Source organism: Leuciscus leuciscus (assembly GCF_965113295.1).
Source record: "Leuciscus leuciscus genome assembly, chromosome: 25".
Taxonomy (NCBI): domain Eukaryota; kingdom Metazoa; phylum Chordata; class Actinopteri; order Cypriniformes; family Leuciscidae; genus Leuciscus; species Leuciscus leuciscus.
In genome coordinates, this window is record NC_138724.1 from 9,659,718 (window position 1) to 9,731,806 (window position 72,089).

Here is a 72,089-nt window from a genome sequence, read left to right on the forward strand (position 1 = left end):
CAGGCAAGAAGTCAAAAATGTGTAAAATACCATTCAAATACAATGACAGACACAAACTTGTATTCTTTCATTCACATTCGCAGTACAACCTCAATTAGGCATTTGCAACTTCTCAAATCTGCCATTGCTATTTCAAATCTTCACGCATTGACTTTGCAACTATTTTCACGATATATTAGATGCGTAACTAACTTGTGCACTTGCAAACTGAGTGGCGGTGAGAGTGAAAGGCGGGGCAATTAAAAAAATTGCAATGGCAGATTTGAGAAGTTGCAAATGCCTAATTGAGGTTTTCACATTGGAGGTTTTCACATTGGAGCTGTGAGTGTAAATTGTACAAGTACAAATATATATTGTACAAGTTCTCAAATTCACATCTACATGCTCTCGAGTTTTGCTACTCTTTTACCTTGATGTAATATTTTCCAATCTTCCAGCAAAAGGAGCTGAATCAAATACTCTGAATGATATCAGTCCACAATCTGACTTGTGAAGCAGCCTGAAATCCTAACACACATGTTGTTTGGCCAGAGGAGAACTGGCCCCTCGACTGAGCCTGTTTTTCTTTCTTCATTCTGTCACCTGATGGAGTTTGGGTTCTTGCCCCTGTCGCCTCTGGTTTGCTTAGTTGGGGACACTTATTCTTAACATTATTGATCTGCCTACATTGACACCATTATATGAGAAATGAACTGAGCTGGACGATGACATCACTGTTTTCTGCAGAGCTGTTTAATAATGAAAATGAACTATTTTCATAATTGATAGCCTATACTTTATACAGTTATTGAACAGAACTGAATCAACACTGAACTGAATTCAGCTGAACAATGACACTATTTTCTTTTTAGAGCAGCTTTGCAGCCAAACTGTCTGGTTTGGTTCAGCTACCAAATCGGACATCAGGAGACTACAACGGACAGTCCGGACTGCAGAGAGGATTATTGGTGCCCCCCTGCCAACCCTCCAGGACCTGTACTCTTCCAGAGTGAGGAAGAGAGCAGGTAAAATCATCACAGACTCCACTCACCCTGGACACCCCCTGTTTGAACTGTTACCGTCAGGACGGCGACACAGATCACTGGCCACAAGAACATCCAGGCACAGGAACAGTTTCTTTCCACAGGCCATTTCCCTTCTGAACACTTAACATGCCCCCCAATGCATATGCCTGTAAGTGCAATACTCCCACTGTCTAGTGCAATATTCTCTAACTCAGGTGATATTTATATTTATATTATTCATACTACTCAAAATACTGTAAATATGTTCATAATCTGTAACATGCACTAGACTCCCACTGTCTAGTGTAATATTCTCTAACTCAGGTGATATTTATACTTATATTATTCATACTACTCAAAATACTGTAAATATGTTCATAATCTGTAAATGTTTATTCAGACTAAACCCAACTGTGACCCCTTTTTTTTACTTTTATACTATTTTTTTTTTTTTATATATATTTTATTCTTAGAATTTGTATTACTATGTTTCTTGTTGTATTTGTATTTGTATATGTGCACTGGAAGCTTCAGTACCAAGAAAAATTCCTTGTGGGTGCAAGCACACTTGGCAATAAAGCTCTTTCTGATTCTGATTCTGATTCTGATTCTGATTCTGAAATTGAACTCTGTTTGCATCATTGATAATTTTCCTGTTTAACCCTGTAAAGCTGCTTTGAAACAGTCATTACTGTATATAGCGTTATTTAATGGTGACTTGACATTTGCAAAAGGAATTTATTTAGTGTTAAAGAGAGTGAAAGAGAGTTTGTGTGTGAAAGAGAAGGATGTTTTTCTTTTAATCATATGATAAATGGTAAATGTTATTTTGTGGTTTAAAAATTGTGTTGTTAATAAATGTTAATATAGTGTATTTGTTCATTGTTAATACATGTTTATATTAAAGTGTATTTGTTAATTTTATAATAAAAACCCTTAATCTTTTTAAATGGTTGAATTTGTGTTTTACTGCCAGTTTCTGGGCCACAGCTGGCCCGGGGACCCAGCCGAATCTCAGCCAGATGATTCTGTCTTACAGTGCCTGGGCCAGACCTGGGCCATATCAATAAATAAGAGTAATTTTACAGGGTGTGGGCCACATCTGGGCCAGAGGAAGTTGTTTGAGTCCGTTTTCAGTGCGTTGGGCCAGTTTTGGGCCGGGGTCCCAGCCAGAACTGGGCCAGAATTGAAGCAAGGATGAGGCCCAGAGGTGGGCCAGACAAATTTTGCTATCTGGGACATATGCTTTCCGTGAAACAGGCACAAGCATAAATGAATCTCATCGCAATTCAGTCCATTAGTTTTTGTTGCATTCAGTGTGAAATGCCTGTGTGTTTAAATTATAGGTTCAACATTTCTAATTTAAAAATGTAATAGTGGAAATTCGTAATCACAAATTAAAAAAGTTTACACGAATGACTTTCATGGTATTTTTAAATGTGGCATAAATCCAACATTTTGATGCAGTCTTTACTACAAAACACAAACAAACTAACTTATCAAAAAAAAAGAAAAGAAAAAAAAAGTTCACAGTTAAACATAAATAGTGAGAGATTTGTTTTTGATTCACTAAAAAGCGCTATATAAGACCTATGTATTATTATTATTATTATTACTAAAAAGAACCGAGTCATTTGAGTCATTCATTTTGGTAATCGTACAACCGTAGTTGCTCTGTATGTGTTTAATTCATTAAAAAAGAACCTGCTCGAGGCATCGGATTAAACTGCTCGGGCTGTGTGTTTGGGTTTAGCGGTGTTGTGTGGTGGTGCAGTTGAAGAAGTATTGCGTCTGCAGGAGACTGTCAGTAGGAGACTGTCAGTGTATTTAAGAGGAAGAATGCCGGTGCGAGAAATGCCAAAGTAGGAGAAAGAAATATTCACAAACAGAATTATTACAGAGAGAATCATTGCGTTGCGTGATGGGGAATGGGCTCTGCACCAAGAAAGCAGGTTCTCCCAGGTAAAACGACCATTTTATCGGCTTTATGTTTCAAAAACGAGACGTAGTTTAAAATATCCATTTAGACATCAATTTGAATTAACTTAATTTTTAACTAGCCTACTGTATGCAATATTGTTTGTCCTGCTGTGTCAGATTAATTAGGTTAATCTATAATGTTTTTCTTCTGACGTAAATTTCCCAGTAATCCAATTTAGCGTGCACTTAAGTGTGATTAGAGAAATAAACAAACACACTAAAATATGACATTATGATAATGTAATGGTAAATATAGCCTATACTGTAAAATATTTTACATTATGGTGAATCCATTTTCGATCAATAGGCTACTCATTGTAATAGCTAAGCAATTAAATTCAAACTTTAAATATAGTGATAATGCTTATATGAATTAATGGGTGGTTGCACGTCACTGTTAATTATTTGTAAAATGCTGATAAAGAAATATAAAACTGTACTTTTTTCTTTCTCACAGTAGAGGAGTCTCTCAGCAGCGATTCATCATCATTATCATCTTCACCACCACCTTCATCATTTAATAATTCTGCTATACCTATGATCATCATCACAACTCCATCTCGAGAAAACCTTTTGGAAAGGCCAGTGAGTCTGAAAATAGAGGAAGCTAATAAAGAGCCCCGGCCCATGGGAAGTCCTGTGGTTGTTGGTCGAGGTCGTTTGGTCAAAGGCACAGTCTGATTTAATGAGGTATGAAATAAAAATGTTAGTTATTCTAGTCATGGGGGCAAATGCTACCGAGCTAACGACTTCCATATAAAGTTATATTTCCTTCAGAGGGTCAGAAAGATTCATAAAGCAGAATTATCCACTGAGAGACATTCAAATCGCAGGACTGTTTACGTCAGTGGCATTTTGTACTCAAAACAGTTCTGTATTCATTCAAGGACTGGTACGGGTACATTTGGAAATCCTATTTCCATTTAACGATATACAAAGCCAATACAATAGAAGAAGAAACTTGGCCATCCACTAATGTAAAAAGTAGGCTACGTGACAGCGTTGTCTTGTTCTTTTTTAGAAAGCTGAATTGTGTCTAAACCAGAATAATAAAATAAAAATGAATAATTTAGACACATAGCCTACCGTCTGCTACCCTCCGTCCGTTTTATACACTTACTTAAATTACCATCAATCCCTTGTTATTTAAACAACAAAAAGGTAATGAGAAAGGCCTAATAAAAATAACTCCCTTTCAAAAAACAAATAAATCTATTACAAATACTCTGTCTTGAAGTGGCTTTTTTTATTCAGTATCTGATTGTGCTAATGTACTGCCTGATCTCCTGTATCAGCGTATTATATTTATTTTCAGTTATCAGATTTACATTTGTGTTGTCCGAGAATAAACTCACTAAACGCTGACGGTTGTCCATGTGGACGTTCAAATGAGCGACTGTAAGCTTTCACGGAGTTACCCTTCCGCTTGTTTATTTGAGCTGGACGAAGTTAGATTTGCTCTGGCTTTACGTGAATACTTACAGTAATGAAACGTTAAAGTGTTATATTAATTATTGATCCGGACGAATCTGGAGTGATTGGAGATGGAAAGCACAGCAGACACAGATCTAGACCCTTTAAAGCTGAAATCTTTAAAAACAAACAAGACGTTTGTAATACCCCACAGTGAACGGGTAAGACCTGCCGTCTTTTAAATAGAAGCTGTATTTGTATTATAAAACAAGAGTAACATAAACATTTATTGCAGTAATTGTGCCTGATGTGTGTAACGTTAGTTGGGGAAATGCAGGAGTGTGAAGGAGTACGAGAAGATGAATCGGATTGGAGAGGGAACATATGGAATCGTGTGTGAGTCTCACAGGCAGGACTAATAATCATATCAATGAAAATATAATGCATCATTATATCTGTGATGTGGCATACAGAAATATAATAATTTCTTGATTGATGTGGTTTTACAGACCGAGCACGTGATACAAGGACAAATGAAATTGTTGCGTTGAAGAAAGTGCGAATGGATAAAGAGAAAGATGGTCAGTTTGATACTTTAAATGGAAAATAGTTCATCCAAAAAATTTCGTTTCAAACCTATATGATTTTCGTTTTCCATGAAACACAAAAGAAGATCGTGAAATGTTTTCTTAGGCTACTGCTCTATTTCATTCAATGAAAGTGGACCATATTGCATTAATCTGAAAGCAATTTTGTCCAGATAGGAATAAGAAGAAACTGCAATGGTTCTTGCATGTATACAATTCAATTTATTCACAATACACAGCTACATGATATCTATCCTTACTGTGATAGAAAATTATTAATTTTGTGGTCGTCACCTTCATTTATATAGCGCTTTTAACAATACAGATTGTTTCAAAGCAGCTTTACAGAGATAATAGGAAATTACACTACCAGAGATTGTTTTGTCTTTACAGCAGCTCTAGAAAAAAGTTATTGTTTAATGTCCAAGTAAGTTTTTGATTGATTCACTTCCATTGTAAAAAAAATCATTAGTTATTAACTTAAGGGCCGCTTACACAACACCGTTTTAACTGAAAACAGAAAACTTTTAATGTGTTCTGGCCATTCATTTGAACGACAGCAGTGTTTTGTGCTCCAGAACGCAAACTTTGAAATAGGTTCCAAGGTACAAGTTTTGAAAATTTTTGGAAACTTTTATCATCTCCGTGTAAACTTCAAAAACGTGAACCTGGTATAAAATTAGAGGTTGAAGCATTCTTATAAGGGAGCTACGGTAGTATTTCAGTCTTTTAATCCCACAATTTTAAATTGATATTGTGATATTTATCTTTAGGGCCCGAACACCAACACTGAACATCTTCTCCAAAGTGAATCGCGTTTTTGAGGGCCTATTAAACATAATCGAAAACTCACAAAACTTTGCACACGCATCAGAACTGGCGAAAATGTACATCTGGTACGAGTTTCAGAATTGGGTGGGGCAAAATGGCTCGTTTATGTTTATTATTTATATTTCTTGGTTCTAGTAAGCACTCTAGCAGCTGCACCAAATGGAGCTTATTTATTGAGCTTGCAGAACAGCAACCCAATAAAGCACTGCAATAATCTTGAAGTTAAGAACACATTGATTAGTGGTTCTACAATGTGATTATCAAAAGCAAATTGCTATCAAGCACAACATATTTACATTCTTAGCTGTAGAAGATGATGTAATGATACAGCCATCAAGTGACAAATTCTATTCTAGCATTTTATGTTTATGTGATTATGTGGTGAAAATCTTTCCCAGGGAAGCGGATACTGTGAAATACTGATCCCTGTGGCACTCAGTTGTGCTTGATCAGGATCTAAAACGGGTGCAAAACTCAGTTCCTGGAGGCCACAGCCCTGCAGAGTTTAGCTTCAACCCTAATTAAACACACTTGATCCAGCTTATCATGTCTTTCACCCTTAAATGGCACTTTTGGAAGGGGACACCATTTATAGTGGTGTTCCAAAGAAAGTGAACAACCAAATCCCTTCCTCAATTCCGTTAGCAAAGGGAACATGTGATAGTCACTTCAAGGAAGTTATTTAATCATTTGTGGTCATGTGACCCAGGAGGGCGAATCATCACGATTCATTTTAAATCTTGATTATGGCGGGAGAGTTGGAGTTAATGTATTAGAATAATATAAGTTGTTTTGTTTTGGTGTGATGTATTACACGCATTGTAGTCATGCATTTCATATTAAGTTTTAAAAAGTTTCATAGGTACAGTAAGAAATGTGTTTAATGCTTTGTGTAAAGTGCTTAAAGGGGTCATCGGATGCCCATTTTCCACAAGTTGGTATTATTCTTTAGGGTCTTCATGTAAAGTTTGTAACATACTTTGGTTGAAATTCCTCAAATTTTGTGTAAAACAACACCCTTTTTACCTCCCCAAAAACAGCTCCGTTCACAGCTACTTGTTTCGGTGCATGTCTCTTTAAATGATAATGAGCAACTGCTCACCCCACCCCTCTCTTCCATGGGGGGTGTCGACACAAGACACATAAAGCGCTGCCTTGGCGGATAGTATACAAATGGCTGAAGGCGTAAATATGCTAATACGGGACAGTCCGTCAGCGGTCATGGGCGGAGCATGAGCAATACGACATCATATTGCTCAGAAAATCTAAATGCCTTGATTATTGAGTGTTTATGCTTTCTGAGGAGTGAATTTATTTTTTTCATTGTATTGTGGTTGTGTCCACACACTACAAAGACACATTTATGCAAATATAAAAGTGAATTTTTCATCCGATGACCCCTTTAACTTAAAGTTGAGAGCACATTGGGAATGCACACAATATAATTTGTATATATTAGTGTATAATAGGGCTGGACGATTAATCGCAATCAATCCGAAATCGCGCTTAAACTGATATAGATTATGAAATCGCAAAGGCCGCGATTATTTATGCACAGCTTGTCAGTGAAGCATGGCCCTGTGATTAGTAGGCTACAGTTGTGTCTACAGCATAAAAAGGAAAATGAGCGTCACTCAAGGTTTCTCTGTGTTCACAGCCCATGCCTGAATAAGACACACTTTGTGTGTTTGGGGGAAGAGCTTGCTGCTCTTGCATTGGAGCACAGAGATTGTGATCACTGTGAACTGTTCAGTGCTTCACGCTCGCAAGTCGATCTAGCTGAGGAGCGAGAGACGGGTCCGTCCTGGGATGTCCTCTTGCCTGACTCCGAAGCACGCCCCGGCGCCTCTTCGATTCGGGCAGAGGACAGTGCATCTCTTTTTCTTCCGAGATGGATTATGAGTTCGATTACACTGGCCCCAGAAATGAGAGACCCCCTTGACGAGTTAACTCGTTCATAAAAAGAGGCATTTCACACCGAGTCAGACTGGTACAAACTTGCAGTGCACACCATGGCTGTGTTACAGGCATACCAGGCTGATCTAATGAAAGATTTAAGCACAGCCTTTCATCCAGACTGTTTACCTGTCTGATTGATATCTGGCTGCATTTAATGCTGAGGAATTAAATGATGAATACGAAAGTAGTTCAAGCCAGGGTTGCCAGGTCTGCAGTATTTCCCTATACTAAACACTATTTTTAGCGTGCCTCATCCAATAATTTCAAATAGCTCTGTGCTTTGTTACTTCTAAAAAGACACAAAGTGTCATCTTTCGAATTCTGTCCATTTTAATCACGAATTTAAAACAATAAATGGCGTTTTGACTAGGGATGCACCGATACCATTTTTCAGATCCGGTCCAATACCAAAAATTCTGAGTATCGGCCGGTAACGGTCCGATATCAGCCCAGTGATTTAAAAAAAGAAGGGAAAAAAGTAGAATTTCTGTACATCTCTGTGTTGAACTGACAATTACTCTTTTGTGTGTTAAACATCATTATAAAGAAAAACAACGCATGAAAAAATTATATGATCATAATCTATGACAAAATACGATTATAAACTAGATTAGTGGGAAATTCAGCAGCAAATGTTACTGTAGAAAAATCATGAGTGAACAATAATTGTATTACATCTAAATATTTAGTGAAAAAAAAATAGTGGAGATGAACAAATAAAAGTGAATAAGTGTAGCACTAAATCTGTTAAAATGTTTGTATTGTTGTAAAATACATTCACGAAAAACAAGTAAATATATTTCTATATAATATATAGCCCTACTATAAAATGAAAAGATTTTTTTTTAAATGTATAGCGCAGCTGTTTAATGAGGCAGAAACATATTATAGATAGGACAGAAGAAGAAAGGCTATTAATCATTCATTGCACAAAAGTATTATAATATGAAAGGCTCCAATACAGAGCAGCACAAAGCGTTTATGCTTATCCCAGAATGATGCACAGAATGATGCACTTGAAGCAACATGGAGCATGCGTACTCGTAGCGTAGCGGTTCGCATTGAAAAGTTTAAAGCCAAAAGGGAAGAGATATTGATGCGTAGTGTATTATATCAATGCAATAGTTTATTTAGCCTTTTCTTTTAACAGATTTAAATTTCAGTTTCTGTGTGCGTGAAGAACAATTCATAGTGCTCTCTACTCCAGTGCTGTGATCTAAAAGACCGTTACATGAACAGCAATAAACTCCAGCAAGATAAAGTCATTTTATACCATAGACTTTTCGCTTTCGGGGGTGAAGCTTACCAATACCAGGTTCTTCCATTCAACCTAGCCTCCCCGCACATAGCCTCCCCGCACATACACAAAATGCATGGATGCACGTCTGGCTCCGCTGTGACTCCAGGGCCATCCACATTTTGAATTATGTAGACGATTGGCTAACTGCTAACATGCTAACATGCTAACTGGTCCAGTCTCAAGAGCTTGTGCTTCGACTCCGAGATCGATCCTCACTCATCTTGTCTCTCTGGGGTTGAGACGCAATGCCAAGAAAAGCGTTCTCTCTCTCACCCAGAGGCCAGCGTACTTGGGGTTTAAATGGTCATACACCATGCAGGCGCAACGGTCTCCCGCTTGTGTCAAGACCATTTTTAAACATCCTAAGCAACATCCTGCTACGTCAGGACATTACTGTTCATCAGTCCTAGCAGCCCTTGGCAACTGCATCCACGGTGATCCCGATGGGCTTCTACACAGGAGACTGCTTCAGTTGTGGCTCAAAGCCAGGGGATTTCATCTAAGGGCCAATCCCCAAAGGCAAATAAGGGCAAGGGCATGCACTGAGTGCTTTGTGCCCTTTCTAAAATCCATGTTTATGGAAATTCACATGCTGAACGCTTCTTGCACTTTATAAAATTCATGTTTATGGTAAGGGTTATGCGCTTCGACATCGTTCCCTTTCTATGCGGCTCAGACCCCGGTTCCTCACCTTGGGTCCCACTCTAGGTGCGCGTTGTCGTCGCAAGATGCTAACGACAGACACTTCCCAAATGGGCGGGGGAGCAGTCTTAGGTGGTCGTCCAGCCCGGGGGATCTGGTGAGGTCATCATCTCGATTGGCACATCAGTTGCCTCGAATTGATAGCTGTATTTCTGACCCTGAAGTACTTCCCACCAGTAAAGGGGCTACCATGTCCTAGTGCGGGTGGACAACACTACGGTAGTCAACTACATAAACCCCTGGGTGATACCGAACAGGAAGGACCTTCTGTCTCAAGTTCAGGGGACCTTCATGGCAACTGAGGGACTCTGGGCTTTCAGCTGATGTCATAGAGACCACTCTCAGTGCTAGGACTCCCTCCACGAGAAGAATCTATGCAACTAAATGGGGTGTCTTTGAAAGGTGGTGTACTGCATGTCATGCAGACCCAATTAACTGCCAGATTGCTTCAGTACTGGAGTTTCTGCTGGAGAAGTTATCATCCCCTATTGAGGGGTTGGTTGAGACCACATTCAAACCTCTAGAGTCAGCACCTGAAAGCTTTTGACTCTAAAAATGATTTTTCTGATGGTAATTACTTCACTGAAGAGAATTGGGGACTTGCAGGCTCTGTCGACCTCGCCATCCTGCTTAGACTTTACCCAGGGAATGGTGAAAGCTATTCTGTATGATCAACCTGACTACTCGACCGTACATCCGATCACTCTTGAAGCTTTCTGTCTGGAGCAGGGGAAACTTCACTGACTTAGTCCAGTCCGTGCTCTTCAGACTTGCGTCCACCGCACTAGCCAGTGGCGGGAGTCAGAGCTTTTCATTTGCTTAGAGGGTCGTAACCGGTGAGCAAACAATGTCACGCTGGGTGAGAGATGCCATTGCTCTAGCCTATTAGGGCCCGTTCTACCAGGGTAGAATGCATTGGCAAGGGGCGCCCCCTTATAACAAGTACAGTATGTGATGCGGCAGGCTGGTCCTCTCTGCATACATTTATAAGATTTTATAGTTTGGATGTTCATGCTACTCAGGGCTCACAAGTCCTTGAGTAAACATCCCAAGCTAATGTCTGAGACCTTTCGCGTGCTTGTGAGTAGTGTTGTTTTTGGCGGCCTGTTTTAATTTTTGTTTTAGTCTACTTTGTGTCAATCTGTCATTTTAGTTTTTATTAGTTTTAGTCACGTTCATACTCTTTTTAGTCTAGTCAAGTTTCAGTCGACTAAAAGTCTGAGCATTTTAGTCTTATTTTAGTCAGAATTATCCATAACTATTCGTCTAGTTTTAGTCGACGAAAGCTGATGACATTTATTATAGTTTGTCAATGAAAATTGTATTTTAGTCTTTTTTTAGTAATGCAATTCTATTTAACCCAGTCAATATTTCTATTTAACCCAGACGAAACCTACATTTTCTTTTAGCCAAACCCATTTCAAACAAATATCTTTATCTTATTATATTATTGTTACCTTATAGACTCAAGAATACATCCATTCCAGACATGGAAGATGCTCTGATTTGAATACATTACAACATATTTATTTTACCAACCAAACACGTTAGAAGTACACACACTTGTCTCTTAAGGTTCGTGGTGTTTTTTCCTGTGATTTTTGTGGGCGCATTTCTCCCCATCTTTTTCCACAACACATTCCGTTTTCTTTTCCACTCCTATGTAATGAAAGTTGATCCAAATGTCGTTTCTTCTTTTTCTCCCAAAGCTGAACCCCGGCTGGCAGGCCATCAGTCCCTTTCTCTGTGTCAGACTTAACTTTGTTTGTTGTCGTTTACGCTAACTCACCGCTGCTGCATCTTCTAAATAATGCTGCGAGTGGGGCTTGAGGAAGTGACGTCACCTGCGTCTGCACAGTGCGACCTGATGCAGCTCCTGAAGTGAGACACAGGAAACAGAAATACTGCAAAATAATTATTATTATAATAACGCGACTAAACGGGACGAAATAACATTATAACATTTCGTCTCGTCTCGTTTTGGTCAACGAAAATGAAGAGACATTTTAGCATAGTTTTTATTTTGTAAACCACATTTAGTCTTGTTTTTATTCGTCAACAATATTTTGCATTATACATTTAATTATAGTCATCGTCACATGAGCAGCATTTACGTTGCATCTAGTCTCGTTTTCGTCACGTGATAAAGGTTTGTTGACGACTATATTTAGTCATAATTTTTGTTGACGAAAGCAACACTACTTGTGAGCACACACTACACAATCGTGAGGGGTCCAGAAAAAAACAAACTCTGGTTACTTGACTGTAACCCTGTTTCCTAAAAAAAGCAGGATTGAGATGCTGCGCTTCATTGCTGCACTGAGGATGTGCCTGTACGTCTCTTCAAACAAAGTTATACCTGTAGAGGTCACCTATTGCACATCTATTTGTAGCCTCTGACGAGCGTGTGTTCCAGTGACGTCATCGACAGAGGTTTAAGTTCAAGGCCAATTTAATTGGCGTCTTACACACATTTATTCACAGCCGGTCATACACAAAGCATTCCCGGCGCAGCATCTCAGTGCAGCATCTCGTTCCCGCTTTTTCAGGGAACAGGGTTACAGTCAAAGTTGAGTGTTTGAAAACATCCTTCTGTGAGATGATGTGGCTTCTTACTCAGAATAAGGCACACAACATATTATTTCATAGTATTCTATACAGAGATAAAGGCTATGTCGATTAGCATTGAAGTATAAATATACTTTATTATTTTGACAATACCCGAGAAGGCTTGAAGATGGAGCACCATTTACTACTGATCACAGAGCTGTGCTTCACTGACAAGCTGTGCATAATCATTCATCCCTAGTGTATAATAATAAGATATTACTGTTGTCACTGCCTAGCTTTGTAGTGGTAACAATCCATGTGAAGCTAATGAGGAAATTATGTGGTCTTTAGTTGCTCCCTTTGTCAAGTGCGTTCCAAACAACTTCTTTATGACACACAAGTGCCCTGCTGTCTCCAAAGTTCCCACTTTAAGGGCTCTGCCCTTCAGTGTGAGTAGGGTACATGCTCACTTCCAATTGGAATTTACCCGAAAACTACAGGCATGTTCCTCTTTCGCTTCCTCCTCTTTTTTATACTAAGTACAGAAATTAGGACAAAACTAATTATGAGAGTTTCATTTATTTTTCAGTGTGTTTGTTTTACATAATATGGTTACTTTTATAGGAATATTATTATCATGTAGTGTAATGTAGACTGAGACACTAGCCTATATCACAACTAAAAAGAGGTTTGAGTCCCCTTTAAAGTTCAGGTACAAGTCAATGCACAGACTTTTTTCTTTGTTCAATTTGCACACTGAAAATGGGTTGGCGCTCTTAATTTTGAACTCTCAAAGTGCACCAGATTGATGAATTTAACTTAAAGATGTACAAAATGTTCTTCCGGGTGCAATGCCCCCAGACCCCCCTAGAGAGACCGATGTTCACCCACCTCAGTTTCACAAAATCCTGTGGGAAACACTGACATAACCCCAAGTGCCAAAGTATGAATTATCTAGCTATATTTATTTACCACTAGCGCTTGCTGATTCCGTTTTATTTTTCTATACTAACTTGCGTCGTAGCCTATGATTCGTGTCATCACGGTACAATCTACATACATGTCGCACCCAAGTTTATTAGATCCATATCGTACTGTGTGATTTGTAATGATCTTAAAGGATTGCTGAAATCTGTCTGTAGTTTATAGCAGGCATCAGATAAGAGAGACATACAAAATGTGCAGAGTGGTGGGTCCCCAGGACCAGCATTGAAAACCACTGATCTAATCCATGCTAATGCCTGTCCACAAATGGCAACATAATTCTCAAGCTTATACAGCAAAAGTTGTGGTCTATAGTTCCAAAGGCGGTGCTAAGATTTTACAGTATTCGATATGAGATATAAGAGATGAACCAATAAGAGCACAGTCTCTACTATGTTGTGGCATGAATCTGGACAAAATTTCTTTACTGATGCTATTTCTAAGCAAAAAAATAAACAGTTTTTGAGTTTTAATTGTAAAAAAAAAAAAAAAAAAGGGAGGTTTTAGATTGGCCTATAATTAACTAATTATCTAGGATCAAATTGTGGTTTCTTGGTAAGGGGTTTTATTACTGCCAGCTTGAAGGTTTTTGGTGTGTGTCATAAAAGATAATGAGGAGGTAATATTAGTGGAGGGTTTAATGTGAAAGTGAGAACGGAAGTTTGAGAGTCACGACTAAAGGCAGGATTTGTAAATTTGTGTCCACACACAATGCTAACCCTAACTTAAGAAAATTTGGAGTATAGCACACACGCCATATGGATTTCTTTTATGGTGCTTTTTGTCCTTGTTTGTGTCTGATAGCCCCATTGTCCATTTATTGTATGAAAAAGAGCAGCTTGGGCATTTTGCTAAATTTCACCTTGTGTGTTTCATGGAAAAAGTACAAGTTTTGAAATTAATATATGAGGTTGAGCAAATAATACATATTAAAGGGTTAGTTCACCCAAAAATGAAAATTTTGTCATTAATGACTCACCCTCGTAAGAGTTTCGTTCATCTTCGGAACACAAATGAAGATCTTTTTGAAGAAATCTGAGCTTTCTGTCCCTCCATTGACACCACTTTACACTTCAATAAGTAGAGATTATAAAACTAATCCATATTAATTGAGCGGTTTAGTCAAAAAAAATGTGAAGATATGATAAATGGATTTAATTTAGGCTGTTATTCACATATAAACATTAATCAGCAAACATTAACAGAAGCTCAACCGAACCTGATTGATGTGCAAAAACAAACTTCTTGCAGAAGCTCAAACGTGCTGAGTATCATGAATGAAACTGTTTGGTTGTTGCACTTCAAGTGAACATGCTTAAGCTTCTGTTTATCACAACGATGAATGTTTATAAGTAAATGAAAGCCTAAATTCAATCTGTTCATCATATAAAGTGATCAAATCTCCTCAGTTAACTGCTCAATTCAGACGGATACATTTTACGATCTCTTTATGAACTTTTTGAAGTGTAAAGTGGTTGTTGTGTAGCTGTCAATGGAGGGACAGAAAGCTCTCAGATTTTATCAAAAAGATCTTCATTTGAGTTCTGAAGATGAACGGAAGTCTTGCGGGTTTGAAACGACATGAGGGTGAGTAATGAACTATCCCTTTAAGTGTAACATGAACCAATTGTTTTACACTTTTACATTTTTATAATAATAAAAAATATAGTTAATAAACAATACAATGCAAGAAACAGAAACCTTGTATGGTGTTTTATTTTGTTTATGTATGTTTAGGGATTCCAATCAGCAGTTTGAGGGAAATTAACTTGCTGATCAGACTGAGACACCCAAACATTGTAGAGCTGAAAGAGGTGGTGGTGGGAAGCCATTTAGAGAGGTGACTAAAGAAAATATAAACTGTTCATTCACAGATATAAACAGAGATGTATGAAATGTATTTTTAATTAAGTCTTGTTATACCGTGTCTTATTTCATAACGCCTTATTTTTTTAACATCAGCCTCTTTCTGGTGATGAGTTACTGTGAGCAAGATCTCGCCAGTCTGCTAGAGAACATGCAGTCACCTTTCTCTGAAGCTCAGGTGCGTTTGGTGAATTACCTCATCTTCATACACTGAAATGCTCTGCCATAAGTCTGAAATCAGAATAGGTTTTTAAAGACATGTTAAGAATTCTCTATGAGAAATTTGACTTGGCTGTTGCAAATACTGGACAGAGACAAAAGAAGACATATAAGGTAGAAGTTAAATGCACACAGATATTAAGAAAGAAACAACAGTCTTCGGCATGTGTATGGTTTTATCAATATGAATGTCCAATACAGATAAGGATTATCAAATTAGTCAAATGCATACTATGGTTTCAACTTGTGCCCAACCAGAATTTCTGCCATTTAGAATTTTTAAATAGACGTGCTTTTTTGAGCTCTTTCCTCTGGCTAGAGCATTAGCAGTTTTCGAAATGTTCCTACTAACGATTTATAAAACAATGATTTATTAATTCAAGTGAGCAAGCGCTTCGACTCCATCTACAGAACGGGCAGAATACAGAATTTCGCTTTATGGTTCATAAGGAGTATGGCGCTCATCATCATGGGTTAGGCGCTCATCACCCCACGCTAGGCATGGCCCAGTTTCTGGCCAACGTGTGTATGTGTAAATTCACACACAAGAAAATTCATAAACATAAAAAATTAATTTCAGTGATGTAATTATAACAAAGCAGTTAATGTTGCTCACGTGTGCATATAATAATATTAGTGCATATTGGACATGATTCTCTATTTATCTTTTCATTTCAGTAAATTATGTTAGATATAATAAATTATGTCAGGTATATAATCACAGAAAGTTTGTATGCATGCTCTTCTGCTGGCATACGCATAAGAACATTTTCACATCGGTTTTAAAATCCCGTTTTGTTCCTCACTTTTGATGCAGGATAGAAGCCATGGAATTTAGGATCAAATCTGATTGTATGCGTGTTTATAAAGGAGCTGTATTGATCTTTTGTTTGCTTTTCACAGGTGAAGTGTATCGTTCTTCAGCTGCTTAAAGGACTGGAGTATTTACATCACAACTTCATTCTTCACAGGTCAGAGCGTACTAATATTAATTAAAGCTTGTTCTGTTCAGTTAGACATTTCAGGTCTATTGCTTCAACTGCACAGTGAACACTGAGTGAAAAAAAATTATTTTCTACTTTTAAGAGCCCCTGCTACTTAGTGTTACTGTACCTGTCAAAAGATTCACCAAGGCTGCATTTATTTAATCAAAAATACAGTAAAAATAGTAATATTGTGAAATATGATTACATTTAAAATGTAATGTATTACTGTGATGATTAAATTACATGATGACTCCAGTCTTCAGTGTCACATGATCCTTCAGAAATCATTCTATGCTGATTTGCTGCTGAGGAAACATTTCTTATTATTATCAGTGTTGAAAAAAGTTTTTGCTGCTTAACATTTTTGTGGAAACAATAAAACCATTCAAAAATGTGTGGTACAAATAAAAAAAGAGAGAATTGACATTTACTGTGTACATTTTTTACAGTATTTATACATTTATAAATACTATTATCTAAAGTGACAGTAAAGACATTTGTAATGTTACATAAGATTTCTATTTAATAAAGGCAAATAAATGCTGTTCATTGAACTTTCTGTTCATCAATGAATCCTGAAAAAAGCATCACAATTTCCACAATATTAAGCAGTTTTCAACATTGATAATAATCAGAAATGTTTATTGAGCAGCAAATCAGCATATTGGAATGATTTCTGAAGGATCATGTGACACTGAAGACTGGAGTAATGATGCTGAAAATTCATCTTTGATCACAGGAATAAATTACATTTTAAAATGCATTCAAATAGAAAACAGTTCTTTTAAATTGTAGTAATATTTTTGCAATATTACTCACTGTTTTAAATAAATACAGCCTTGGTGAGCAGAAGAGACTTTGTCAAAACCATTAAATATTTTAATGTTTCCAAACTTTTGACAGACACTGTATATACTGATTATCCAGTATGAATAATGTGGAACTTAAATGATGAATTTCGTTATTTCTCATGTTGATGCTTGTTCTTTTTATTAAAGGGATTTGAAGGTGTCCAATCTACTGATGACAGACAAGGGCTGTGTTAAGATAGGTGAGTGGATATAAATAAACTTTAGAGAATAGTATGAATTTGAGTGGGAAATGTGATTTAATTGGCATGAATAATGTGAAAATGCTCTTGCAAGTAGGCTTGATTGTCTTCATGCATAGGCGGAAATCGCAGGGGGGTCAGGTCCTACCCCCTCTGAGGGTTACCCCCCCACCCCCTTACTTACTTAATTTAATAAGTAGTATGGGTCAAAAAGAAACATTTTGAGTCCTCCTTCCCTTGCCTTACAGTGCTTTGGTCCACTGTGGCCGTGTTGCCAAGTCTGTGGTTTTCCCGCAGAATTGGGCTACTTTTACACTGTTGCCCCAGGTTGTTTTTGAAGTCCGCGGGTTGAATCGACACCAATAACGCGATATACCAGGGGAACCCCGCCAAAAAACGGATTTTACCCTCCAGAAGGCTAGTTTTGGGATAGTTTTGAGTAGTGTAGGAAACTCAAAGCGAAGACCAGGAGACTTGGTTGTATCTTCAGCAGGATTCTTTATTGGGAACACGAGCTGTCGTAGCTGCAGTCATCAAGTCTAACTAAGGCAGTGTACATTGTAGTTTATATACATTTAGAGGGCAGTGCTTAGAAATGAAGACAAAGCACCTGGGTGACGACCTTAAACAAAGCCTGCAAATGAAGTATACAGCTACAGGAACCCGCCCCAGACTCTAGAGTGTTACCAATCCTAATCCAATCAGCATAACTATTCAACGACTGGGACAGGGGCTCCAAGAGACAAAGGGTGAGAGTCTCAATAATCTGACTCATTTAATTTACAATAGAGCGAACAGGACTGGCAAGAATCTCTTGCTTGAAACTTTGCTTAACAGCTGATAACATCATCATAACCTTAAATGCTAAATTCAGTGTTCTCTACCTTAGTTTTTCATGTTATGTTATGTTATGTAAGGACATAAGATCAGCAGATCTTAAACAGATTCTTAAATTTGTAAGCCCACAGTTGCAATTGGGAGGGTTTTGTTGTGAACCTGGCAACCCTTACCTCACCTACACACAAAAGTCCGGTGGGAGAGTTCTCAGTATTTGTGGAACTAGGCTTATTTCATTCACTTTAAACATTGGATGAAGAGATTATTTTTTATTTAATACAGATGATGCTGAGTCATCAATAAATAAAGAAAATTTAAAAAATGATGATATCCAATGTATTTTTCTATGAGTCCGCTATATTGGCAATTAAAACGTTACCTAGCTTGTTTAATACCGTAGCTTGTTGGATAGTAAGTCACCCACTACAACTAACATGGCGATAAGCCAATGTGTGAACTGGTATTAGGCTAATATTGTAGATCTACCATTGTGTTGGGCTTTGCTCAATATAATGTTAAGTGGCAGTTCAGTGGACTTACTACAGTTGAATATCTAAGTAAGAGACGTCCTCTGTCCCAGACTTAACCTAAAATACTATGTGGAGTACGCAAGATAATTTAATTATCATAATATGACCACGTGGTGAACCTAACTCAAATTTAAACAACTATCCCTTTGTGTTGTTGTCCACTGTACACATATCCTTACAAGTACAATTTTGACTGTATTATTTGTGTCCCTTTCAAAAATTGCTCTTGAGAAATGTTATGTTTATTGTCCCCCCCCAACTGTTAGATGTTGGGGTGAACTATGACCTAGACAATGTTCTTGGCAGGTTTTATGAGATTCGCCCACATATTCTGAATCAGGAACTCAATGAGCTACTCTGTATGTGGACTTCTGTTTTCTGTCAGTAATGGATGTCTGATGTTTTTTTCCTCAGCTGACTTTGGTCTGGCGCGTGTTTATGGTATCCCTTTACAGCCCATGACTCCTCGAGTAGTCACTCTGTGGTAAGCAGATAAACTTCAGGTTGATTAGTCTCTCTATCATCCCGCTAATCCATCAAATCCCTCTTTCCATTACTGACAATGTTTTCTTCACAGGTATCGTGCACCAGAGCTCCTCCTAGGGACCAAAACTCAGACGACTGCCCTGGACATGTGGTGAGAACTGGACAAACAGTGCTAGAACAAAGTCTTGAGTAATCAGATTACCCTTTTAGATATTAGTCAAGACAGAGTGGAAAGAAGCAGAAGGAACGGAAAGTCTTTAAAGACATAAGCTTTTTGGTTGTGTGTCTCGAGCCAGTATTTCAGATAGGCAGCCGTCAATGGAAATGATACCATTGGTCACTGAGTACAAAATGGAAACAAATAAGTCAATAAAAATAGGTATAAGAAAAAAATTTGAAAGTGTGATCAATATTTTTAATATATTGAAGTCACCTACTGTACCTAGCTTTGATATTATTACTCTTACTGCTATTATTATTTAACAGTGCATCTCCATTATTGTCATTATACTACAATAATAAGAACGTCTAGGTCAATGTAACCCCCGTTCCCTAAAGGAGAGAATGGAGACGTTACGTCAGAACTGAACTGCCGAATTGGGATCTCGCCTGACAGCCCAAACAACATTCGAGTGTAAACTAAACAAGCCAATGGACATTGGCGTGCGAGATTTGTATCGCACACCCCGTCTCGCGAAGTGGATATATAAGGAAGCGCGCTTGCACTCACACATTCCAGTTTTGTGCTGAGGAGCCGAGACGGTGTTCAGCTGTGGTACAGTAATTGTGGCACCCCTAGGGGTCATGGCTGGTCTTGGGCCTGCTATGCCAAGACTATGGTGTCCACTATCCAGTGGGCCAACCTCTGCTTGGTGACAGCCTTTCCCTTCTGCTGGCAGAACAGACAAAGAGCTGGTCTGAGGTCCTGAACCTCTGCATTCGGTCCACGTACAGGAAGCGTGAACGGGACAAAGAGCAAAGCAAGACTGGGTCTGCCTCCTCCGTGGGCAACTTGGAGGCAGGACCGGATTTAAAATTTAAAACTTAAAAATAATAATAATTAAACACTGTTATGTCAAATTTGATATTGTGGCTTTATACTGTATGTGATCATATACTCGCATGTGTCATTATTAACACTACCAAAATCAAGCTCAAATTAAGTTAGGAAGTTTTTGTCCGGTGAATGCCGAGTTTTTCCATCATTAGAACGGCTGAATCTCAGGCAGTCAGTCCATCACATCACGTTTTCATCAGCTTAAAGGTTATGAAGATTATTGTAGCTATGTGGGCGCTTGTTTGTTTTTTTTTGGCCAAAATCTGACATTATAATGAAGCGTTACGCACAGGCTATTTTGGCTGTTTCTCAACGACAAATGTAAGACGCTCTTCTCCGCTCCTCAAATACATAAAAGATGAACCTTTATATATAAAGTGTTTCTTAAGGGAACACTCCACCATTTTTTCATATTAAACTATGTTATTCCCTTAACTAAGACGAGTTGATACATATCTCTCTCGTCTCACTTTGATAGCACTTAGCTTAGCCCAGTTCATTCATTAGGGACCAAACAGAGATGAAGCTAGAAGCGACCAAACACCTCCACATTTTCCCTATTTAAATACAGTTACACGACCAAGTATGGTGACACAAAATAAAACGTGGCGTTACCCGCTTAGAAAAGCGCCACGTTTTATTTTGTGTCACCATACTTGGTCGTGTAACTACTTGTGTAACTGTATTTAAATAGGGAAAACGTGGAGGTTTTGGTCGCTTCTAGCTTCATCTCTGTTTGGTCCCTAATGAATGAACTGGGCTAAGCTAAGTGCTATCAAAGTGTCGCCGCGCGCCAGAGCGATTGAGTGTACGCACTGAGACGAGAGAGATATGTATCAACTCGTCTTAGTTAAGGGAATAAAGTAAAGAAAACACTGAACTTATTCAGAGAGCCAGTTCTTTATTTACCCTTTTATCGTAAATAAGCAGAGAGTCCCCAAACTGCTTGTGGCACTTCAAATGTGTAAAGGGTGAAAAGTAGTAATGATTTATGTTAAAAATGACTATATTTTAAATTGTATTAATTTATAAAGTAATTGTCTTACATAGTTTTAGCATTAGAGTGAAATAATAATAATAATAATAATAAAAATATTATTTCTCCCCATTGTATTTGGGCCCCTCCTGGACGTGCGAGAACAGGCACGTGCCTAGAATGCCTATGCATAAATCTGGCCCTGCTTGCAGGTTCACCACCTGATCCCTAAAAGGAGTGGTGGGAACCTTGGGCACGTATAGGGCCGGGGTCTCAGGATTATGTGAGAGTTGGCTGGTCTGAATTCCAGGCACTATTTGTCGACTGAAGATGTCTGCGGGTCCCCCACCCTCTTAACAGAAGCCAGTACAGTCAGGAGCATTGTCTTAAGAGACAGGTTTTTAAGCTCTACTGACTGCAGTGGTTTGAAGGACGCCCTCTGTGAGGCTGCTGGGAGTGGGAGTGTTTCCCCCAGTAACTTTCGTCGCATGTACGGCGAGGTCTGTCACTGTGCGCGGCTCCTGCACCAAACCTGGGTCAGAATTCCCCTCATCAGCTCTTTGAGTGCCTTGGCCTGGTAGACTTGCTGGAGGGCCATGGCATGCAGGGTGGAGCCGGCCTGTCCAGCGGCTCTGTAAGCCTTAACCGTAAGCATGGATGAGAACTTACAGGCCTTGGATGGGAGATGCGGATTACCCCGCCAGGCGGCAGCTCTTTGTGGACACAATTGCACCACAACTGCACGCTCCACCGGGGGGATCTCCATGTTCCCCTTGGCCACCCCAACATTGAGGGTAGTGAGGGGGGAGGAGTCACCAGCTTGTTTCGGGCAGAAAAAGGTGCCTTCTACCTGGTAACCTCTTCATGCACTTCCGGAAAGAAAGGCACTGGGGCAGGACGCCTCCACTTGAGCCCGACTCTCTCAGCCGCCTGGGAAAGCATGACCGTCAGCTAAGGGAGCAACTCAGCCGAGTCTTCATCCCCGGAGGACTCTAGCCCACCCTCCGATGCAGCGATCGACATCTGATCCTCCGCCGGAGCCCTGAATTTAACACACAAGGTCCCTCATAAGAAGGACCAGCAATCTCAGCCGGAAGCTCCACAGCTTGCGATGCACTAGAGGAGTGGGGGACCCATGGAGATGTACTCAGCGGTAGAGCCCCCACTGTGATCCTCGGGTCACCCTGTGTATTTACTGAAGTAGCCCTGTGCTGGGCAGAGGAACTAGATCGGGGCATAGGTGAGGAGACTCCCCCTCGTTTGAGGTATTTGAGCCTCGACCGCAGCACCGTGATGCTCATCTTCCCGCAGTGGGTACATGACTCCTCAGCGTGCTTTAAGCCCAGGCACGTGAGGCAGTAATCGTGACTGTTAGACGGGGCCAGGTAACGACTGCATCCAGAAACACGCATCTTAAAAGGACATCTTAAAAAGACGCGGTGTCACACCCGTACTTGCTCTTTTTGGGAAATAGCACTTTCGCAGTGCTGAAGCGCACAGGGGAATTATTGCTGCACAGCGTGCAAGACTATAAGAAGCCTGTAGTGAGCACAGGAACTCTTTTAGCTCAATGAATGCAGAGAAATGCTCTTTTAGAGGGCAATGTCCCTTTTAATGGCGTCCACCACTGATGTGCCGTCACACCAACACTCTCTGGAGCTTCTTCTGGGTTCGTCAACACTCGTAGATGATTGCAGAGCAGAATTGACGAAACGCTCCGCTCCGAAGCAAAAGCTTGAATATGCAAGTATTATTTATATAGAGCTCTTCCTTATATACCCACTTCGCGGGGAGGGGTGCACAATGCAAATCTCACACGCAATGGTCCATTGGCTCATTCAGTTTACACTCGAAGGTGATTTGACTATCAGGCGAGATTCCAATTCGTCAGTTCAGTTTTGACATAATGCGAACATGACTTATCATTGTATTATATCACATTACTATAATGAAGCACATTAAATTGATATCACCAGACGGCATCTATTTTGCATTAAGGTGAGTGAAATCTCTTGTTTGGTGACTTGTAGGCTGTATGTCTGTATAATCAGATGGGTCATATTGCATTAAAGGGATAGTTCACCCAAAAATGAAAATTCTGTCATCATTTACTCACCCTCAAGTTGTTTCAAACCTGTATGAATTTCTTTTTTCTGCTGAGCACAAAAGAAGATATTTTGAAAAATTTCGGTAACCAAACAGTTGATGGACCCCATTGACTTCCATAGTATTTTTTTTTTCCTACTATGGAAGTCATTGGGGTCCATCAACTGTTTGGTTACCGACATTTTTCAAAATATCTTCTTTTGTGTTCAGCAGAAAAAAGAAATTCATACAGGTTTGAAACAACTTGAGGGTGAGTAAATGATGACAGAATTTTCATTTTTGGGTGAACTATCCCTTTAAAGAACATGAATGACCTGAGTGAGTTTTCGAAGAGAAGGTTTGTAGGCGATTTGTTTTGTTCATGATGTGAATGTCTTTCTGTGGTATGTACTGTGTAAGTGTGACCCTGTTGACGCATTGTGTTACGATCTCTCTCAGATGATCTGATTGCAGGTGGTCAGCACTAAATAGATGATGTATGGAGATGTGTCAGAAACATGTGACCACCTGCCGCCTACTCACCTGTCAGTCAACAGGAACTGGTGTGAAGTAACGAATTACAAATTGATAATGAACATTGAAATTTTATGTGCACCAATAACTCACTCAGTGTTCATTAATTAAAATTACTTTACTTTTTTTATACATTAATTAAAATGATGAGTATACTGAAAGTAACTTTTTCATCTTTTCGTCTTTCTAGTATTTCCCTGTTGTTTTAGATACAGTTTATCACTGATAAGTAATGTATTTTAAAAAGTACAAATTAAAACTGTTGAATGATAGATATTCTTCATTCTTTCTGACAAACTACAAAAGAGAATGTGAATTTCAGTGATTACGGTGTTTATTATAAGGGTGTAGAATCCACAGCTCAATACTCACAACTCACTACTCATGAGTACTTTTAAATAAGCTATACTCTTTTATTCAAGTAGTTTTTTGGACAAGTACTTTTACTCTTCCCACAATTTTTGGAAAGTAATGGAATGGTACTTCAGTACTCTTTCCACCCCTGCAGTCAGCCGCTGCACTAAAAGGGTTCAAAAATGGCTGGTTACATGAAAATAAACACCAGTGAGAGAAAAACACCCTTTCCTTCAAAACAAAATGTAATGTCATACATTTTGTGGAGAGTGACACTTAAAAGTTATCAGCGGTTACTCTACATGTAATCAGAATCTGTCGCTTTGAAGTCTAGGTTGTAGATCTTTCTTCGCTCTTTCTCTCCCTTTCCTGATCTTGGACTCCCACAAACCAGAGCAGAATCTTTTCAGCGCTTCATGAACAGATGTCTGTGTTCTCCTCTTGCAGGGCCGTTGGCTGCATCTTTGCTGAGCTTCTTGCCCATAAACCTCTTCTGCCTGGAGCTTCAGAGATCCAGCAGGTGGATTTGATCGTACAGCTGTTGGGAACGCCCAACGAGAGCATCTGGCCGGTACTGAGTTTAGCTTCAAAATGAGATCCATAAATGTAGGAAGTGTGTTTTAGAAGTGAAAAAATACTTAAAAACTGTGATGAACGTTGATACTACAAGCTAAACACTTAAAGTCCCCCTATAGTCAATAATTGTAAAAATTGTCAAAACGTTTTTGACACTGTTTTTGGTTCACTGCAGTTTAAAAGAGAAATACTCAGCAATGGTGTTGACTTATGAATTTACACATGGTTTGTCTTAAAGCATATTGCACATTAAAAACACCACAGACATATAAACAACATTAAAAACTTGATTTTCACCAGAGGGGACTTTAAATGTGGAGTTTCTTGTGAATTTTAGGGATTCTCGCGTCTACCCCTGGTTGGGCAGTACAGTCTGAGGAAGCAGCCCTACAACAACTTAAAGAACAAGTTCACCTGGTTATCAGAAGCTGGTCTGAGACTGCTCAACCTTCTGTTCATGTACAACCCACAGCGCAGGTACAAGAAACACACATTTCATATATATATATATAGAGAGAGAGAGAGACAGAGACAGAGAGAAATTGGGAAAACAATTTCAGGGTGCTTTATTTTTAATTAGATATGTATTTTTTTCTATTCAGATATGTATTTTAAATGTTACATTAGCTTGAATCTAAGTGACAAACAGTAGATGTTTATGGTCCTAAAATTGATTATGTGGAAAAAAATAAGTCATGCTATTTAATATTGCAATTTCTTATAGAGCCACAGCTAAAGATTGTTTGGAAAGTTCCTACTTCAAGGAAAAGCCCTTGCGTAAGTACAGGCTTATTTAGTTTTACACATTTTTCTGTAACACTTTATGATAAGGTCTCATTGGTTAACATTAGTTAATGTATTAATTAACATTAACAAAGACGAATAAATACACTGTAAAAAGTGTATTGCTCATTGTTAATGTTCATAAAAATTCAGCTGTTCATTGTTTGTTCATGTTAGTTCACAGTGAATTAACTAATGTTAACAAATACAACATTTGATTGCCAATATGTTAATTTAAACATTTATTAATAAATGAACTAATATAAAAAAAATGCTTATGATAAAGTGTTCCACATTTCTCTGTATTTCAGGCTTGTGCACAATTCAGAATTGAATTGAGAATGACTCCTTAATTCCAATTCAATTCTTGAATTTGAATTGAATTTGAATTGATGTCAAAAACAGGATCTAGAATTACAATTCGAATTTGAATTAAAGGAAGCAGAAATGCAATTCAATAAAAATTCAAAGAAATTCATATACATATTTTAAGTGAAGTGTTTAACAATGAAGCTTTACAGTATATGTCAGATATGATTGCATTATACATGATATTAGCTTGAATGATATGTTTTCCCCCAGCAATGAATGTTAAAAGCTCTAGTCACAGAACAAATAATTAAGTTTGATTTATTGTAATTTTGTGGAACATGATGGAACATGACTCCATTTCCCAGAATGCTTTACTTTAACCAAGTATTTAAAATGGTTGCTAAACAATTTGAGGTGAACATTTGTTTGAAAGCTCAATTTGATGGGCAACACTAGACTTTTTAAGTTTCAGAAGTCCCTTACAACTTCACTCTGCACCTGTTGAGAGAATCTTTAGTGTTGCAGGAAAGATATTCAGACCAGAACGGTGCAGACTCAATGAAAACACATTTGAGGAGCTATTGAGAATCAGATGCAACAGTGTTGCTCAGTAATTTTTTGCATTGGAATAAATGATTCTTTATGTTGTGTGACTGTGTGGAATTTCTTTGAATTGCCATGGAATTGGAATGACAGGAAGTGGAATTCAATTCAATTCAATTCAACGTCCTGTGGGGCGGAGTCAATTCAATTCAAATTCCAATTCATGAATTGAATGGAGGCCAATTCTGAAATTCTGAATTGTGCACAAGCCTGCTGTATTGAGATGCTTTTTTAAGCAGGTTTTGCTGATGTTTCTCCATGTTTCTCTACAGCATGTGAACCAGAGCTGATGCCCACGTTTCCTCACCATAGAAACAAGCGGGGTGGTTCTGTGAATGAAAGCCAGTCCAAAAGAAGCAAAGTATGATATTCTGCGGCCTGATGAGTGACGGCAGTCACAGATATCGCAAAGGAATTTCACTTTCCAAATGGAAATTTGTGTTCTTATACTGTAAGATATTTTGCAAATTACATGTTAAAGTTCAGACTTACAGACACAAGATACATTGTAAATAATACAAATATCCTTGTTAAGCTAGTTATACTTAAATTATGCTGCTGCATTTTTTTGTACAAATATTAAAAAAAACTGTTCTAAATACAGTCTAATGTCACTTATGTGATTTATTTATATAAAAACGTAACCTTTGCTGGGTTGATTGTGGGCTTAACCTGTTTTTTGTTAATGTATGAAACAGAAGAATTCATGGGAAATTTAGTTTTGATAAACCAATGGCCTAGAATGAGCTTAAAAAAGTATGATTTGGAAAGTATGGTTAAGTGTACGAGACACGATGGGCCTTACGATGAGATAAGTCTGTCCCGGCAGCTTTATTCTCAGAATTAATTGGATATATGCAATGCAATGTATTTCTCTGATAAAGCTTGACAGAAAGTAATGAATTTCACATGAATGCTTTCTAGTAAAACAAATATATATACATCTACACTTGAACTAACATTTTAGCACAATATCAGTATCAGTATGAATGCTGATTTTGTGGAGTATCCTAATTACTCCATATACCTGGATAGGTACACCACATTTAAAGGGACATTTAATCCCAAACTAAAAATTCTATCATGTACTCAACCTCATGTCATTCCAAACCAATAATATTTTCGTTAATCTTACATTTGATTTACAGAATACAGAACATATATTCTGTCGTTCCATTTCGTGTCCAGGGAACCAAAACTTGAAAGATCCTGAAAGCTTAATTGTAAAACGTATACATATGAACATAATCATATGTTGAAGTTATGATGAACAGATATAGTTTAATTTAAGCATTTATTAATCATTTTAAAAAAATGATTACCACACAAATGTGAAATGTGCGTGCTTCATACATTAGAACAAACCTCATTGGTTTTCATTGCACACACAAGCTTCATGTTTAATGTGCTCTATGTATGCGTGTGTATGTAAATAAGAATAAAAAGAGTAATGTTCGCACACTTGAGTTTACAGCTCCAAAAACATTTATTAATAAACAGCACAACATTTGATCATCAGGAATTAAAGCCTAAATTAAATGTTCATCATATACATCAGTCATATCTCTTCACAAGACTTGGATTAAATCACTTGATTTATATGGATTCGTTTTACGACACCTTTATAAGCGTTTTGGATCTTTCTAGTTTTGGTTACCTGGACTTTCATTAGAAGGGACGGAAATTTCCGACTTCAGGTTTCATGAAAAATATCTTCATTTTTGTTTAGAAGATTAGCCAAAGGCTTATGGGTTTAGAACATCATGAGAGAAAGAATTATAGCAGAATTTCAATTTTGGGGTGAACTAACCCTTTAATTCTTGTATATTCACTTCACAGCATTCTACATTTTTCCGAAACATTTTATGTTCCCTTTCTGAAAACATACACAGCATGTTCAGAGAAAATTATCCTTTGATTAAATCAAAATTGTTAATGTAACAACTATTGTTAGAAGACAAGTTTATCCATTTTAAGCAGATTGGATTGGTTAAAGTAAATACAGCTGCACACATTGTTTTAAAAGTCATGTTTTATCAGGTCAGGTCAGCGTGGTTTTCTTCAGAATGAGTGACAGCTATCAATAACACACAATGAAATGTTGATGGTGAGGCTGTCAAACACATGGCCAGAGCAAATATATTCACCCCAGAGACAAAAGGGGAAAAAATCTGGAATACATATGTCACTTCATAAAGCAAATTTAAAGTTCTATATGCAGAGATAAAAATCATCAGCATAAATAATACATGTCCTTCCTTTTAATTCAGGGGTGAAAGTGACCCAGGCATTAACCCAGACCGCGTTCATAAATTAAAGTGCTGCAATACTGAGCTGGACAAAATAGATACTGATAAAGCTCAAAACAATCCAAAGTATTGAGAATAAATTAAAATAAATACTCAGCAGTGAGAGCTGAAATGTTGAAGCCCGCTCGAAATAAAGGGCAGACAGGCAAAACAACTTCATACAAATGAACGCTTCAACAAATTTGATCATGTCAATGTAAACATAAAACAATTTACAGCAAGCTTCATGCTTCTGGATTAACATTAAACTGATGAATGTAGTGTTGGGCGATTAGAGATGTTAGATCACATGCTCCTGCTGTTCAGTTTACAGTGGTTGTCCTGGTTGAGTTGGGACAGCTACATATGAATCGATGTTTGAACTGAAAGCATGTGGTGGTTCAGCCCTCCTGTCCAAAATCCTCTGTGAACTTCTTCACCTTCAGCAGGTCTTCTTTGTTGACGGTGGGGCGTGTGGTGGCCAGAGAGCGCAGCATGTCAGACTACAAACACACACACAGACTGCGTTACACAACAGCACATGCACATGTATATAAATTAGCCATGTATTTGCCACCTTAAACTGAGTTCCAGGGGCATTTTCACCTTTATAAAGGCCACTTTATTAGATGTATCATCTTTTATGTCAAATTCTTACATTTAATCTACAAGTTCTTTACACAAGTATTTTCACATTGCTGAAGTGGCACAGAAGATGAATATAAGGCTTTTAGATGTATTTACACTTCCTTTACAATTGCATAAATAATGCTATGAGATTAAAGTTTTAAACACAAAACTTTGAATTTTAAAATACACCTATAATGTTTTTTTTTATGTTACCTTATAGCTGTTTAATATAGTTGTGTGTGAATGTAAAAGGTCTTCAAAGATCAAAATGCAGATAAATGGAGTTATTGTCTGACTGAACTGATTCTGAAAATTAGATTGGATGACGCGTAATTTTCTTTTATTAAATCCAGACAAGACAGAGGTAATACTTATGGGTTCAAAAAACCGCCCACAAAACCTCGCACAATACAACTTTAACATCATAGGATGTCCTGTTACTTTATCCTCTACAGTAAAAGACCTGGGTGTTATACTCGATTGCAACCTGTCGTTTGAAAATCATATTTCATATGTTACAAAAACAGCCTTTTTCCACCTTAGAAACATTGCTAAGCTACGTAATATGCTATCAGTTTCTGATGCAGAAAAGTTAGTTCATGCATTCATGACCTCGAGACTGGATTACTGTAATGCTTTATTAGCTGGTTGTCCTGCATCCTCAATAAACAAGCTACAGTTAGTCCAAAATGCCGCCGCTAGAGTTCTTACGAGATCAAGAAAATATGATCATATAACACCGATTTTATCATCACTGCATTGGTTACCTATAAAGCTCCGTATTAATTATAAGGTATTGCTACTGACTTATAAAGCCCTAAACGGCTTAGCTCCAGTCTATTTAACGGATCTTCTATCGCCCTATAATCCATCGCGCTCTTTAAGATCACTAAATTCAAGGCTTTTGGTCATACCTAGGATATCCAGAACCACCAAAGGAGGGAGAGCATTTTCACATTTGGCTCCAAAACTCTGGAATAGTCTTCCTGATGCTGTTCGTTGCTCAGATTCGCTCTCCCAGTTTAAAACTAGATTAAAGTCGCATCTCTTCAGCCAGGCATTCATATAATCCTACAGTTCAAACTACAATCCGGCCTCTAGCTCATAAATGCCAGAGGAGAACTGGCCCCCGACTGAGCCTGGGTTCTCCCAAAGTTTTTTTTCTCCATTAGGTCACCTGATGGAGTTTTAGGACACCATTAGGTCACTTGATGGAGTTTTACGGTTCCTTGCCACTGTTGCCTTTGGCTTGCTCAGTTGGGGATATTTTGGGGATATTTAATTTAATTTTATCAATCAATAAATTCCTCTTGAAACAAACTTTGTTGTATTATTTTAATTTAATACTGTGAAGCTGCTTTGATACAATCTGTATTGTGAAAAGCGCTATACAAATAAACTTGACTTGACTTGACTCTGAAAACCAGAAACATCAGTGATTCTAACAGTCTTCAGTAACTTCCTGCACAAAGCCAGGTTTGTACAAGATTTGCATAATGTCTGCCTATGGTCTACACTGGCTGCCCGTGAACTACTTTGACAGTGTGAGAAGTTCACACTGTAGTTGTAGCTGAGGCCTGGAAAAGTTTGATTCGTGTTTTCATCATGTCGAGAAAACGCAGTTTTTCTGCACTGTGAAAGCAAATCCACTTTGTATGCACTTCCAAAGAATAAGACTCTGGTGCAATTTGATCCGGTTAAACCGACACCATCATTACTGTTCGTATCGCTGTGTATCTAGTGCTGAGGAAGAGCAGAAGTTCAGATATGTAATCATCGTTTCGTTTCTGAAGCGGTCGACCAATCACAACAGACTGGGCCATCTGACCAATCAGAGCAGAGCAGGCTCTCGGAAAGGAGGGGTTTAGAGAGACGTTAAGGTGTTTCAGGCACTGTGAGAAAAGAAATGATGCTACAATGTATATTACAAGAAAATGAAAGGGTTTTTTGACCTTGGATGAATGTAAACCTATAGGAGACCTTCAAAACCAAATTAGGAACCTTTAAAATAGCATAATAGGGGCACTTTAAAACATGAAATTATTATTAGTATTTTTTAAATGATACATATTTATATGATACAGTTTCACACACAATTACAATACTATTGTAGACAATACATATCGCACGCCTGTAGTCAGAGATCTTTCACAGTTCACAGTTGTTTAAATATACGTCGCCCCTCAGTGTTCAGCGCTAGTGGTTACTAGCGTGACGCTCCGCTCAATATTCTGCTCTATGCACATGCGCTCAGCCCAGTTGCTCACGGTCCCCATGCGAAGCTCCACTCATGTGCCGCTCATGCTTATCAGAAAAGCAAAGTCTGCTCAAATAACATGCCAACATGAAATATCTATGTAGTAGTAGACTTGTTTCTGTTTGCAGTAGCCCTACTGTGTTGTAATATGGTGTGTGTGTGTGTGTGTGTGTGTGTGTGTGTGTGTGTGTGTGTGTGTGTGTGTGTGTGTGTGTGTGTGTGTGTGTGTGTGTGTGTGTGTGTGTGTGTGTGTGTGTGTGTGTGTGTGTGTGTGTGTGTGTAGCCGTGCTGGGCAACACTGGTGAAATGACGCTACCCTCTCGTTCACTCATCCGCTACGCACTGCTCACATGCTTGGATAATAATAGGACTATACGTTTGGATAATAAAAAATTATAAAAAAAATGTTAAATCTGATTCTGTTGCATAGAACTGAATAAAGAATAATATATTGATATTTAATATTAACTCTTTCCCCGCCATTGACAGAATTTACCGGTTTTCTGTGTTATATGGTAGGGGGCGCTATTACATATCTTCTGAATAAGTACTGAATCTCCAGATCAAAACACATGCGAAGAAGAAGCAGAAACGAGCGATATCATATGTAATCATATGCATATGTAAAATAACATGATCATCAACATTAAACAGCATGTAAATCAAAACTGGCTAATGTGACAATGAAATGTTGACCCAGGACGAGCTACAAGATTGTTAAGCTTAGGGGTGTTGATGGACTCGATCTACTCCATCTGTGTTTTGATCATCGTTCTGAATCCTATCTGGATGTAGTCTTTGACAGAAACGTGATTTTCTTCGCTTTTTGCTCAAAATGTTGCTGTTTTTTCAAGTGTTGATAAAAAAGAATGCATGAAGCTAGACAAAAAATTGTTAGTTTAAAAAGAAAAGGTTCTGTTCTTTCTTTTGATATATTGCATGTTCATATATTCATACAACAAAATATTCTGTGGGCCATGAAATTTTTGTGAAAATGGCCAAAAACGCTGGTGGTGGGTGGCAACTTTTTTTTTAAACGCTGGCGGGGAAAGAGTTACTATATTTTCTGTCCAATTTTAGTGTGTTACTTTTAACACACTGTCCTTTTTTATTGGCTTGTACTTTTTAAATTCAGTATCATTAAAATTATTGAATTTCAAGTCTAATATTAATACAATTATACAAAAGCAGCATTCTCCTTTCGGTGCATCCTTAATTTCTATGGTGATATATGTGTGAAATAATTAGTACTTATAATGTGCTATGTAGACCAGACTTGAGTTCAGAGACTGATCTCACCATGCATACTATGGGCTCCAGTAGTTTGTCACTTGGTACATCCATCCAGGTCATCTCTATGGCCTCAGGGTCACCGGGAGAACACGGGGTCAGGAGATCATCCACCATCAGAGAGCTGTTACTGCGAGATGGCCCTCGCACCTGATGAGCAAAGACAGCAAAATAACCTAAAACTACAGTTCTAGAACATTGAGTTTGATGTTAAAGATTTAACATTTCATTTAAAAGCCACACGCTAATTATGTCTTTTAGTTAGTCATTTTCCCCTCTAATGCATGTAATAACGCATAGCATTGCATGTGTTATTAATTCATTAGCGGTCTCAGACCAGATACGCAATAGAAAGCTACTGTATCTCTAATGTACAATTCAATCATCCTTTTGCATCAGTTCTTCTCATTGTATCCGTTGAATTAATTTTGAACGGAACTGAATGGATGATGATGTCTTCTGCAGAGCTGCCTTTGAAGTCGTTTTATAATGCAACATTGACAGTTTTCAATGGAGGAGGAGCAAACAACATTTATAGCAAACAACACTGATTTGAACTGAGTAGCATAATAGAGCTGCTTATAGCTGGAACTGGTGGTGCAACTGATCACAAAACTCACGGTTCGGATCATTTACGGTTTTTGAGCCACGGATCGGATCATTTTTCGGGTCAGCAAAAAAAAAAAAAAAAATACTGTAAAAAAATAAATACAAATAAAATATAGATATAGATATATATATAATTTTTTTTTTTTTAAGGAATTTTTTTGAATTCCTTTTAAGCTCACTTGAAGTACTTCAATACCACATCAAAAACTGCTAGCCTAACTGATAAAGTTCAAACATTATTAAAGACAAGTGAACAGTGTTAAAATAAGAACAAATACACAAATTACAAGGAGAGATGAATACTAAATAAAAACAAGTTACAAAAGTCTAACAGTAGTGTTCAGGTACAGAAATTAATAATTAATCCTAAACGTAAAATAACACCATTTGTTGTTAGAAATTAAATGCAGGTTCATCTTTGTTAAAGCTGTATTTTGTTGTTTTATTAAAATTAATGACAGACATCAGCAGGAATATTAGGCTTCACTTTAAGACCGAATAAACTGACAAACATCCGGTTTCTTTCCCAGCTGTTCACTTATGACATAACCGAGAGATTACTTGCCGAGACGGGTATTTTGAGCGTGTGTCCATTCAAGTGCAAGGAAACGAGAAAGAGGAATCGATTCAGTGTGAGCGCTTATCTGAAATGCAGCTCTCAATTCAATTCAATTCAATTCAATTCAAAAGTGTTTTATTGGCATGACTGTAAATAATACAATATTGACAAAGCTTGGAACATAGAATAATAATAAAACAAACATAAAAATAATAGAAGAAAATATTATAACTACTTAAATTTAAATAAATGGTGTAACAATCTCTCGCTCTCTCTCTGCGTGGCTGTGCGCACAGATAACGGCGCGAGTCCCAATTTTTGCCTCATCTTCCGTGTTTAAAACTGTTTGAATGTGTAAATTGGCAAGACAAAATGCATCCAAATGATTAACTTTCACTCACTGATGGTTAAACTTAGCAGTCAACTGCGATCTATTGCACCCCAAGCTGAAACTAATTTATTTCATAACTGATGAACTTGATGAAACGGCTGATAACTGTGGTTACCTTTTTGAAGTGCGTGGCGGACTGCACTTTCCTGACCGGCTGCATGAGAGCATCTCGTACTATGACGCTTATATCGGCTCCAGAATATCCGTCTGTTTTGCGCGCCAGCTGCCGCAGGTCTGCCTCGGTCAGACTGTGAGGAGTGTTGCCCAGATGCAAGCGGAACATGGCCGACCTCGCAGGCTCCTCGGGGAGGGGGATGTAGATGCGCTTCTCAAACCTGCATACACCATGGGGAGTGCAGATTAAAGACTGGTGTAAAACATGATCTTTGTTTTTACATTCATTACACTGACCTCCTGCGAATAGCAGCGTCAAGGACCCAGGGAATGTTAGTTGCACCGAGAACTAATATCCCATCACTGCTATTACCAACACCTGCCAAAGAGAGACGCCAGCAAACCATTACACAATGTCAAGACAGTTGAGTTTATAGCAAATTATGAGGAAATCCTGCAACATTCTGTATGTGGGTCAATTATTATTTTTTATTTTTTTTTTGCTTAAAATGTATTCGCTAAGTACTTAACCCTCCTACTACATTAAAAACCTTTATACACCTTTTGTTCAACTATAGTTTAATTGTTCAACTAAAACTATATTGTATCTGATCAGTCTCTTCTTATTAATTAGTGAATGTGCAAAAATGTCTAAGTTTTGAATGCTACCGTGGGTAACACTTTATTTTACAGTGTCCTTGTTATGTTACATGTACTAACCATAGTAACAACAGTAAATTATGCATAATTACATGCAACTAATCCTCAACCAAATCATAATCCTACCCTAACCCTACAGTAAGTACATGTAGTTGCGTAATATTACTCAATACTGAAATATAAAATTACACTTTAACAATGACACCTTAAAGTAAAGTGTAACCCTGTGTTTTACTATGTTATTACTACATTTAACCCTTTTTATTTTTAAATAAAAAAAATCGAGAAGTCCTTTGAAATTAAAAAATTTACAAGACCCCTGTGATGCAAAAATATATATTTTATAATTTTCTTTACTATGGTATACATTTACTATATACTGCAGAATATATTAAGAATGCTAACACATTATACATGATTTGACAGTTGTAAGGGTTTGGTGTCGATCTACGGTGTCTGTATTACGATGTAGATGCTCCAGCAACAGTAATATTGTAATTGGTGTTGTGAGAGCTCACAAACTCCCATCGAGTGTTTCTCACCCTGCATCTGCACCAGGAACTCCGTCTTGATCCTCCGAGCGGCTTCACTTTCATTCTCATTTCTGGATCCACAGAGAGAATCCACCTCATCGATGAAGATGATGGAGGGCTTATGCTGGCGAGCCAGATCAAACAGATTCTTCACCAGTCTGGAAGACAAAATACATCATTCAGAGAGTCCTGCACCTCATGCAGTCGGTCAGCAAAGAGAGCAGAGACTGAACCTCACTTCTCACTCTCGCCGAGCCACTTCGACATGAGATCAGATGAAGACACAGAGAAGAAGGTGGAGTTATTGGCCTCGGTGGCGACAGCTTTGGCCAGATAAGACTTCCCTGTGCCGGGCGGCCCAAACAGGAGAATGCCCCTCCACGGGGTGCGCTTGCCTGCATCACAATGTACACACAGATTATAGTCTTTAAAATCATTTAAAAAACAGCATCTTGAATCATTAAAAGAATGAGCTTAAAAATGACATAAGGACATCAAGGTAAAAAAACAACAACAAAAAAAAACATTAATTTATAACAGATTATTTATAAGAAACAAAGGATTTTTTCATGTTTTTGAAATTAAAGAGTCTCTTATTCTTTTATGCTTATACAGTAAAAACTGTTTTTTTATTTAATATTTAACTTAGGAAAATGTTATTTATTCCTGTTCCTTTTACAGGTCTTCACTGACATCCTTCATCCTTGTTTAATAAGAATTTATTTTTATTTATTTCAAAAAATCTTTTGACTGACCCCAAATATTTGAATGGTAGTGTACATATGTGTGCCAACAGAAACAGAACCATTTAAAGTCCCCCTGTGGTGAAAATCAAGTTCTTAAATGTTGTTTATATGTCTATGTGGTGTTTTTAATATGCAATATGCTTCAAGACAAACCAAATTCAGAAGTCAACATCACTGCTGAGTATTTTCTCTTTTAAACTGCAGTGAACCAAAGGCGTGGTTTGAAATAGCTGGTGTTTCTGACGTCACAAAATACCTTGTAAATCAATCAGATCAACATGCCGGTGGGCTTTAGCATATCATTACTATTCTCTGAAGCAGTGGAGTCTCAAGAGAAGCAGTTTATCCCGGTGTATTTTTCTGTTGATGTGAAAAATCGGGTAGATTCAGTAATATAGCGGGTGTATGATGTATATTACAATGTTATGATGAACTATATGCCTTTCTCCACTGACATTGTTCAAAGCGTTTCTGATGATTGTTAGAAGGCAGACTGAGATTTTCACAGGATTTTTTTTTTTTTTTTTGTCATTTTGATGATCAAAGATGAGTTTAAGGGATAAAACAGGGGGACTTTGAGGTCTTCAACACTGCTCCTGGGGACCCGTGCTGCATCTGAAATAACACACTGTATAGTAGGTACTACATTTGGTTTGAAACTTACTTTGCGACCGTTAAAAATATATGTTCTATATAGCATGAATGTGAGTATGAATGAAATTTAGACACTACATCCACAATATTGTCATTGTCATGTGACCTACAGCGTCAGTTGTGTCGCTTCACTGCCATTCACAAATCCGTAACACGTCCATCGAATGCACACTTCAGAAACTCGCCAGAAGTAGTAGGTCATTCTGGGATTGTTCACCTACTGTTTTGTGAATTCTTTGAATTTGGACATACTACTGGACTCACATACTGTTTTTCAGCAGTCGTGGCTTAATGGTTATAGAGTCAGACTGGGAACCGGAAGGTTAAAGGTTCGATTCTCAATATCAGCAGGAAGTGACTGAGGCACCAAAACCCCAATCGCTCCCCAGGCGCCACAGCAAAAGATGGCTGCCCACTGCTCCGGGTGTGTGTGTCCAGAGTTTGATCAGTGTGTCTGTTCACTACTCAAATTCAGAGTATGGGTATGAGTATCAATACTTGGCCTTCACATGCCAGTTTCACTTTTACTCTACAGTTTGGAAGCAGGCATATTCAGACACTGTCCAGCACATCTCAGCTCCAACCCTATTCAAACACACCTGAACTCACTAATCAAACTCTTCAGGATTAAAAAAACCACAGAAGGGTGTGCTGAAGCAGGAAATTAACTTTGCATATTTGAAGACCTCTGATTTAAAATGAAAAATAATTTAATACAAGACAGACAGCTGTGTGTTTATAATTGTCCTCAGTCTCTCTTGATAAAAACACTACATAAAGCTAAGATTTCTACGATTTTTCTTGATTTCTAAGACTGACCTGTGAACAGGTGTGGAAATTTGATGGGTAGAATGACAGCTTCCTTCAGGGCTTCTTTTGCCCCCTCCAGTCCGGCCACATCATTCCACCTCACATTGGGCTTCTCCATCACAATCGCGCCTGAAAACGTCAATAACATTTCATCATTATGATCATTAACCAAACAGCAGGTGTGTATTGTTTTGCATTAACAAAAATGAAACACAAAAGACATACAGACTCACCCATCAGATGCTCCTGGAGTTTCTTTTTCTCTGGATTTTCTCCCTCGCTGTCACTGTCACTTCTGCACACAGACACACACACACACACACACACACACACACAGTATCAGTGTGAGCGATGCACTATACTCAATTCATCAACAACATCCAGCAGAACAAATAATAAATGAAAGCGTACTTGTCATTGCTCTGTGTTTCCTTCACTGGTTTCTTGCCCTGTTTGTCCTTGTTTTTCAAGTAGTCCTTGAGTTTCTCGGCTCGGTCCAGATACTGCATACACTTCCCACGTATGCTTTCCTTTGCCTTGTCACTGTGTGCTTCATCTGAGACACAAACGGATCAAAGGTGCCTCATCTCTTAAAATCTTTCGTAAGAAATGCTACATTTACACATTTAGAATCTTGAGAAAATGTAATTACAATTTGATCTAACTTTCATCAAAAAACTTAAACCCCCATAAATGCCTGAAAGAAAATAGTTGTATGACTTAAGTAAACATGGAATGCCCCTGACAAGCCTTTTTGATATAAGTTTGCACTGCAGTGGATTTGCAGGAGTCTCGAAACAACACCAGCATCTGCTTTCCAAATGGTAACACTTATTTTTCAAATCTCTCATTATCTGCTATTCAACATTACAGTGGCCCACGAGGCCCAGGTGTTTCAGAAGCGGAGACTTGTTTTAAAAAAATATATATTGTGCACCAATTAAAGGTGCAGTAAGTGAAACGCTGTTGAAAACTTAAATCAAAACCCAAACAAACAATTTTGTAAATATTTGCTAGATGTCTGTTCAGTGTGTGTGCTGAAAAAAATATATTGTGTCTGTACATTGTCCTGGCTGTGTAAAAAGGAGAAAAAAAAATTGTGGAGCACCAAAACACTCCCGTAGCCAATCAGCAGTCGGGGGCGAATACGCTCAAGCAGGACATTTGTAGAAAGACTGCAGAAAGAGAGATAACTGAGAAAAAGAGAAAAGGTTAAAAAAATTATTGGAAAAAGAAGGGTTATGATCAGGCAAGAGCTTTAGGACTCGCGTTCATATAAGAAAAGCTTTCCAGCGCTGGAGAGACGTTACAGAGCGGGAAAATGGACTCAGAGGTTACTTTGTTTCTTGTTCAAACGTGAGTAACATTGATTTTGCCATGTATGTTTCACAGAAACAAGATACACTGTAGTTGTAATGTTAGCTATAGTAACAGTACAGCTTTGAGTGTCATTGTTTGTCTGGAGCTGCTGTTGGAGACTGTGTTGCATTGCATGTTGGTTATTTTGGGGGCGGAGAAAAGAAGTGAGGGGTGTGTTTGTTTGGATATTCAAATATCAACAGTGTTTCTCAGAAATTGCTTATTACACCTTTAACTGTGCAAAATAAGATCAGGAATGTCTATTAGAGAATAAACAGGGTCAATTTTTATTTTATTTTGAATAACATTCTATCAGATGTAGTTCAGCAATAAGCTCGACTCACATTTGATGGCGTGCAGGAAATACTCCACGGCGTGCTGGTAGAGTCTCAGCGCCTCCTCATAGTTCTTGGCCTTGTCCTCCTCTGTGGCTTTAGTCACCAGCTCAATCGCTTTCTGAACAAGAAAAGACATTTAGAGTTACTGATTTAAATAGAGTTACTGAAGGCACGGTGAAATGACAGAGCAAAATATTATTGATAAACGGTCATTCCAGGCCAATTCAACCAGAGGTCCGTGGATTCATTTTGTTTTTTTCTCCAGGTTAGAGAAAAACTAATTATATCAAATATTTTCTAAGAAATGTATTATTTCTTGAAGGGTGTTCAAATTAACATTTTCAGTTAATATTTAAAGCAAGAGTCAAGTTCTAAAAAAAAAAAAGCTGTAAACATTCAGTTGGCTGTAAACAAAGATGACAAGTTTCTCTTTGTGAGGCTAAATGTGAGAGGTGGTACATTTTACACATTTTTATTGGTTATAAGACCAGATAGTATTTGCACTGTTCTTTTCCAACAAAACAAAACTCTGGCTTGCTTATCTTTACTGTACAAATTCTGTTGAAACTAGAAATGTAACAAATTATGTACATAAACAATAAATAAAAGTTCAAAAATACACTTTTCAAATTTCAAAAAAAAAATATATATATATATATATATATATATATATATATATATATATATATATATATATATATCATGTGGGTCAATTTTTTGGGTCTAATATACAATTTTATAATTATGCAATTGTTTTGATTGAGAGAAATTAGGCAAACTCCTAGTTTAAACATCATTTGTTTATCAGACGTTCCTATTTGCAGACAAATATAATCACGTTTTGGATACAAAAATGGTCAAATGAAACATTTTATTCCTGGAGCCATACTGACAGACCCATTTGTAAAGAAGTATTCTCACTTATCACACCATGTTCGTTCGTAGCCCAGAGGAGAACTGGTTTCTGAGCCTGGTTTCTCCCAAGGTTTTTTCTCCATTCTGTCACCTGATAGACACTTAATATTCAACATTATTATTGATCTGACTGTACTGACGCTGTTGTATGAGAACTGAACTGAGCTGGATCATGACATTTTTTGCAGAACTGCTTTATAAATGAAATTAACTAGTTTAATAATTGATGATCTTTTACAACGGAACTGAACCAACACTGAACTGACTTCAGCCGAAATGCATAATTTTCCTGTTTATCACTGTGAAGCTGCTATAGAAATAAAGGTGACCTGACTTGACACTTAAAAGTCTATTCTAAGCCAGAAACATTAAAGATATTCAGGTATTTTAAATACATTGGAAACAATACTCACCCAACTTTTTGTCTTAGTCCATATTTTGTCTTAAATCAATGTGTTGGGAAGGGACATCAAAGTGTCAGTTAAAAATAATAATAATAGCCTTGTAATTTATGCTCAATTTCTTTTTTCAAAATGTTTTGGGAGGATTTCTGTGTATATTGAGTTTCAGAAATTCTGTGTACATCTAACTTAAACTGTATTACCTTTATATTTGGCTCTTTTCCAAATAGACAAGAGTGTGTGAGAACCCTTCCGACAGCTTTGTAGAATGGTATTAAATATGTTCTTTATTCTTATTTTCTCGGAGTGAAAATATTGTGTAAAGAAAATTGAAAATATGTGTGATTGCTTATTTAATTTCAGCAGTTGCATGTACTGTGCACATTTGATTTGCTGTCATTAAATTGTAGACCGATAGATTGACATAGAAAGGCCTAACGTTACTGGTAATATATCTACATCAGCCATAAAATAAAATAAAATCATTAATGCATTGTACATTTACAAATACATTTCGCTTGATAGCGCTGCAAAATGCAGTTCAGTCTTAAATTCAATGTTATAAAATAATATGAATCTAAAATTGTGTTTAATATGGTTGCTTGTTATGTCCCTTTAATTATCTCCGCCGATTTCTGGTATCATGTTTACAACTGTCTAACGCCCTGTGAATTATGAACGACCAGTAATTACAGATTATTTGTTCAGCCAATGTTCAGTAAATAATATTTACTGAAATATTGATGATGATATGCTAAAGCTAATGTAAACTCACCTGCAGTGTTGACGTTGTCATTTCATCTCACGCGCCTGCGGTTTCACTGCAGTGTCCTATTATTACTATTTATAATATATTTAAATTTCTCGTTAAATAACGACAACAGTAAAATAGTGTAAAATAGTATAATGAAGGTTCATATTATGTGGTATAAGTAAGCATAGAAAAGGAAGTTGCTACCATCCAGTGTTCACTACAGGACTGTCCCCCGGAAACAAAAGCTGTACACATTTGTTCCATAGCTTTATAATATAATATAATATAATATAATATAATATAATATAATATAATATAATATAATATAATATAATATAATATAATATAATATAATATAATATAATATAATATAATATAATATAATATAATATGATATAATATAAAAGTTATGTCATGTAATGGAATTGAATACATCACTCATTTAATTAGGATGTTTTATTTATATATGAAATCTACATACAGACATAATGCATAGCTTCTGGTTACAGGCTTTGAGTTATCATACACGCACAAACAAATTAGCTTTTTTTGCATTTGATTGTGTACTGCAAGCTGCCACAAGTGAACTTTGGTTTAAACATTTCCTCAAAATAAAGAAGAATCAATCTATCAACTCAAACCCCTACACAAATAATGAAATGAGGCATGTATCTATGGGTCTATAAAGTACATTCATTGTCATGTCAAATATTAGGCTGATGACAAGTCCAAACATATCACTTACACAAGTGCAATTTATTAACCTGGCCAAGTGTTTTTAACACAGTTTCATAGTTAAGACAATGCACAAAGCAATGGGTCTCAGTAAGAGGTCTGACATCATTACATTAATGAAAATAATGAGGCAGCACATAAGATGTCCAAAACTATGTCGGATCACCAACCTCAGAGAGCGAAAAAGAAATCAGTAATTACAGCCAAAAGTGTCATCTTTTATTTTAATAGACACATTAGAAGAAACCAAGAAGATCTCCGTGTGAATAAGAATTCACTTGAATTTTTACAAATTCACTACCTCTCATTTTCAAATATTTATTGTATTAGTACGTACAATAGACTATAAAAGTTGAAGGGCACTTAAACACATCACAGAGGTTGTATCAGTGGTCCTTTAAAAAAGAAAAGAAAAAGGACCTAACCATCTTACTTGTGGAGTGACTCTTGTGCTAAAATATTGCTTCTGTTAACCTTGTGCAACGGTTGTGAAGGAATGTGGTTCATACAATCATCTAAAAGACATTAATACTTCTATACATTGTCATATTGTTCATATTCTCTTCCTACAAAAACATACTGCCTCCATTCTGCATGCCATCTAATGCAATGAAGGTTTCGAAGGCATGTTTTCAGTACTGCCCCAATATGGCGTCTGGTTGCTTTTACAAAGTCTAAAGGCTGAAAAGATTGGTTACTATAGGAGATAATGAGCTCTAACTCAGTTTGCATTACATGCATTACATAAAAAGCTAATATGTTAATAAAGAATATATAGTGATGCTATAATTGATATTACTGATAAGACGAAGCGAATTTGCCAAAACAAACCACATATCAGTGCTAATAGCATGGTCGCCACACCTTCGGACCAACGAATTCCCACGACCTTTTCAGTCTTGCATGATAACTGGACGATTAAAATTTGTTTGATAAAGATTGTACTCACAAAAGGCTAAGTTGTTTAAGAGCTAATTATATCTAGAAAAAAAAATACAGTTTACTATAGAAATAATTTCTCCATGATTTCTTTCACTTCAAAGTTCATTCATTTTCTTCACATTTCCAAACATGGAAATCAGAAAATGCGCTGATATTTGCAGATTTCTAGTGAGTTGGGAATCCCGTAATGAGGACTAATCACTTATCTAATGCGGATCAAGAAGCAGTACATTAATGTACAGTGGAAAAGGACAAAACTTATCAAGGCCTAGAGCTGGTTTGGTCATAAATGAGGAAAAAAAAATTCATGAAATGTAAAGAACAGATATAAAACATTCCTATACTTTATATTGATTTCAAAATATTCTCTGAACTCAATCCTATTCAACACCTTATAGAGGAGAATTTTAACTTTAGGGAGGTTATTTTTGGTCAGTGAGAGAATGTATTTAAAGCTTCATTTCTGCAGGAACAGCAGTCTGTTACTGCCATATTCAATTGACATTCATTAAGATTATAACACATATATGTAACAGTCTTTGCCATGCAATACATATAAACATAAATACAAGAGAGTTACATGAAAAACAACATAGATAATACAAGAATAGTATTCATTTTGGTTATTTTGCAAAGCTTTACTGTGACCTTAAGCCTCAAAAAAATATCTGTAAAAGCTTGTTGACTCTAGATGAAAAGGCACGACTGGTGTTCCTGATCAGAGGAAAATAAGATTGTATTCTGCTTTAGAAAGCCACACACACACACACACACACACACACACACACACAACAACAACAACAACAACAACAACAACTGAACAAATGTGTCGGCTAGAGGACAAGTGGAACTGAAAACACTGCTTGAGTAAAATAGTAGCTGTCAATAAAGCAAAGAAATAAATGAACCTCAATCATTTCCTGTAGATTTTATGTGAGCAGTCCCAAGCGAGCCAGTTTGGCGGAGAGAAAGGAATGAAGCACGAAGACCACAGGCTTCGGCCCCGAGTGAAGCTCAAACACCTGCAAAAGAGAAAACGATAAAAAAGTCCTTTACTTTAGTTTCCTTTCTACAAAACATTTTGGTTTGCGATCTGTACGGGAGGGCGTTCTCACCCGATGCTCCTAGACTCTGGAATGCACTTCCTTCTCATATTAAAGGTGGACAAAATCTAAGCATTTTTAGGCTTTGTATTTTTATCTGTTTTTCTCTCTCTCTCTCTCTCTCTCTCTCTCTCTCTCTCTCTCTCTCTCTCTCTCTCTCTCTCTCTCTCTCTCTCTCTCTTTGTATTTTTGATTGTGTAAAGTGCCTTGAGAAACTGCTTTAAAGGCACTATATAAAATAAAGTTTAATATTATTATTATAACATATTATAGAAATAAATTATAAAATGAAAAGGACCTTAAGATAAATGCTTCAGGTAAATAAAGCTTTGAGCTGCAAATGATATCTTCACATTCATTTGAAATTGTCCTGTGATATCCTATGACATGCGATTCATCTAAATTCATCTTGAAATGTTGATTATGAGTCCACACACACACTATATGGACTAAAGTACTGGGACACCTGAACATTACACCAATAATGACATTGCATTCAAAATACATAGACATTATTAATATGGAGGGCTTGTTTCCCTCTTTGCAGCTATCACAGCTTCCACTCTTCTGGGAATGCTTTCCACAAGATTTCGAGTGTTTCTGTGAGGATTTTTTGCCCTTTCATCCAGTAGAGCATCAGGGGTCAGACACTGATCATGGACGAGAAGGCCTGGCTCGCAATCTCCGTTCCAGTTCATCTCAAAGGTGTTGGATGGGGTTAAGGCTCAGTGTGGGTCAGTCAAGTTCTTCCACACCAAACTCAGCCAACCATGTCTTTATTCACCTTGCTTTGTGCACTGGGACACGTGCTGGAATAGAACAGGGCCGTCCCCAAACTGTCCCACAAAGTTGGAAACATATAATTGTCCAAAATGTCTTGGCATGCTGAAGCATTAAGATTCCCTTCACTGGAAGTAAGGGTCCTAAGCTAACCCATCCCCTGAATAACAGCCCCACACTATAATCTCTTCTCCACCAAACTGTACAGTTGGCACGATGCAGTGAGGCAGGTAACGTTCTCCTGACATCCGCCAAACCCAGACCATTCAGACTGCCAAACAGAGAAGCGTGATTCAAAGTTTCCACTGCTCCAGAGTCCAGTGGTGATGTGCTTTACACACTCCGTCTGACGCTTGGCATTGAACTTGTTGATGTGAGGCTTTCATGCAGCTGCTCGACCATGGAAACCCATTCCACGCAGCTCCCGCCTCACAGTTTTTTTGTGCTGATATTAATGCCAATAAAAGTTTGGAAAGTTTGGTGACTTTAACGCACCATGCGCCTCAGCACTCGATGACCAGTTCGTTCTGTGACTTTACGTGGTCTTCTACTTTGTGGCTGAGTTGCTGTAGTTACTACATGCTTCCACTGTCCAATAATATCACTCACAGTTGACCGTGGAATTTCTAGCAGGGATGAAATTTCACAAACTGACTTATTGCACAGGTGGCATCTTATCACAGCACCACGGGCAATGGGTTTGATTGAAACAACTAAATTCAAAAATTAAGAGTCCCAATACTTTTGACCATATAGCGTAATCTATGTGCAGTATCAACATTAACCACTGCAAATTTGGAGTATCTAACTCAATCCCTCTAGCACCACCAACTGTCCAAAGTAGCTCTCATGTTAATGCTAATAACTTTTGAATCCTAAGGGCTAAAAAAAAAACTATATCCTCTCAAGATGATTTGATTTCAATTTTCCAAATAAATAAATAAATACACTTTTCAAATTTATCCTAGATTCATATCCAGCTCATTCATTTTTCAGTATAATTGGCTCTGATCATATTCAGACCATGCTGTCAAAAACAATTATCAAAAGCTTTTTTATAAAACACATTAATTTGACGAAAAGCATGTCAAAATGGATGTAAGACTATAGCTGTGTCCCAGTTTGGATTTAATAGTGCATTCTTTAAAGGAAGCAGACTTCGAAGGCCATGAAGGTCGGAACAAGCGTTGTTAAATGGGACGGTCTGGCCTACAGAAGATTGTTCTTGTCGCCTAGCAACTGTGTCAGCTGCCCTCGATGAGTGACTGTAGCGTTTGTACTGGACTTTTTTGAAAGCTATATTAAACTCTGAAAACAAAACAGAGGTTCACAAACTGTCTAAATATGTTCACCATGGTCCATCTCTGTATATAATAGAGTATAAACTATATATAATTGCATCTTAGTAAGATATAAGTCAACATTTGAACTAATTTAAAGGGTGTTTTTATTTTTACATTTGTATCATTAGATATTTAGATTAAATACAGATATAAGTTGAAACAATACTGATGTTTAAACAAGTAATTAGGCAATTTCTCTCAAAAAACATCCCGTCGTCACTGGTGCGTGATGAATTTTGGGATAGGCAAGGTCGCGAAGGATCCATCTGTTGTTTCCTTCATTGCACAGGAAACTAAGGATGCATTTAGAGTAGGGCTGGACGATACGGGCAAAATTTATATCACGATATATTTCTTAATTTCGGTCGATACGGTACAATTCCGATATCGATATGAACAATATAAAAGCCTCAGAAAAACTGCCAAGAACGTCCACAACGAATGTCTGTACCTACAAACTTCTGAAAAATGAATTTGCCAAGTCTCTGAAACCTCCTCCTATAAAACTATATCATATTCTAGAAATAAAAATGGTACAAATAAATGTATGTTAATCTTCTATTTGTATTTAGCCGTAAACAAGAAATGTGAAATCACTGTCAAATAAACATAAGACTCTCAACTTATTAATATTAATATCTTTAACTTTAAACTATAACATATGTTGATTATATTATTCTTATAGATTGAAACAAAAGTGCTTCAGCCAGGATAAAGAATATGAAAAGTGCTCAGTTGCTGCAGAAAACAGAAAAAAGAGTGAGCAACAACAAAAACACAAGTTGCTTAGGATTGTTGAGTGTTTATGACAACATGAATTCATTCCCATTGATGAATCTGAATGTAGTGTTTACATGAACGCTAAACAAGTGATCGGGTCGATGTGCGGGTTATGTCACAAGCTTCAAATCAGAATTGATTTTTTGACATGTGCACACTGCATAAATATACAGAGTTTCCCGCTGTTTGCACATAATAACTATTCTTCTACATTGATTCTTTATTTGATTTAAACAGCAGACTTAATATTTATCAATTTCTGGTCATAATTTACAGACAGTGAACATACGAACCGTTGTGCTGTGCTGCTTATATTTATCAAGCAGTAAAAATGCCTATCCGTGCCGAAACGTCATGTTTGTGTACCGTTACACCCCTAAATATATTATATATTTCTCATTAGATCAGAAGTCAGAGTAGACCCACAGACATTCATTCTTAATGACATTAGGGACTTCAGAATTGTATGTCCATCTCATGACATCATCACAGGTAAATATGATATTTCATGTCATACCATTTCGCCCTCTGGAGCACCAAAGTCCAGGTAAAGTTTCCTGACTCCATCATCTGCAGACATTTTGAGCCGCTCATAGGGGAAGTGAAACAGCACAGATTCACCAGATTCCCGTGTCACGGTGAAACCTCTGTCATAATGCAGGATCAGACAAACGTCCTGTCCGTTCAACACACAGCCTGAGGAGTGCAGACAAACATACACAGATATGAACCATGAGAGGGTGAATTAATGTGACTGACTATATTTTATTGCCTGGCTGGAACTCAGGAAGGAAAACACTAAATATTTCCGACATTTCCAACATTTCCTCCAGCCAGCTATTGTTCCACACCACAGGAAAATAAGAGGCAAATACAGCAAGATCTCTCAATCCAGCTTTTTTCCCACTCAGTTATCCCGGTGCTAAGCCCCATGGTTACTCAGACAAGTGTTACAGAACATCCCACAGGAATGAATTTGGACTGAATTTGGACAGAATTCTCAATAAAATGTACTTAAAATGTTGTACTCACTGAATGGATATTAATCTTACAAGAACCAAAATAAAGTGACTTACACTTTATTCTGGTTCTTGTAAGATTAATATCCATTCAGTGTATAACATTAAAAGTACATTTTAAATAATGAATTAATTAAAAGCATTTTCTCTGTCTTTTAATTCATTCATTCATTAATTGTTAAATTACAAAAAGTTTTGTGATTAAAAACTGCATAATTTCAGTGCAATTGGTATGATATGGTACAGTGAACATTTATTAACCATCATAACCACAATCAAAACTAAATAAACATTAACCTATTAACATTTCAACCGAGGCTGCTGTTGATTGGATGTTAAGATGTGGGTGTTGCACTCAAAACTTGAGGCATATGAACAAGCTTGCAGGGGCGGGGTTTAAGTGAACTAAATGATTGGAGAAGTCCTGCATATGTCACCAGAGAGAAGTATGTCAGTTTCACCAGAAGATCGAGCTTTATTATTACTATGAGGTCAAAATAAAAAAGGAAACTGGTCAGTTCCTTTCTTATTTGTATATTCACACACACACACACACACACACACACACCTATGGAAACCTCTTTGATGAGTTCAGCAGCCGAATGTCCACCCTGCACCAGTGCACGTGTCCATGTGGACAGATCCCAGTGTGTCTCCACACGAAACACATGAGACTCGATCCCTCGACCTGTGCCTGTACGTGTAGCAAACACCAAATCTCCACCCAGAGCCGGAGAACTGCGGACGCTGCCTGAGTGAACTAGCCTGTAGACAGAACCAAATACAAAACAGCCGAGGCAGAGCAGTGTGAGTTTATTCAGAGGCTAAACTTATTTATATTTTAATAAAAGGCCGGGAAGACAATTTAAAAAAAAAAGATGTTAAGTAGCCTGTTTTAATGGAGGGGTCACAGATAGGGTGGAAATACTAAATTACGAATGCTTAAAACTTTGCTAAAGCTAGAGTTTTACCGTGTGGCGAGTAGTGGGTGTGTTAAGAGAGGAGAGGTCCAGTTCTCATACGTCCACGGCACTGACTGGAACAGCAAGATGTCTTTCTCTGTGAGCGCCATGACGACACATCTGTGCTGATGCCGCCCGCCATCCAACTCAAGCTAAACACAAACACAACAATCAGCCACTGAATTCATAATCCATACAGTTTCCATATGCAAAGGAAAAAAATATCTCTCAACTAATGCTGTAAACTAGGCAACTGTCTTGCTTGGAACATTACTATATGCAAATATATTATCGCACAGCTTTAAATAAAAAAATGTGGATATATAAGTACGGTATATCCAACTTTACCGGCACACACACCCGTGTTTCCCATTCATTAGATAGACTCTGGTTTCAAAAGTTTCATAATGGACCGAAAATATTTTTTAACTTCTCATAATAACATAAAAGGTCTCTAATGTAGTGTTTTTTGTTACTGCTTTGGCAAAGCATGTCAAACAAACTAAAATTGAAAGCATGATTTGGCTAGGTGCCGTCATCAGATTGCAAAAGGCTGTGATTTAATTAAATAAATCTATAATCTGATGCGATGCGTGCTCAGCTCAGCATATTATTTAAATATGAATTTAACGCGCAAAGTTTCATGCTTAGCGTTTCCCAGTGATATACTGACGAAACAGTTCGTTAGAGACCGTCTCTAAAGTTACATACGACACTGACATACACGTTTCTAACCTCAATAGCATTTGAGAAGAATGACTTACATCATAAAACTAACTGTAAAGTGTTCATGTAGGCGTCAGGCATGATGCTACGGAGATCATGCATTGACACTCTACTGCTTTTTTACAAAGCGAAATAAAATTGACCGAAAATTGCCTGTCGAATATTATAGGTTGTATTTCTAAACAGAATTAATATTTTGCAAGTGAAATCTGAAAGGCGAGTATGGATTATTGAATTTTTAATAATGAAAATGTGTGTGAAATGTTTTGAATTGAGATATTCACAGCTTAAACAATGTTGAATTTCAGCCCATAAAAATGCAAGCCCTAAAAATACAATGCATTAAAATGCAAGCACTTTATTACAATGCATTTTTTTATTTTTTTATTAGTGCAATTCAACAAGCTTTTTTGTTTCAAAAACATTTGGCCTTATTTTACTTCCATAATCATGTATCTGAGGCAAAATAATTAAATATTGAGAATGCAACAGCGCGTATTATATTTTTCTAACTCCAGTCGGCCACTGATTGGAACCAGCTGATAAGATCTTCCTTTGAGTCGACACACCTCTCAACTTGACACTCAAATTAACCAATCGCATTTTAATGATGCAAAAGACACGCGTGTGCACTCACACAAAGGCGAATATGAAAGGCTGAGCGGCGGTGTGTCAGTCCTCACAGGGTTACAGTAAAATAATGATGCAGTTACAAGGTGTGTATAATTTTAAACTACTTAGTCCAAGACTAACAGAAGCTGCTGTTCAGTTTGCATTCAGCTCCTTCTACTTAATTCTGAACTCTTCCCTCTCATGGTGAAAGGTGAAAGATTGCCATTTATCACCAAAAAAAAGACAAGCCCCTTAAAAACGCAGTATAATAAGAAGAACTGTACCGGGGAACACATTTAAACAATATTACTAACATTACTAACATCCTACAAAACTAAAAGGGAGTAAATGTCATTTATTAAGATAAGAATAGACTAGTTTAATATAAAAATAATTACATAATATAAACTGATTGATGAAGTAAAACAAGAACATGAGATTTAAAAATAATTCAGCAACACTTTATTTAAAGATTAATTGCACCTACGAGTTGTATTTAATATCAATCAGTTGAGGGCAGTTCATCTAAAAGTTGAGTGTGTTTCGTTTACTATATTTATCAATATAGTTTACCAAATAAATAATTTACAGAGTAAAAGAAAGATCAAACAAGGTGAAGTAATTTCATTTCTAAAGTATTTGAGATTAAGTCCTATATAAAGCCCTTTTTGTCGATTTTCCAGAATAACTACAAATATAAATGACTATACCGTGAAACAGAATTTTGATCATACCCCACCTCTACCGAGGAAGACGTCGAACACACAAAGAGATGCACAACGGAGCAAGCTTTTGTTGATGGACTTGATCTACTCAATCTATGTTTTCATCATCGTTCTGAATCCGAACCAGGTGGAAGTCTTTGACAAAAATACGATTTTCTCAGCTTTGAAATGTAGTTTTGTTTTGCTTTTATATGAAACTTACCCACATTCAAGTGTAGATAAATAAATAAAAAAGAACAAATGAAGCTAGAAAAAAAGGTTCTATGCTGTTCTTTCTTTTGTAACATTGACTGTTTACATATTCATAAAACAAAAAATTCTGGGGGCCATTGTGAATACGGTGGGGAAAGAGTTAAAGAAGCCAAAATGTAATATTTACATTTACTAGACTGCATCAGCTATTATTTGTACATGTTAATGAGGATCACAAAAGGTTTGGTAAAGTGACCATTTACTTCACATGTTTTTTGAGCTGCATGTCATGATTGACCTCAGAATGCAAGAGACATTCTGTGTAAATGTGTCAAGTTAAGTCAAGTCACCTTCATTTATATAGCGCTTTTAACAATATGGATTGTTTCAAAGCAGCTTTACAGAGATAATAGGAAATTACTGTAACAGATTGTTTAGGCTTTAAAACAGCTCTAGGATAAAGTTATTGTCCAGCTAAAGTACATTTTTTGATTGATTGATTCACTTCCATTGCGAAGATCATTAGTTATTAACTTATGCTGGGTACACACCAAAAGATAATCGGGCTGATTTTGGGCCGATTTCTCCCCTTCCGACAATCCTAGCTATGTCCCGATTATCTTGATGGTTTAACAGATTATTTTAACAGATTTTCCCTTGGTGTGAGGTGTGTTAAGAGTGTCCGAACCTGCTCGGAAGAACGTCGGAGCCGCTCCGATCGCGAATCGTAAATATTAAACATGTTTAATATTTACGATCAGAAATCCTGATGTGTGGGGGGAACTCCGAGGACAAACACGCGCACGCTCTGGAGATTATCACGTGAAACGAAACAATATCCAATCAGAAAGCGAGATGATGGAAGACACGGCCATTCTCACACACACACACACACACACACACACACTTGCAGGAAGCTTAATGTTAAGATTTAGTATTCATAAGTGTAAATTTCGAGGAAACAAGCCTTTGTTTTTCATTTTAAGAGCAGAAATTTTACAATACCTAAACACAATATTGGGTTTGAAAAATAAGAAAGCTGCAAAGTGCGTTTCAATCTGTAAACATTTTCAAATTTTTGTTTAACTTTTAAGTTTGTCACTGTTTATGTATATGTCTTTTTATGTTTGTTTATCGGTTTTACTCTTTGTACCCCCCTGACTGTAATTGTATAATTCTTAAAATCAATTTAAAAAAAGATAAAAAATAAAGACAATAAAGAATGAATATATTTCTGTATAAAAGGTTATATATAATGGTAGGTACAATGGTTTTTTCACGTGAATTTTCTGTGAAAATCATTCCAAACACTATCGCCATTTCTTCCTGCATATCGTCCGTCATGCTTATTCTGAAGTCTCACGATATTTTGCGAGATTTCCTGTGTTCATAGTCGAGACTCCGGTTGAAAATCTGTTTGTGTGTGGTGTGCTGTCTTTGTCACATCATGGCACACCACACACTATAGGAGCAAAACGCTTAAATCTAGGATTTTTTGTCCTCATGTTTGTGGTCTGTCACATTTTGAAAATCTTATAAGATGTAAAAAATCTTTTGGTGTGTACCCAGCATTAGGGGGCGCTAACACAACACTGTTCTAACAGGAAAACCCTTAATGTGTGTGTGTGAGATACCTGCTCTGCCAGCCAGCCGATGTGTTTGAGCGTGCAGTGTGTGTTGGCGCTAGGGTTGCTCAAGAAGGAGTTGATGTGGGCCAGCATCTGTGGCAAAAGAGCAGCAATGTTTGTGTGGATGGCCGTGAACCAGGAGTGAGCAGTGGCCCCGTCTTTACACCGCAACACCACAGTGTGCTGGCCGTCCGGAGAGTGAAGCTCCAGCAACCTGTACAAAACAGGTTGAAAGTAATGAGTTGAGTCTCGATGTTTTTGAATGTACAAAATAATACCCTAGTTTCTATGTATTTATTTCACTATTTTTATAAGCAAATACTGTCATTATTGTAATATCATGAATAATATTTGGTTGAACTAATAATTTACAGCAAGCTAGAGTTCATTTCGGTGTGAAACATAAACTGGAAATGTTTTTATGAGATTCAAATCCAAATGACAGAGTCAAACCCAGGAACACAATGCTGCTTTTGGTTACTTTCGTAAACTTACACACACACACACACACACACACACACACACACACACACACACACACACCTGTTTTCCAGGTCAGGCATGGTGAGGTTTCGGCTGATGAAGCTCATTTTAAGCGGGATGACCTTTCTGTCACGAGTTACACTGCTCTTGGGCGACTCGTCGCTGCCGCTGAGGTTTGGAGACTGAAGATGTCCATCCCAAGGCAGATCTGCACTCATTGAGGACTTCTTAAAGAGTGGAGACACCTCCCTGATGTACTTCACTGCACACAAAACAAACAGCCTTAACTGACAGTTCACTATCAGGAAAATCCAAAAGAAAAAGACTGCATTCACTGACAAGGCTCTCATTTCGTCACATAGAGGTTACACTGTACAGCCCTGGGCTAATAACACACACACACACACACACACACACACACACACACACACACACACTAATCCATTTCATACATACTGCATTATATAAACATATTGTAGCTGCTTCTTAAAGTTTATTGACACATTAAAACACTAAAGAAACATGCATGAATATGGAAAAACGACACTAATAAGCTACGATCGAAAAAGAATTATAGAGGGATGTTTGGAGAAAAAAATCCTCTAAACCAATAGAGAGCAGTTTGGTGAAACAACGTCAAATCATATTGTTAAACTTCAAATCTAGTTTTTGGTTTTATGTCAAGCATGTTCTGGAAGATTTAAAAATAGTTTTGGAAGGATGTGGATATTTATATTGAGGATGTTTGATAAAAATCGGTGCATTTCATGAATTTTTTTATTTTAAACATATAAAAGAAATTAACACAATAAAGATACTATACAGATTAATAATAAAGATATTAGGAATAAATATATTTATATTCAGTGTTGGGTAGGGGTGTAATGTTACATGTATTCGTCCCGAACTGTCACGGTACAGATGTCAAGGTTCGGTGTATACAGTCAGACGACAAATATTCACAGGCAATCCACTGATTATCTCTGATTATCTTCACTGTGGACATGTATAATAAAATTAAATGGCACAACCCTTTTTGTTAAATGTCAGTTTTAATGATCAACATCCATTATTATTACACGGCTCTGTGGAATACTTGATTCTGATTGGTCAATCGCGCCATCCAGCGGTATGTTTTTCCCAGATAACAGCCGCTGAAAACAGAAACGCAAGCTCATCCGGGTCACTGAAGTCAGCAGCGCTATACGCCTGCTAGAAACGGTTTTTCTTAATGGAAGTTTTGCATTTGGTGAGCTAATAAAATATTAAAACCCAGTCAAATCAATATTTTGTGTAAAGTTATTTAATTATGCCATCCAATATTGTGGACTCGCTCTCTCGTTTCATACAAATGCAGCTGCTGCCATTTTGTGACTATTGTTTTGTACACTGTTGGATTATAGGATAACAAACAGGTACAATTTTAAAACAGTTTAATCTGAAATCAAGATCCCTTATCTCCATAATTATTTATGTGGGGAAATGCTGTGTATTAAGTGGTAAGACTGTATATGTATCTCTTAAATGTCCGTCTAGTTTGAACTTGAACTCTGCTTCGCGTCGGGGTCCTCATCACCCGGTCAGGGGTTTATTCTGAGAGAACAACCGGCTGGATGTTCATTATCCCTTACTTAAAGTATAATAAGCTATACAATAAGAAATAAAGACAAGCAAATAGTTCCTACAACTACCTCATTGGGGGACTAAATGCCGCTAGGTGGAACAAACTGTAATTTGCACTACTGTCTGTACAAAATAAATAAAAAGAAACCTAGCATTGGGGATTTGTTGCTTTTTCCTGTTGTACCGAACTCGTATTGAACAGTGACTCCAAAACCAAGCTACGTACCGAACCGTGACTTCTGTGTACTGTTACACCCCTAGTGTTGGGGTATGTTACTATTAAAGGGGTGGTATAATGCCCTTTTCACAAGATGCAAAATAAGTCTTTGATGTCCCCAGAGTGTGTATGTGAAGTTTTAGCTCAAAATATTATTATAGATATTTTTATATAGCATTTTATAATAAAACACACCGTTTTTGTGTCTGTTCCTTTAAATGCAAATGAGCTGCTGCTCCCGGCACAGAGGGCGGAGCTTCAACAGCTTGTGTCATTTTACCTCACAGACATGCACTGGAAATTTCAAAAATGTTTAGCCTTTTATGTTCAAACCCAAGTCAGAAAGATGGAGAGACTCAAGAAGAAGTGACAACATGTAGACAACATTTCTGAATGGTTAGTTGGTGAATTTATGTAGCTTATGTGTAGTTATCTTCTAGTCATTGATTAGCATATTCTGTCTTGATAATCTTTAAATCACATTCCCGGGGGCGGGGTTTATGTCAATTTTAGGGTTAGTTATGTCACTAACTCGGGAGGAATGTCGTGTAGTCTGTAGTCCTTAAAAAGCACTTTCTTTAAAAGCAAATATCTCCCTTTGCTTTGAACTTTGAGCATTGTAACTTTGCAGATGTTGTTTATGCTCAAACAGCAACATTACACACTAACTAAAGTTAGAACAGTGAAATCATATTCAACCAACCCTTTAAATTGAATGTGTTACAATATTGCATTACTTCCTTAAAACTGCTTTACTTCGCTTCTTTTTACAGAATGTCCTTCTACTTACTTTTAATGATGTAAAGTACGACTGTGTTTGTGTGCGTTTGCATGTATTGGAAAGCTTAACATTTACCAGGAAGATCCAAAAGTCACATTAAAATCCGAAGTTAAAGTAATTAATTAAATTAAAGTTAACATAAAATACTTGAATTCTTACATTATATTTAAATGTTAGGAAAGCTGATGCATTTAGCTAATTGTTACAGAAGTTTGGACATACAGGACTGTAAGAAGAAAAAACACAGACACACACACGAACATAGCTTCTTAATGATACTTGAGCAGAAAAACACTTGGCTGGGCCAAAGACATTTGAGGAATTCAGTTTGGATAGATGAATGCGTGCAAGCATTTGCAGGACAAGAATAAGGCTGGCTGTATGTGCTTTTACAAACATCAATAGTCTGGTGTTTCATAGATGGAAACATTTTACCAAATTCTTCATTTGTGTTCTCCTGAAGTAAATGTGCATGACCGAGTAAATGATTTTCATGAATTTTGGGTGGACTATGGTGTGCATTCACACGGACAGCAATTTGCACTGGCAAAGCCATTTACTTTTAATAATAATGACCAATTTCTGGCAACATGAGCATTACATTGCCTGAAAAAAATATAATTTTTAAGCAGCAAGAAAGCTACTTCACAACTGTTTAAAAGAAAAACTTTCAAACCCTATGGTCAGATTAAAACCCCTCCAATTAAAAAAGATAAAAAAAAAAAAAAAGATTTAGCAGCAACAACACCTATTTGCAACCAATTAGGTCAATAACCCAAAGGTTGCGAGTTCAAACCCTAGAAGAGTGATTATTGAACTATCAAGCGTGGCACTGGGTTATGTTTTTATTGAAAGCTGCTAATTATGGCTGGATATATTTCTCTTCATTTCAGAATTATAGTATGTGTCAGTATCCTATTCCTTCTGCAAGCTCTTCTCACTAATCATAGCTGAATTAATCACTTATTGCTGATTCACCTCAGTGTAATAATGTCGATGTTGTAAATGCACATCTTTTTCAGTTTTCCAGTGGAATATTCCAGTACTGGTATTGTGCAGCATCATGGGATCATTTCTAAGCCATTTTAAGATCTCATTAGATCCACCAGGACCATCAAATATAATTCCGATTTTAATTAGGCCAGTGCCACAGAGGATAATGTATGTGTGACTGTGAGCAGAGCCATCTCATGTGGACCTGTTCCACATATTTCACCGCCAGTCTCCATATCTCTGTAGCACTGTGGTGGTCTAGGCTTATCTGATTAGGAATGAGTTATGCATATTATGCATATAGTTTACTAAATTCTTTAAGATACTAATGAAAAACTGACATGTGCTGTACCCTATCCAAACAAGTCAAAATGAAATCAAGAGCTTGTGATTTGAAATCTAATCGATATGATATTGGTGTGAATAGCCATGTTTCCATCAACAAACAACAATAAATCATGGTTGAACTTGATTTTGTCCATTGATAATCGATTGGATTGTAGAAAGTGGGTGTTGCAAACTAAATTAATGTAATTGTTTTGAATTAAAGATAACAAGGGCACATTTATTACAAAATATATGAAATGTGTGCGCAGAGAAATAATTTATAATAAATACTGCAGCATTCCATTAAAAAAAATAGGAATTGTAAAGAACAAAATGAAATTTTGATTTTGTGGAGACATTAAAAATAATGAAAATCGATAAACAGAGATATGTCTTCACAAAAAAGATCGGCTTGATAGCCAAGTAACTTACAAAGTACAACTGTCAATCTCTCTCTCTCTATATCCCATTCCCACACATTCCCGCCGGATGTTTGGAGAAACATTAATAATCATCTGCTATTGGAGCAAGATAGATGATCTGTTTATTACCAGAAAATACATATTCATGTACTTCTATAAGTTTCATAACTTCTCTAAGTGATTTTCAAATGTTAATGCAACTCGGGCCTCTTATCGACCTGAATTATCTTTCTTATAAAAGAATAAAATTAACTACTGTTTACTAGTTGAAAACAGTTTGAACTCAAAATAATGCCTAAATTAATGATAAACTGTGTGTCATTCTCAGACGCTTCGTGCGGGCCTGCTGAATCCCCGCGGCTCGAGTGATCGTCTTACCCTCCAGCGTCACCTCCTTCCCGGCCTTCTTCAGCGCCTGCACCGCCGCGTCGTGCGTGGCGTCGCGGAGGTCGCTGCCGTTGACGGACAGGATCGCGTCGCCGACGCGCAGGGCTCGACTCTGATCCGCCGCTAAACCGGGGAAGATCTTTGATATGAGGATGGGCATGCGATTCTCCCGACCCCCTTTAATACTGATTCCCAGTCCGCCGGACTCCTGCTTGACTATCCGAACCCTCCGAACCCCCTCCGGCCCCGCCGGGTCACAGTAACCGCTGGACTCCGAGTCTGAGCCGGTCCCGTTGAACCGACCCGGGCTGTCGTATTGCCCACGGCTCTGAAAAACATCTCGGTTCTGTCCGTTGCCATTGGAAACACCGTTTCTTAAATGCGAGTTGTGCTCCGAATATCCCGCGGGCCCGCCCGGTTCGCCCTCCGCCGTGAGTGTGAGAGTGTCCCGTGTGAGTTCCGCGGAGACCCGGACCCAGCGGTCACTCAGGAGCAGGTCCAGATGACCCTGTTTCTCCGCGCGGGTCCACACGGCCATGATCAAACTTTAACTCATCATAAAGTTTAAACTCTCTCGACACACCCACTCACACGCACATTTCCCCAGAGGAAGCGAGAGGATCCGATTTTAGGTCTGTTAATAAGTTAAAACATCGCTATATCTCTGCAGCGCTTTGAATTTGTGATCATTGCACGAAGAAACTATAAAATTAAAAACATCCTTAGATCGGACAGCGGAGATAACCATTAGATTTGTATCTAATTAATTATTCATGAGAGGGGCGTGGAATTAAAACTATGTCTCCTCCCTCCTTACTAAAGCCAACAGTGACAACAATCCGCTGGAGTTTGTGCTGAGCAGAGATTTAACAGGGGAAGGAGAAAACTGTGCAGATTGATTATGGTCTTGAAGCATTATGGACTTATTGCTTTATTTACTATTTGCCTTTTTCTTTTGGTATCAGTAGGATAGACTTTTTTTTTTATCGCTGCCTCTCTCATTGAAAATTAATTTATTCAAATCTAATCATTAATTAATGAATAATAATAATGCACCAAATAAATAATTTAATCCGCCAAGCAATATAATTCATTAGCCTAACACAGGTGTTGCTGTTGCCAAGAAATGTATTAGGCATTAGTAGATTGATACTGACTAGTCAAGTCACCTTTATTGATATAGCGCTTTTTACAATACAGATTGCATCAAAGCAGCTTTACAGAGATAACAGGAAAATAATGCAACATAGTTTGTTTTTTAGAAGAAAAATAGCATCACAGTCCAGCTTTAGTAAGTTCAGTGATGGTTAATTTTTGTTGTAAAAAGTTATTAATTGAGTTCATTATATCTATCTCTGGAGAACGCCATGATGACTATATTAGCTATATAGACTATTACTGCATCTTTAATGGTGCCAGAACTCAATGGATAAACAAATAACATATTTTGGATGTATACATACACTCTAAAATGAAAAAAAAAAAAAGTATTTCAATGAAATTATTGTACTATATTTTAGTTCGATAATGATTTTTATTTAATATTTTGTATTTTTAAGGGATTTTATGGTACTAAATTATATTTATGCAGTAGTTATAATCCATTTATTCACTTTTTAAGCATGGACTTAAACTGTCATAAATCTTGAATGCTTTGAAGCTCATTAAGTTTGGTCTCTTTTTAAAGAAGACACTTGGCAGATTATTGCTGAAGTGAAAAAAAGATTTAAAAAAGTGAACTTGAATTTATTTTTAATTTTTAAATGTAGGCCTACATATAAAAATTGTGCAGTTTTCATAACAATATATGACATATGTATTTTCCAAAACACATTTTACTCTAAAATTGTGAGAAATTCACAGCCATAAATCTAAACAGGTTGATATCTCAAAAAATTAGCTTTCAGTAATTTTCATGATTGTTTGGCCGATCATGATCCCATTCATAATATCTATTTTTATCCGTGACTGAAGGAAACTAAGCGTTGTTGTGTGTTGTTAAATGTTTGGTAGATCTACTGGTCAATATAACACATATGTGTCAGCTCTAAATAATATTGACTCAGTAAAAGATGTTGACTGTTCTCATTTGCTTTAAAGTGTTATTCATACTCTAAATGGCTCGGCTCAGCTTTCATGTACAGATTGTTAATTTATTTACAGTTAATAAATGGTAAATCCTTTTCATCACTTGCGTATGTGCAAAGAAGCCCACAAATTAATCAATCTTTTGTTTTTTGAGCAAAATATAAGTTAATGTAGTTTTTTTCTTTTGATTTTAAGGTCAAATGTGGCTTGAATATGTTCTTGACAGGTTTTGAGATATTCATCCATAGTCTTTTTCAATAACACATATAATAATATATAATGCAATAATCAGAAATTACACCCCCATATGGCCCTTGTGTCTCCTCTGAAATAGGAAAAAAGCACAATGGAGAGAGCATCAGTTTTGTGGCATTGGTTTTATTGCAGACTTGCAGACCTTACAAAATAAGAGTGAGTTAAACATGAGCTCGAGCTGCGGATCAAAAGGCCACTTTATTCTATTGAGAATAAGATACTATTATCTGCTTCATTCTGACCTTCACTTTCACAAATCAGTCCCAAGGTAATTACATAACACTCTGGTGCTAAATAGATTGAGTCCCATAGCATAAAAATACATTTGCTATTAGAAATATGCATTTACTGATATCCTGTATAAGGATGTCTGCTAAGCATGGACAGTCCTGGATCAGTTAGAATAATTTTCAAGCTAAAAATCAAGCAAAATGATTGTCTTTTTTTACCATAAGCCTTCGAAACTCAGAAAAAAGGTACAAAAGCTGTCACTGGTGCGCTACTCTTTCAAAAGGTACACCTTTGTACCTGAAGAGTGCATATTAGTACCTCAAAAGTACATCTTGGTACCAAAAGTGTATAAAGGGTACCATCCCAGTGACAGCTTTTGTACCATTTTTTTCTAAAGTTGGTGAAGCATTGCCTCGCTTAATCTATACAGACAGTCTTGTGGATAGATGTACATAGTGCAGGAGGGGGTGATAAGGCAGAAATGATTCATATCGTCTAACACGGTGAATATTTCTGAGTCTGTGAAGAGGCTTCGATTCAGACATCTGTTGATACATTCACACGTGGTTGTGATGTGGTTGTGTATATGTCGAGGTTGTCCGTTTATTTCGTTTTGGTGTGTTGTTGATGAAGTCCAAGCTTCTTCGACTGGAGGAAATGACATCAGCCACAAACTTGGTGCAGTCTGAGCACACATCTCTCAGGTTGCAGCCTGCGGCGTACAGGTGTGGAAACTCCTCCTCGACTGAGTGTCTGGAGAGAGAACACAGAGACCTGCAGAGAAACACACACACACACATTCTGTATAATGACAGATCTCCAGTCATGGCGCAAATAAAATGACTATGAATTCTGTTTAATACAAGTTAAGCTCAATCACAGTTCACATTTATTTATACAGTGCTTTATAAAATAGATTGTTTAAAAACAGCTTCACAGAAAATAAAATAGGCTATGGTAACACTTTATTATGTCCTTGTTATTGAAATTATACTTTTAAGTACTGAGTAATATTAATTAACTACATGTACTTGCTACAGGGTTTGCGTTACGGTTTGGTTTAGGGTTAGTTACATGCAATTATGCATCATTTATAGCTATTACTAAAATATCTACATGTAACGTGTTACAAGGACACTATAAAAAATAAAGTGTTACCAAAAGTATTAGTGTTGAAAAAGTCTTTAATTATAAAACAAATTCCATTGAATTATAAAGTAGCTCTACAGAAGACAATGGTGTATTTATTCAGCTCAAGACAGTTCAGTGTTGATTCAGTTCAATAACAGTGTTCAATTTTACGTCTGAATTTGTGGCATAATGTTGATTAACACACAAAAAAGTTGACACCCCTTTTGCTTTAAAGAAAACCACAAATCTAGGTTACAGTGAGACACTTGGGGCCAATTTTTTTTTTTGGAAGATTTGGAAGCAAAATTATAAAGCTTAGAATTATTTTTTTTTTTTTAAGCGTACATTCATTCCTGTTAAAACTTGTGTATTATTCAAGCTGTGACGTTGTGTTATGGTCGTTTTAGGGTAATTAGGCATTACATTAATATTCAACCATATTATTGATCTGACTGTTCTGACGCTGTTGTATGAGAACTGAACTGAACTGGACGATGACATCATTTTGTGCAGAGCTGCTTTATAGATGAAATGAACTAATTTAATAATTGATGATCTTTTACAATCGGAACTGAACCAACTCTGAACTGACTTCAGCTGTTTATCACTGTAAAGCTGCTTTAAAACAATCTGACTTGACAAAAGTTGCAACACTATATCCAATTATATCCAATGTTACAATGAAGTTATAACATTTGATATAACTTAACATAAAAACGGTTAGTAAGCCATTTTTTTCACAATAAAATTGTGTTAACACAACAGTATTTTAACATTTACCAATCAGCTTAATTTATTTCTATTCTAATGCCTCACTACAGATATATATTTTTTTTTTTTTTTAAATAAGGGACAGGGCAAAATTATTTTTTATAGTAGTTATCATTATGCCACAAGTGATGTTGACTGAGCTTAACTTATATTGAACCCACAATAATCCTTTACCAATCAGGGCTGCTGCAAAATACTGGCACAGAGCCTTTTCATTCAGACAGTTTGCACTGTTTTTTTTTAAATGCATCCGTTGCAGTGATATCACAAAACGACACGTATTCAAATACACTCTCCTTCTCTTGATACACATACCTGTACACTAATACACAGACTAGATCAACCACTTTTTAAAAGTTAAATCCCATGTTAGTGAACCACCTTGTGTTGTGACAGAACTGTTTTGAACATTCAAAAATATTTTTGTCTAGCAAAATTTTATTTCCTCACATTTCTTGACTAGTTGTCCACTTTACATCTAAATACACTTAATAACACTCTTGACCTCTAGATATAGCTTGGGTCCCTCCTTCAATTTATCGGATGTTTATGCCTTTTTATTATCCACTGCCATAAACTGTAAGTCTGTTTTAGTTTACAAAGTAATACCTTTCCTCAACACTAGATGTACAATTTGTCATTTTATTCATGGTAGAACAAACAAATCCAGAGTTATTTAATAATTATGGTTAGGGGAATTTTACTTAGGGTTTGTATTGCTTTTACAAAACCTAAATAAAAGCAATAATCATGCTGAACACCACACTGAAAAACAAATGGTGTAGAAACAATTTTCACTCAGAAATTGCTAGGAAATGTAACAATTACAAAGAAACTGCAACACATTCAATTAAACATGAAACTTTGAAGTAGAAAGTCTGAAACTGTATTTTCTTGTAAAACATACCACAATAATCTTTGTTTTATTTACAACCTCGAAAAATCAACAACAAAAAATTACAGAGCACTAATTAGAGAGTGTGATGAGAGGAGACAGGGTTGAGTCACAATGCTGTCGACATAAGTAAGGTCTCCTACTTATGCAAAGTTGTGTCGATTTTACTTGTAAAACACTGGTAATCACCAGCGACTACAGGCTAATATGTATTGATTGTTAAACTGATTTTAACCCACATCAAATGCTTACTGGACAAGCCCTGACTACAGTAATATATACTGGAAGTTTAGGCCTATTTGGTGTTTTAAACTGTGGGGCGAATAACAAACAAGCATAGTTAAAAAATTAGGATGTGAGCACAGGCTGTTCCCAGTGTGGAATGTGGCTGTAATCCTTTAACTTAGACATAGTATATATTTACTCACTTATAGACATCACTCTTGTGACTCTTCGCACTGCTGTGAAATCCCACAGTGTACACTGGAATGTGTGCCATCTTTTTGTAGGGAATCTTCATCTGTTAAAAGGACAAATTAAAGCAAAATCACTCATGGAGTTTGTGAGTTTGAAATAATGTGTTATTAGAATTAATTGAGAAAACAGAGTTTAGCAAACAATTTTAAACAAGAAGCCAGTGGTCCTCAAATGGCGGGAGAGCAGGCAGGTAATAATAGACATATAACAATTATGTTATAACATAACATATAATCCAATAATCATGCAAAAAGCAAGTTAGCAAAATAAATAAACATATTTGCTTTTGGAAGATATGATTTGTTGCTGACATTGAAGGCTGTGCATCCAATCAAACAATTATTATATTTTGGAGTAAATTCATCTATTACTGGCAGATGCCAACATTGTATGACATTGTCCCATCCTCAAAAACCATGATCAAAAATACACAGACTAAAACAAAATATGAGCCATACACATTAAATATGGGTTCACTTGCCATTATAATGCTATGAAGCTATAACCTAGCTTAACTGGGTACAGAAAATGTTAAATAAATAGATAAAGATAAAAAAATAAAATAAAAAAATATATATAAATATGAAAATATGATTTCAGGCCTCTAAAGATGCTGATAAGAAAGAAAAGAAAAAAACTACTTTTATACAGTGTCCAATGTCAAATCTGTTTGCTGAAGAAAAAACAGTTGGACTAAGGGAACCAAGGATCATTTGGCGAGAACTACTATATGTGGATGGCCAAGGTTGTAAAGTAACATCTTTGTTACATGGATGACACTAAACATTGAAACATATTGGGGTGTCAAACTCAGTTCCTGGAGGGCCACTGGGCAAATTCCAATGGGAAGTGAGCATCCCTGTGCCCTATTCACTCCGAAGTGCAGAACCTTTGTGCAGAAGTGGGACTTTGGAGACAGCAGGGCACTTGCGTGTCAATGTAGTTTGGAACGCACTTGGCGAAGGGAGCAACTAAAGACCACATCATCTCCTCATTAGCTTCACATGGAGTATTGCCATGACAACACAAGGCAGCGACAACAGGAATATCTTATTTTTGCTGTTAATTTGATACAGATAAATATACATTTATAATGACGTTTTTTAAATATGCTTTTATGTCTGTGTGTGTTCCTGATCTGCTCCTAACTCTATAAGTTAAGCACTAAACATAAAGCATTAAACACATTTCTTACCTATGAAACTTTTTTTAAACTTAATATGAAATGCATGACAAAAATGTGTGTAATTTATCACAACAAAACAAAATAAATTGAATTATTCTGTTTATACGTTAACTCCAACTAGATTTAAAATGAATCACAAGGTCACCCTGGGTCACATGACCATAAATGATTAAATTACTTCCTTGAAGTGACCATCTCATGTTCCCTTCGCTAACGGACTTGTGGAAGGGCCCTTCGTGAAGGGATTCGGTTGTTCACTTTCTTTTGGAACGCCTCTATAAATGGCGCCCCAGTGCCCTTGAAGGGTGCAAAAATGCTGTTTGGGATTCGCCTACTGTCCTGCAGAGTTCAGCTCCAACCCTAACTAAACACCTGAATCAACTAATCAAGTCAGATGTTTTAGAGCTGGTTGGAGTTACAGTCTGCAGGACAGCAGCCCTACAGCAGCGGAGTTTGACACATGTGCTACTATAGAGCTAAATGAGGTTTATATGAAATAAATATTTAGTACCTTTGCACTACAACAGTTGCAGACAGACCTAAAAGAGAAAGAATCACAACTGAATGTTCAAAACAGTGAATCAGACCATGTTAATATTCCTTGTTCCAGTTATTATCTATGATATATAATATCTATTTAAATATTTATGAAAATTAAACTGAGACCTTTTACACAGGAGGCACCTGGACGGCCATGAAAACAGTGGAAACTTTACTCGACAACAGCAACATATCTAAGAAACAAGATGAACAAAACAAAGACAAACACAGTTTTCATTGGGCTGTTGGACTGATGTTACTCAAATTATCCATATATCATACAGACATTCACACCTTGCCCTTCCTCAGATTATTAAAAAGCTCTTTGTTCTGCATGTATTTCTCCATCTCAGCCTTGACAAGTATCCGGCGCACGTTGATGACCTCATCCACTGTTAAGGCCAGACTGTCGACTGGATGACAGAATTCCTCCTGTGTGGGAGGGAGATAAAGAAGAAGACTCAGGTCCTTCAGTCTGTAACAATTTTACAATAATGTAGTCCACTTACAATAGATCACTATAGGGGAAATTTTGTTAAATATGTTAGTTTAAAGAAACAAAGGCAAATAATTGTCTGTGGTAGTCGACAGCATGTTACAGATGCTGCACACTTAATTCCTTTAAGAACTGGGGCAAAATACCAATACCACTGACCATCCACTGACGTCTCGAGAGCCCATGAGACGCTGCAGCACTTCCTGCACCTTCATTGCTTTTGTCATCTGAGCTAAAGGAGTGACAGGTGGACTGGGGCATCCTGTCAGACACAGGAAATGAGGCTGGAGAAAAACAGAAAAAGAAAAAAGTGGAGAAGAGAGAAAGACAGTCAGGCATCTTTATATATACTGTATACCGTCTATCTGCTAAAACATGCCATTATTGTGCTCAAACATGCTAAAATATTCTAGCTTAAAGGGATAGTTCAGCCAAAAATGAAAATTCTGTCATTAATTACCCGTAAGTTCTTCGTTCATCTTCGGAACACAAATGAAGTGTTCGGGGGGGGGGGGGGGCTCCATTGAAAGCTATTTCATTAACACTTTGAAGGCCCAGAAAGGTAGGAAAGACATCATTAAAATAGTCCATGTGACAACAGTGGTTCAACCTTAATTTTATGAAGCGACGAGAATACTTTTTGTGCAGCAAAAAAAACCCCAACTTTATTCAACAATTTCCTCTTACGTATCAGTCTCCGACATGCCTAACACCACAACGCATGGTGTTCTCGTGAATGTGCGCCCCTGAGCCATCGGATTTCATGAGCCAGACGAAGGTCTTACAGGTTTGAAACGACATGGGGATGAGTAATTAATGACAGAATTTTCATTTCTGGGTGAACTATCCCTGTAAACATCTATTGGAGGCAACTATAACGCTAAATCCAACGGAAGATGAAGATGATGAGAATATAATACAAGGTTTATTTCAGTAACAGCCAACATGCAAGACAGCGTGTTTACAACAATACTGGACAATGATCAGAATAAAGGGAGGAATTTAAATACACGGTGATGATCAACTAAAAGACGAACAGCTGTGATGATTAGTGTTCATGTCCATGGTAACAGATCAGTGGCCGGCAAACATGTGATGAATGAAAACAAACTAGACGTCATGAAAGCAAACTAACTGAACATAAATGTGACACCACACCCCCCTCCGGCAAGGCGCACCATAACGAAAAGATGGCAAAGGGAGGAATGGATGGGGTTTAAGAGGTGGACGAAGAGCTGGTGTAGGGATGGTGACAGTAGATGACAGAGGAGTGAAGTGATGACGACGATCCCCTGGCGGAAATGGTTGAGATAGTCCCTTGGAACAGGCCCAGAGCTTGCCAGTGCCGACAACCCACAGAGGGAGGGAGGAGCCACAGTGGTGCAGAGGCTGACAACAACTGGGGGACGGCCGAACAGAGGCAAGGCCGATGGATCCACAGGCACAGACGGAGAGCCGATGGAAACGAGCGACATCGCTGGCACTGGAGACCAAGGAGATTCCGCAGCGGCAAACTTTGAAAGCGGAGCCAGAGTACACAAGGGCTGAGGTGGAGCCGGTGTGATGGAGGACAGAGGCGGCGTCGAGGGGAAGGAGGAACCCGCTGCAGCCGTAGGGGTGGAGGGATGGAGTGCAGCGGATGGCCTGCAAGTCTGTGGTGGAAATAGAGTGGTGACTGACCATGGGGGAGCCAGCAGGACGAGGGTCTCCGGTGGAGCTGAAGGTGGGAGGAGCCACAGCAAAGCCGATAGGTCGGCAGGCTGAGATGGAGCGAAGAGATCAGAGGCCGGAAGCGGAGCCACAGGATCCTCTCGAACTGGCGCTGCAGGGGGATGCACGACCTGCGGCTCGACGTCACAGGTACTCCCTGGAGATGGCACAGGGCTGTAGAACTGGCTGAGCTTCGCGGTGCCACAAAACTTAACAGAACCACGGTAAGGATAACACAGTCCATGCAGATCAATGAAGTGAAGAGATCATAGTTCATTCAGTCCTTAGTGCTGTCCAGAAAAAGTGATGAAGGGGGGGTAGGGTGGGGGTCAATTCTTCCTTATTGAAGTCTATCAGCCAGTCTATCATTTTCCGCTGTCACTACTCCCTCGTCTGCTGATGTAGCGGGCTCACACCCCTGGTCAGACTCCCTGTGGAGCTCCACTTCCGGGGCGAGGGGCAGCGCTGTCCTCTTCTCCTCGGGCTCTGGCTAACGCGTTGTGGTGGGCGGTAGCTCTCCATCTGCGGGGGGCTCACACGAATCTTCCTCAGTAGAAGTTGGTGATTCGGGCTCTGGATCTGGCTGTGTCCTGGGTCGAGGATGGACGCTCTCCAGACACCTGATGATGGCTTCTTGCCAGTTCAGTACAGAGGTGTCAACGGGGTGATGGTAATTTGCCCCGATCTAGAACAGTGACTTCAGGGTCACGTCATAAAGGGCAGGGGATAGCGAGACTGCAAAACTCCTCTGAAAAGATAAAACATTTGTGGCTCTTCTGAGCCACTGCAGCGAATTTCATGGAGTAATCCCAATTTAATTGGTCCGGTTTTCTGTAACGCTCAATCCATTGGAAGATGAAGATGATGAGAATATAATACAAGGTTTATTTAAGTAAGGATAGACAGCCAACATGATAGACAGCATGTTAACATGAACAATACTGGACAATGAACAGAACAAAGGTAGGAACTTAAAATACACGGTGATGATTAACTAAAAGACAAACAGCTGTGATGATTAGTGTTAGTGTCCATGGTAACAGATCAGTAGTGGCAAACACAGACAAAGAAACACATGTGATGAATGAAAACAAACTAGATGTCATGACAGCAAACTAACTGAACATAAATGACAGCTACATGGCTTTTAAATTCACGCTTTTAAAACTAATTAAAACCTTTGAACGTCAAGCCTTGATAATTAATTTATGGCCAGGCCTTCTCAAGTCAACATCAAAGTTTGTTTTAACAAACTTTTTTTTTAAACCTGATGTGTGTCAATATTTGAATGTTAAAATATTTAAATGTTAAAATTCTACTATCCAGGTTTAAATGCAGCATGAAACATTTGTGATTGTTGTTTCTTCCCTATTGTGACTTATCCGAGTCGAGTGTAGAGGCTTCTCAAACGAGAAAGAATATAGGACGGGGCCTTATTTTGTCCCCATTTTGACATGCAGCCAGGAATAGTGTTTCCTGACATTTATATGACCCTGATTTCGATGCCGGGGAAGTACAGTACATACAGCAAATTTGCCTGTGAACGCTTTATATATATACAATATAGGTAGGATATAGGTAGGTCTAAATCCATGTGATCACAAAAATATCAATGTTATATCATCATATCATCCAGCCCTAAAACTTGTATATTTTGGTCAGTGTTTATTTAAAAACATCCAATTATGCAGAATATGAGATGGTAAATCTTTAATTGAAGAGTTGTCAATACAATATATAAAAATACAATATATAGGGTATGATTTTACCCCAAAATTCAACATATTGACACAAAATGATAACTGCAAATCCATGTTTCGCAGCCTGGAGACGTTATACAGTGGTGGTCAAAATTGATGGCACCCCTGATAAATATGATAAAAAATGGCCGTAAAAAATAAATCTGCATTGTTTATCCTTTTGATCTTTCATTCAAAAAATTCACAAAAATCTAACCTTTCATTGAAGTAAAAGAATTGAAAGTGGGAGGTAAATCACATTATGAAATAAATGTTTTTCTCCAAAACACGCTGGCCATAATTGTTGGCACCCTTTTATTAAATACTTTTTGCAACCTCCTTTTGCCAAGATAACAGATCTGAGTTTTCTTCTATAATGCCTGATGAGTTTGCAGAATAACTGACAAGAGATCAGAGACCATTCCTCCATACAGAACCTCTCCAGATCCTTCAGATTCACAAGTTCATGTTGGTGCTTCTTCTGTTCAGTTCACCACACTCATTTTCTATAGGGTTCAGTTTAAGGGACTGGGACGGTCATGGCAGAAGCTTCATTTTGTGCTCAGTTACCCATTTTTGTGTTGATTTTGATGTTTGTTAGGACCGTTGTCCTAATGGAGGATCCAACCACGGCCCATTATAAGATTTCTAGCAGAAGCCGTCAGGTTTTGATTTTTTGTCTGTTTGTATTTGCCAGAATCCATAATACCATGTATCTGAACAAGATGTCCAGGACCTCCAGCAAATAAATAGACCCACAACATATAAGATCCAGCAGTGTATTTAACCGTAGGCATGGGGTACTCTTCATCCATGTTTGCACAAACACATCTAGCGTGGTTTGCTGCCAAAAAGCCAATTTTTTCAGTTTTATCTGACCATAGAATCCGGTCCCTTTTGAAGATCCAGTCGTGTCTGACAACTGAATATGCTGGAGTTTATTTTTGGAGGAGCGAGGAGCATTTTTCTTGAAACCCTCCCAAACAACATGTGCTGATGTAGGGGTTGTTTGATTTTTTTTTTTAGGATTTCTGACCCCAAGACTCAACTAATCTCTGCAATTCTCCATCTGTGATCCTTGGAGAGTCTTTGGCCACTCAAACTATCCTCCTCACCATCCATTAAGACAATATAGACACACGTCCTCTTCCTGGCAGATTCGTAACATCTTTAGTTGATTATAACTTCTTAATTATTGCCCTGATGGTCAAAATTGGGATTTTCAATTCTTTAGATATTTTCTTACAGCCACTTTCTATTTTATGATGCTCAACAATCTTTTGCTGCACATCAGAACTATATTCTTTGGTTTTACACATTGTGATGGATGAGCAAGGGAATTTGGCCTTTGTGTTTCCTCATATTTAAACTCCTGTGAAACAAGAAATCATAGCTGGACAATTTCATGTTCCTAGTCACCCTGGTGTGCTAAAAAAGGTAAATATTAATGGGAATATACTTCAGAGATATTTTTCTCATAAAAAATTCTAGGGGTGCCAACAATTATGGCCAGCGTGTTTTGGAGAAAAACATTTATTTCATAATGTGATTTACCCCCCACTTTCAATTCTTTTACTTCAATGAAAGATTCGATTTTTGCGAATTTTTTGAAGGAAAGATCAAAAGGATAAACAATGCAGATTTATTTTTTACAGCCATTTTTTATCATATTTATCAGGGGTGCCATCAATTTTGACCACCACTAGATGTTTCTGTGAATTGCGGCAAATCCATTTGCTTGGTAACACTTTACAATACGGGTGCAATAATATATGCATTAATTCATGCTTAACTAATAATCATGTGTTAATGTACTCATGAAGAACTAAACCATTAATTAATTATTACTGCATCAGACACTAATAAAGATTCTATGGGCCCTATTTTAACGATCTGAAACGCAAGTATCAAACGCGA

The 72,089-nt window shown here is 37.5% G+C and overlaps 4 protein-coding genes across 8 annotated transcripts in view; 1 reads left to right on the forward strand and 3 right to left on the reverse strand.

The window, feature by feature from the left end:
- Positions 1-2,740: 2,740 nt before the first annotated feature.
- cdk10 (cyclin dependent kinase 10) lies at positions 2,741-27,168 on the forward strand. Of its 4 annotated transcripts, none has more exons than XM_082160510.1 (14): positions 2,741-2,966; positions 3,442-3,674; positions 4,721-4,793; positions 4,907-4,978; positions 15,048-15,150; positions 15,273-15,354; positions 16,299-16,366; positions 17,380-17,432; positions 19,214-19,283; positions 19,377-19,436; positions 24,739-24,862; positions 25,205-25,344; positions 25,592-25,644; positions 26,838-27,168. In XM_082160510.1, the coding sequence occupies exons 3-14, from the start codon at positions 4,757-4,759 to the stop codon at positions 26,930-26,932; spliced, it is 957 nt and encodes a 318-aa protein (XP_082016636.1). In that variant the 5' UTR covers positions 2,741-2,966; positions 3,442-3,674; positions 4,721-4,756; the 3' UTR covers positions 26,933-27,168. The 4 variants fall into 4 exon arrangements, with proteins under 4 accessions (XP_082016636.1, XP_082016637.1, XP_082016638.1 ...); XM_082160511.1 differs by having other exon boundaries at positions 3,445-3,674; XM_082160512.1 differs by lacking the exons at positions 2,741-2,966; positions 3,442-3,674 and adding an exon at positions 3,723-4,618 and having other exon boundaries at positions 4,693-4,793.
- Positions 27,169-28,032: 864 nt separating this feature from the next.
- On the reverse strand, positions 28,033-42,109 carry vps4a (vacuolar protein sorting 4 homolog A). Of its 2 annotated transcripts, none has more exons than XM_082160487.1 (11): positions 41,895-42,109; positions 39,810-39,921; positions 38,518-38,662; positions 38,340-38,401; positions 38,116-38,235; positions 36,135-36,291; positions 35,906-36,054; positions 35,001-35,082; positions 34,705-34,924; positions 33,040-33,180; positions 28,033-29,356 (listed from the first exon to the last, which is right to left on the reverse strand). In XM_082160487.1, the coding sequence occupies exons 1-11, from the start codon at positions 41,913-41,915 to the stop codon at positions 29,255-29,257; spliced, it is 1,311 nt and encodes a 436-aa protein (XP_082016613.1). In that variant the 5' UTR covers positions 41,916-42,109; the 3' UTR covers positions 28,033-29,254. The 2 variants fall into 2 exon arrangements, with proteins under 2 accessions (XP_082016613.1, XP_082016614.1); XM_082160488.1 differs by lacking the exon at positions 41,895-42,109 and adding an exon at positions 40,725-41,877.
- Positions 42,110-42,314: 205 nt separating this feature from the next.
- sntb2 (syntrophin, beta 2) lies at positions 42,315-59,416 on the reverse strand. The gene is made up of 7 exons (XM_082160471.1): positions 58,645-59,416; positions 53,964-54,165; positions 53,427-53,634; positions 49,547-49,689; positions 49,144-49,340; positions 48,074-48,252; positions 42,315-44,572 (listed from the first exon to the last, which is right to left on the reverse strand). Exons 1-7 carry the CDS (start codon positions 59,189-59,191, stop codon positions 44,480-44,482), a joined length of 1,569 nt encoding a protein of 522 aa, XP_082016597.1. The 5' UTR covers positions 59,192-59,416; the 3' UTR covers positions 42,315-44,479.
- A 1,683-nt stretch (positions 59,417-61,099) lies between these two features.
- Positions 61,100-72,089, reverse strand: part of spire2 (spire-type actin nucleation factor 2) — a 62,200-nt gene continuing 51,210 nt past the window's right edge. The window contains exons 10-15 of the mRNA XM_082160446.1: positions 66,883-67,007; positions 66,522-66,659; positions 66,354-66,421; positions 66,199-66,226; positions 64,453-64,544; positions 61,100-62,001 (exon numbers count right to left, since the gene is read on the reverse strand). Coding sequence (XP_082016572.1) covers positions 61,785-62,001; positions 64,453-64,544; positions 66,199-66,226; positions 66,354-66,421; positions 66,522-66,659; positions 66,883-67,007 — 668 coding nt within the window. The 3' untranslated portion in view covers positions 61,100-61,784. The remainder of the gene's footprint in view (positions 62,002-64,452; positions 64,545-66,198; positions 66,227-66,353; positions 66,422-66,521; positions 66,660-66,882; positions 67,008-72,089) is intronic.

Bases quoted from the DNA above. Each gene is read 5' to 3' on its own strand.
- cdk10 (XM_082160509.1), top strand. From the start codon at position 4,529: ATGGAAAGCACAGCAGACACAGATCTAGACCCTTTAAAGCTGAAATCT. The intron at 4,979-15,047 runs GTCAGTTTGATA...ATGTATGTTTAG, and splicing joins AATGGATAAAGAGAAAGATG to GGATTCCAATCAGCAGTTTG. The intron at 16,367-17,379 runs GTCAGAGCGTAC...TTTTTATTAAAG, and splicing joins CACAACTTCATTCTTCACAG to GGATTTGAAGGTGTCCAATC.
- vps4a (XM_082160487.1), bottom strand. From the start codon at position 41,915: ATGACAACGTCAACACTGCAG. The intron at 38,402-38,517 runs GTACGCTTTCAT...GTCTGTGTGCAG, and splicing joins GAAACACAGAGCAATGACAA to AAGTGACAGTGACAGCGAGG. The intron at 36,292-38,115 runs GTCAGTCTTAGA...ATTGTGATGCAG, and splicing joins ATTTCCACACCTGTTCACAG to GCAAGCGCACCCCGTGGAGG.
- sntb2 (XM_082160471.1), bottom strand. From the start codon at position 59,191: ATGGCCGTGTGGACCCGCGCGGAGAAACAGGGTCATCTGGACCTGCTC. The intron at 49,341-49,546 runs GTAAAACTCTAG...TTCTGTCTACAG, and splicing joins CACCCACTACTCGCCACACG to GCTAGTTCACTCAGGCAGCG. The intron at 48,253-49,143 runs GTGTGTGTGTGT...TGCACTCCTCAG, and splicing joins CATCAAAGAGGTTTCCATAG to GCTGTGTGTTGAACGGACAG.